General features: G+C 40.4%; 1 protein-coding gene across 4 annotated transcripts; it reads left to right on the plus strand.

Annotated features, from left to right (window-relative positions):
- Nucleotides 1-14,667: 14,667 nt before the first annotated feature.
- On the plus strand, nt 14,668-59,113 carry PARP11 (poly(ADP-ribose) polymerase family member 11). 4 transcript variants are annotated; one of them, XM_027594467.2, is made up of 9 exons: nt 14,668-14,866; nt 37,954-38,067; nt 39,627-39,755; nt 40,595-40,715; nt 43,370-43,445; nt 46,590-46,662; nt 46,741-46,871; nt 54,039-54,190; nt 55,695-59,113. In XM_027594467.2, exons 3-9 carry the CDS (start codon nt 39,630-39,632, stop codon nt 56,009-56,011), a joined length of 996 nt encoding a protein of 331 aa, XP_027450268.1. In that variant the 5' UTR covers nt 14,668-14,866; nt 37,954-38,067; nt 39,627-39,629; the 3' UTR covers nt 56,012-59,113. The 4 variants fall into 4 exon arrangements, with proteins under 4 accessions (XP_027450268.1, XP_027450269.1, XP_027450267.1 ...); XM_027594468.2 differs by having other exon boundaries at nt 37,957-38,067; XM_027594469.2 differs by lacking the exon at nt 14,668-14,866 and adding an exon at nt 15,362-15,466.
- The last annotated feature ends 1,835 nt before the right edge of the window (nt 59,114-60,948 follow it).

Consider the following 60,948-nt stretch of genomic DNA (forward strand, 5'->3'; position numbering starts at 1 on the left):
GAGCCTCAGAGACATTCATGGGCCCAAGACCAAGAGCTGGCAAATGGCAGAGCCAGAGTCCCATTCCCAGTTGGCTACACTGATCGTGTTTCTAAACCATTGGAATCTCCTGATGGTACTTAGTGAGCCTTTTTTGTACACGCCTGCCTAGCCTTCACAGCTGTGGTGATGAGGGGTTTCCCTGTAGGAGGAAGACATCTGGGAAATCCAATCTATCCCTCTTCCTCCTGCCCCAACGATGCCACACTTCCCAAAGCTTGGAAGACCTTGGCACCCCTCAGCCACACTGAGAACCTCTGTGGGGAGAAGGAAGCTGAGGCAGAAAGGGAGCCTCCTGCCGGTGGAGGGCAAGATGTACAGACAGCTCAAAGGCTCCCAGGGCAGGCCAGGTCACACTGCCGGCTGGCCGTGGTGGGGGGGTGCTTCTAGAAGTGTGACCTTAGACATGTGACGAGACTCCCTGGGCCTCGGTTTTCTCAGGTGAAAAAAGGAAGTGATCTCACCTTCCTCTCTAGGGAGGTAGAGTGGGGAGCAAAATAGGTTGGGAGGGCGTGCGGAAGGAGCCCTGCCCAAGTCATGGAGACCAGGCTGGCGGAGAGCAGATGATGTGGGGAAAGTAAGGTCCAGGCAATGGGCTGGCTTGGAATTTGCACCCGGGTGAAGGCTGGGGGGATGGGGTCAGGGGTTCAGGCATGTGAGAGATAAGGTTGGTTTCACAGGGATGGGATTTGCCAGGGAAAGTACTTTCCTTTATTTGAAGTGACAAGTGCTCTTGACAGTGCTCTTTAAGGGAAGGAGGAGATGTGGCTTAGGTGGTGTAGTTTCTGGATGACTGTTACTGGAGAGCAGGAGTTTATGTTCCCACGCCTGATGATGCATTCAGCAATGCATGTGGCTGGGTTGTTTCTTCACACACTTTTACTTTTGCTTTCCCGTAAAGAGTTCCAGTGTTATCATTCTGTTTAACAGTTATAAACACTCCCATTTATTAGGAGCTTACTAAGCACCGGCTTTACTTGTATTTGCCTGGGAAATTTGTGCTTATCACCCCCAAGCTGGGCAATGAGTGATCTGTACAAACACTGCTTTATAAGCCTTGGACTGACTTGTTAGTATGCAGCCCTCACTATACTAGGACATGGCTCAGCCTCTCAGTTCCCGATTCCCAACGCCCCTCCACCCCCCGCCACAGGGCAGAGGTCATGACTGCCAGTTAGTGAGCCTGCTTTCAGGTGTGTGGGGAGGTTGGGGAGTTTGTGAGTGCTGCATGGGGCATGCCCCGGTGGAACAAAGATGTTTGCTTCCTTTTACATTCTAGGCTGGCTCCCAGCCCCAGAGAACTCACAAATCACTGTCATAGCGCTTCTCATATCACACAGTCCTTATCTGTTCCTTTAGCGGTCTCTCCCCCAGGACTGTGAAATTCTCATGAGCAAGATCTAGATGTCTTTCCTATATCTCCTCGTCCCGAACACCGATGTCCCCAACAGGGTCTGGTACAGAGTAGATGGTCAGCGTGTGTTGAGCAAAGGAATGACTTCTTTTCTCAGCTCTGTTTCTGACATGCTTTGTGAGCAGCTCATTTTTGGAAGGACTTTCTTTTCTTTCTGTTTTTTTTTTTAAGATTTTATTTATTTATTTGTCAGAGAGAGCGAGTGCACAAGCAGGGTGAGCAGCAGACAGAGGGAGAAGCAGGCTCCCCAGTGAGCAGGGAGCCCGGTGCGGGGCTCGATCCCAGGACCCTGGGATCATGACCTGAGCCGAAGGCAGACGCTTAACCGACTGAGCCACCCAGGCATCCCAGAAAGACTTTATTTTCCCTCTGTCACAATCTCATCACAAGTCTTTCTCCACAACTATAGGACAGTTGGCCCTTGAACAATATGGGTTTGAACTGCACAGCTCCAGATACACGTTTTTTAGCATACATTCTTATATTCTCTTTCCTGTGGTTTTCTTAACATTTTCTTTTCTCTAGCTTCCCTTATTGTAAGAATACATGCGTGTAATACATTTAACATATAAAATATGTGTAAATCAACTGTAAGGCTCCCAGTCAACAGTAGGTGATGAGTAGCTGAGGTTTGGGGGAGCCAAAAGTTATACACAAATTTTTTTCTATGCAAGAGGTTGGCATCCCTAACTCCCGAATTGTTCAAAGGTCAACTATACTTTTGTGACTGTGGTGTGCGATTCTGAAGTGTTCTGTTAAGATTATTCATCACAGCTTACGATGTACCACAAAGAGTATTTCACAAATGTTGAGGGGAGAAGCCAATCCTCCCTTCCCATGTGCTAACTTAATTACACAATCCATGTTTGCTGGGATGCTCATCTGAAATTATGTAGGACACACAAAAGTAGTTTCTCCATTATTAAGAAAGATAGCTATGCCATTTATTAGATGAAATATACACCTGACCTCCAACCCAAAGCTTTAGGCTGTTGGCTAATAGAGGAAAGGTTGGAATAGAATAGGGTGGGCACCGAAGAGGTAGATTTGATCCCGAACCAGTTATTTGTCCATTAGACAACTTTCCTCAAATCCCTTATCTGTGGTAGCACAGGGTTTCTCTTCAGATCGCATTATCAATTGTATACTAAAATCCTTTTCTTGTCTTGAAATGTGTTCTAGTATTAAACTACCTGGGCTCACCTTTCTGTGACTCCTAAGATAAAAAAAGAAATTTCTGTGTATTAGATGATTATCTAAATGTTCTGATTAGGGAAAACTCGTAATGGCTTGGAATGCCTTCAATATCCCACCAAACTTTTTGGAGTATCCCCTGGATAGTGCTCAACAGGGAAGAGGGGAAGAGGGCAGGAGGGAGTGAGCCGGTACATGCAGATCAAGAACAATACAGTCCCACAACACACCCACCCCCAAATGTCACCAGGATGATTATGATTAAGTGTCAGACGATCTACACTGAACGCATCAGAGATTTCGAGAGAGGAAAGCACTGAGCCTGAGGGTGGTTAGGAAACACTTCCCAGGAGAACGGGTAACTATGCTGGGCTTTCAAGGGTGGGCGAAAGCTGCTGGAGAGGTGGCTAGGGATCACATTTTACCTTAGGGAATGGCCTGAGCAAAAGGATGGGGAGGCCCTGGCAGGGGGAAGAGTGACATGGTCCATCTGAATGGAGAGAAGGCTTGCACCTCGGAGAAGGAAAAGACACAGCTGGAATGAAATGTTGGGGCCAGACATGGTGGACTCTGAGCACCACACTAAAGAATTTGGATTCTAAACCAAAATATAGCTTTGAAATTAAAAAAAAAAAAAAAAGGCAGCAGGCGGGGTAGAACAGATTTTATTGAGAGGAAACTGAAAGCCAAGATGAAGGAGAAAAGTTAGTAAGAAAATGTCTGATTATTTGTGACATAGAACAGAGACCATCCGACCTTGAAGGGCCCTTCCACATCATCTGGTCCAAATGCCCTATTTCACAGATGGGGAAATTTCAGCTGAAATGAAATCAAAACCTGCCCACGCTCACTCAGCTAGTGAAGGGCAAAGCCAGAGCTCGAAACTAGCGTGGTGTTCTTTTCACCCCCCTTAATAAATTCAAATCTCCAGACTTAGACAAATCGCATCCCAGGTTGCTCAAAGGACTCCCAGAACCATTGTCGATAATCTTTGAAAAAGCATGGAGAATAGGAGAACTGTTAACAGACAAGAGAAGAACAAAGTTGTCCCAATTCTCAAAAAGGGGGAAGGGGGCATATTATAAAAACTATAAGCCAGTCAGCTTGACAATTATCCCTGGCAGAATTCTAGAACAGAATTTTAAAAAGCTATTTACTCCACAAACATTATTATAATAATAGAAACGAAGGGGGAAATAACCCACAATTTCACCACTTTAACCCATCAACTGAACAGATTATTAAGTAGACTCTTTGTAAGTCTTTAGAAAAGCAGAGATCACTCAGAGCCAACCCGAAATCTCAGAAAACAAAACATGTCTTCATTTATTCCTTTTTTGATAGGGATATTAGACTGGTAGAAAGAAGAGGCATCAAAACCATACTTGCTTTCAGCATGGCAGTTGACAAAATCTATCATAATCACCTTGTGGATAAGACATGACCTGGCTGATAGCCAATGGGTACAACCACGGCTGGTGTAAGAATTATACCTAAAGACTGCTGATTAGTGCATATGTCAGCCTGCCGGGAAACCATGGCGGCGAGCCTGGAGGTCTCTCTTTTACACGTCTCTGACAGGATTTTTGTCTGTGTCTTAGAGGGGATGCCTATCAGATTTTCATATGACATGAACAAGGAGAGAGAGCTAATATGAAGGAAGATAGGATAATATTAATTATAATAGCAAACACTGAACACGTGAACACATGAATTGTGTGAAATATACTTCTTCCACAAAACTGTCACATTTAATTTGCACTACTTTCTGAGGCAGGTGACAACGTTATATCTCCATTTCAGAGATGAAAAAACTGATGTTTTAAGAGATCAAGTCATTAGCCTCAGAGGACACAGTTCATGAGGAGGGGAACAAAATTTTGAACCCCGGTATGCCTAGCCCCTGAGTCTGAATTAAATGAGTCTGTGTAATTTTGACAGAGCACAGCCATGAGCTGAAATCTATGCTACATCACAGAGCTAAACATCTGAATTATAATTTTAAAAATGAATTTCATAGACAAGGTTTGGGCTGGTCTGACCCACCACGGACACGTGAGTGACCTGGGAGCTGGCCACAGGCTTCAAAAAGAAAACAGTGGAGAGAGTTCACCATATGTGGGTCCCCTTCCTAGAAACACAGCGTTTGAACCAAGGCAGCTGACAGTTCTGTTGGCTATGTGATCAGAACACGTGTTAAGATAAATCAGAAAAAGGCAACCAAAAATCGATCCAGAAACCATGTTATACAAAAAAGGGTTGAAGAAACGGATACTATTTTAGGCTGAGAAGGCTTAAACCATCACATATTTTAAAAGAAGTCATAGAGAAAAGGCCGTTTATTCTGCATTCCTTTAAAAGGAAGAATGGAGATCTATGGGTAGAAGTTATAAAGAGCCACACTTGGGCTCAACCTAAAGGACTCTGTTGGAATTTTCTGGAAATATAACAGGCCACTTCTCTGAGTGGTCAGTTTGCCGTTACTGTAAGAGTTTAAACAGATGGAGCGAGCCCTTGTTAATGTGGAAGAGATTAGTGTGGGAGCTGGGAGGAAGACAGAGGCCATATAAGCTCCTTTCTAAATCCAAAATTCTAAGACTCAGCTTAGATGTTACCTCATCAGAACTTGGTCAGTGGTTATAGTTCAAATGGTGAATAGTTTATCAAATGGTCCATCAACTAATCCTGAAACAGATCCAAATATGTTAAAACAATACGGCTTGCTGGGAAATGGAAGGGTTTCTACTTTAATCCCTAATTTAATTTGTAGCTACCTGAATTTATATCAGCGTTATTTAACAGGCAAAGCCCCATCCATATCAGAACAAGAATCTAAAACCTCTCACTTTTGATTATGGTACACAGTTAAGCCTCCTGACCGCCTATCTCTTTTTGACACTATGTAGTTAAGAGATCTATAGTTCTTTATAAATGCCTTTACTCCTAAGTACATATTATACTGCTTTCATTCAGTCTTGACCATTTGGTTGATTTAGGGTAAAGCAGTACAATTAGATTATTGCTACTCCAGACAGCTATTCTGAAATGTGCTTGACAAAAGCTGATCTTGCCCACCCAGAAACAAAGGAATTCTCTGGCTTATTAGAGAGTTTGTGCTCGCCCTTTTTTTTTTTTTTTTTTTGTTTTCAATTAGAGCCCTTCTTGCCTGTGTGCTAGCGCCATCTAGTGAGGAAATGATGAAGTGAGCACATTTTCCAGCCAGGGAGCAAAAACCCAGTTTCAGACAATCTATGAGGGACCACCATTCCTTTCTGCACCCCGGACTATTTGGATTGGAAGAAATCTCCAGGGGCCAAATATTTGATATCCCTGTATCATCCAGGCAGCTGTTCTCCAAGATCCTACCCAGAGATACTGATTTGTAGTCTAGTCCCTGAGTAAGCATTCATCCAGGAGGGCCCCGGCTGAAAGAAATCCTCCCAGGACAAGTGAAAATGAATGGATCGAATGGTAGAGATCACGGTGATTTTTCTTTTCTATTTCCTTTTAGTCCCTCCGCCCCCCGCCTTTTTTTTTTTTAAGAACTCATGGCAGGTGAAGACATATAAAGGCATGGGACTGGAGACCTGTGGAAATGATCAGTATAGCCTCAGGGAGAGGAAACAGACCTGAAATGAAAGCATGAGATAGGAAAACGCACCAGCACCCTGCAATAGAGGGGAAGAACTTAAGATTCTTCAGGGCAGTGATTTTTGAGAAGTGGTTGCCAGGCAAATCTTGTTCAACTCTATGGCAATAATGAGCCTCGTCTTAAAACTACTCCACATTTAGCCCCCCGGACTTTGAAGAAAAGGATATTATATGCATTCCTGTTCCAGTTTTAGGATCATTCAGGATTGTGGATAATGTTAGGAATATTCTATCAAGTAAAAGTATAAGCACAAGAGAAGCATCATCCCAAATGCTAAATGCTGATGGAGGGATTTGGATTACCTGTTTGCTAAGATTCCTTTTCTACTCTGAGAGTTTCTTATTCTGGGTTGTGAGGCCATCCACAAGATCTACAAGGAGTGCTTTTGCATCAGGGGTACTTGTCCCAAAAGGCCCACGGTTTGGCAGAGTAGGAGCCCTCTTGTTTCTTCAGTTGCACAGGTGAGTCAAAGCAAGGTGATCTGGACTAGAGAGCTGATGGTCATTCTCAGCTGCTTCCTGTTCCTTGCATTCTTTGGATGGTTTGTGTATTTACTCTATATCTTTATCAAGTCTTATATCTGGCTCTCTTTTTAGTTTCCTCCAGTAAATGAAAAGTTCCTCAAAGGCAGAGAGTTTATCTTTTGCTTCCTGTGTGTCTGGGCATCATGGTACTGACATCCCTTAGCCCAGTATCTGATTTGTCTCATTATGACACCAAATCATGGACTGTGAGATCTGGCAGCAACATTAGAGATCACCTGGTCCAATTATCTCATCTTTTAGATGTGAAATTGAGGCCCCAAAATGGGATGTGACTTGTTCAGTATCACCCAGCAAGTTAGAACCAGAGCTCGGATCAGCCGCTGAGTCTCCTGACTGTTCTAGACTTTAACATGGCATCTTAAGCTTCTCTCTGATAACGGCAGGGAGCACGTGCCTCCCCATCCTCAGCTGGAAACAGCCAGCCACAAGCAAGAAACTGCTTCAAACAGTGTGTGAATATTGCCTTCTCATGTATGCAAATTTTGCCTTCTACTCCATAATATGTATGTGTTTGTTTCAACATACCCATGTTAGAATTATTTTTTGTAATAAGAAAAATTGGTACTGAAGGTATAATGGGAAAGAGCCATTTATTCCTTGGCATAATGCTGTAAGCCTTGGAGTCAAAACAAAGGTGTAATTTTGGGTTGAGTGCTTGGGGTTTAAGAATGGTAGACATTTTTCTGACTGTGGTTCTGGGCCCCCTGAAACTATGTGAAGGAGGACAGAGGAGGGTTAACAAAGGATGTGAAAGCCAAGGTCCTGTATTTTTTAAAAATGAATTGTTTTAACAGGTTTTTTGAGACGTAATTCACATACCATATATAATTCCTCCATTTAAAGTGCATAATTCAGGGTGCCTGGGTGCCTCAGTCCATTAAGCATCTGCCTTTGGCTTGGGTCATGATTCTGGGGTCCTGGGATCGAGCCCCATGTTGGGGAGCCTGCTTTTCCCTCTCCCTCTGCTCTCTCTCTCTCTCTCATGCTCTCTCAAATAAATAAATAAAATCTTAAAAAAATAAAGTACATAATGCAATGGTTTTTAGTACAATAAAGTTGCTGTATCTTGAGAGAACTGAACATAGAAAGCTTGAGAATAGCCAGTAATCAGTACGTTACAAACGTACCTCCTCCACACGGTGCCTTTTAAAGTGGAAGAAAAGGCAATATCTAGTTTTTAAATGCAGTGTATGCTCTGTCCTGCCTCCTAGTGATCTGTAGGGCATTATTAATCTACAGAAGCACCCCAACTCCTCCTCCCACACTGAACGAAAGCTCGATCCATAGACTTGATTTGCTGGGCAAAAGCGATTGACTTCATGGTGAACTTGCAGAAAAGATCAGTCCTTGAGTTGATGGGGGAAGGGAGCAAGGGGTCAGGGAAAAGGATATAGGCGATCAAGGAATGAGCAACGCTGCTTTTTTATAAAGAAGAACGTAAATTTATCCTGGGAGAGTACTTGAATTCCAGTTGCAATTAGGTAATCGGGGTTGATATCAGATATATATGAGTTAAAACCACATTGAGAAACGGCATAGAGTAGTGATTAGGGGCGCAGGCTCTGAAGCCAGGCACCTACCGAGGTTTGAATGCTTGGTCTTGGGCCAAGGTAATTGATCTCTCTGAGCCTTGGTTCCCTTACATATAAAAGGGGTAAGAACACCTACTTTATAGATTTGTTGTGAGCATTATATTTGTTAATATATATAAAGAGCTTATAACAGTGTCAGACACATACTTGGCACCATGTAAGTATTTGCAAATTTTTATACCAGGCCCTGTTCAATCTGCACATCTTCTCTGCTCCCTGCTCACACACACACACTCACACACATACTCCTTAGGAACTTTGCACCCTGTTCCCTCTGTATAGATATCCATCACACTTGCTCCCTTACCTCTTCCAGACTTCCTCAAATGTTACCTTCTCAAGGAGGATCATCCTGATGACTCAATATCCCTTACCTTGATCTAGGTTCATTTTTTCTATAGTTCTCATCACCCTATAACATACCACACAATGTACTTATTTATTACATTACATTATCAGTTTCCCCCCAGCCCCAGGCTGAGCCCAGCCCGCCACCCCCCACCCTTGCATGTAAATTCCCCATGGGCAGGTATTTTTCTCTATTTCGTTCACTGACGTATCCTAAAGGGCTAGAGACAGTGCCTGGGACATGGAGGGTGGTTGGTAAATAGTTGTTGAATGAAGAATTCGAGAGTAATTCATATTAGATAATCTGTTGTAATTTCTTGACCTCCCTGTTCATTAGGAACAGGCATCAGCCCCACATGCCTGGAATGACCTCATGCAGGCAGGACACCCTCCGGCTGCTCTTTCCACCACCCAAGGCTTTTACTTGCCTCCCTCTCTCCTAATTTTTAAAATTATTTCTTATGGAAGTGTTTTTCTGCTTTCCTCTTTTAACCTCAAAGCTTCTCACACTCTTTTTCTAAGTCATTTCTGTTGCCCCTTTCCGGATCAGTCCTATTAAGTCCTTCTTTACAATGTGATGACCAAAACCCTAATGTGGCATTCCTGGAAGGAAAGCCCACAGCCAGGAATGTCACAGCTCCAGAGCCTTTTCAGACTCTCCATCCTCTAATTAGGATGGCCACACATCTCAGCTACTGCTTTTGACTGTTGCTGTGAGCTGCATGTTGATGCCCATCATTGTGCCTAGATAATTTCCCTGAGCAGCTAAAACTAATAATCAGTGGTATTTTCAATAGAGCCTTGCCATTTAGTGGGTGAGTTATTTAGCACTTCATTTTTTTTCAGTTGAATTTAATTTCTGGTCATGTTTCCTAATTAGGAAGATTTACAGAATTCATTTTGATTTTTTGAAAAATTCCTTCCCAGGAATGCTTATCTCGGCTTCAGCAAATGTTTCATCTGCTTATTTCACCTCTTAATTCCTGCTGGGGTTGTTAACGCGTCAGACTTCAACAGCAGGGCTGATTCTGGGGCTGCCTCATTGTTGGCTCTTTTTCAGACGGAGCCTGGGTCTTTATATTCAAGGCTGATGGGCACAAATGCAGCTTTTTCTCCCTTAGTCCCGGACCCTCTTGTGGCCCCTCAGCTCTCCTTTTGCACCTTCTTCCGGTCTCTGGCTCCTCCTTTCTGTCAAATCCAGCCTGTCTTCCATATGCATTTCTAGGGCTCCCCTATTTCCAGCCCTGAATGTGGCTTTTAAAAATAAAAATAGTTATAGAAAATTTCATTAAAATAATAAGTGATGCCATCTCTTGCATCTCACCACTTACTTGGTTCTCCTTTCTCCTCCTATTGTCTGTATGTGAGATTGATTTTGTTTGCACAAATTTGCCTTCTGCTCAGTTACTATTTTCGCGCTTTCCAGTGATAGGTCTCCACTGCTCCTTTTCTTCTCCTCGCTCCTTGCCCCTCAGGCATTTCCTCCTCCTCTCCTGGTACTCAAAGAGCTAATAAACTCAGCCAGGTGGAACGGGGGCTGCATTCACTCAGGATCCTTGGGCTGGGGTTAGCCAGGCTCTGGACACCTCCAGCCAGAACACACATAGAAAACACCAAAGATAAAGTAAATTGTCTTCTGTTTGTTTGATCTTCCTGAGAAAGCCAGTGACCGTTTCTACTGTCCAGTGTTCATAGTTTCTACTGCCGTGGCTCTTTGCCCAGAGCTGTGATGCAGAGGGGAGCATTCCCAGTGCTGGACTTGGTGTGACAGGGAAAATTTCAGGCATTACAGGCAGAGAGTAATCTATGGAAAGACTATGAGAGGTGGAGCCCCAGAGGTCTGGGAGAATACAGTGAAGTTGTTTTCTATGAGGATATTTTAGAAAGTCCCGGATCCATTGGGTTTCCTCAGCAAAATAAGAAGTCGATTATCAGTACAATTTCAAATACCCAGAGGGTCTCGGTAGGCAATTTAAGGATGAGAAATACTAGCCTGGTAACTCAAGTAACACTGAGAGACCACTCCTAATGGGAAAGGGTCAGCGAGACTTTGGCCAGTTGTTGGCATAGGTGAGAATACCGTGACTAAGGGAAGCTGAAAAGCCACAGGATTTCATGTGAAATTTCCCAGTTTTAAGATGGCAGCCACTTACCAAAAAAATTTCAATAGTCTGTGTGTGCCAAAGCTCATTAGCTATGAGTTTACGATCCCAGGACTAAATGATCATTAAGGTCCCTTCTCACTCTTACTCTTTCAGTGGGGGGGGGGGGGTCATAACTCAAGAATGATAAGCAAAAAAATTAATACTAAAATTTGCACAGCTATTTTCAGTTTATGAAATATGTTCCCTTCATATTACTTTGAGACATAGCAGTTTATATTTTAAAATCTGATGTATATTCGGGGCACCAGAGTGGCTCAGTTGGTTAAGCGACTGCCTTTGGCTCAGGTCATGATCCCAGGGTCCCGGGATCGAGCCCCTCATTGGGCTCCCTCCTCCTTGGGGAGTCTGCTTCTCCCTCTCCCTCTCCCTCTGCCTGCCACTCCCCCGCTTGTGCTTTCTCTCTCCGTGTCAAATAAATAAATACAATCTTTAAAAAAAATAAAATAAAATCTGATGTATATTCAAACCCGTTGTGTTCTCACCATTCCATTCTCTGACCACCAGGCCAGGCAACCCTAAGACGTCAAGAAAATGAAGTATAGGGGCCCCTGGGTGAATCAGTCATTAAGCGTCTGCCTTTGGCTCAGGTCATGATCCCAGGGTCCTGGGTTTGAGCCCCACGTCGGGCTCCCTGCTCAGCAGGAAGCCTGCTTCTCTCTCTCCCACTCCCCCTGCTTGTGTTCCTTCTCTTGCTGTCTCTCTCTCTGTCAAATAAATAAATAAAATCTTCAAAAAAAAAAATGAAGTATAGTCCCAACCCTACAAACGTTTGAGGAGTTGGTCCTAATCTTTCCAGTTAAACTTGCTTTGTAAAAATCCCCACCTTTGAAGAAGAGCTAAATAACTTAAACTGCTGCTATTCACTTAACAAAATTTGTTAAACACAGACACAAAAAACGCCAGTAACCATGGACCAATTTCATTAATTATAAATAAATTTTAATCCTAAATAAAAGATTAACAAATTGAATCTGGCAGTGTATTCAAAGAATAATGAATATATGGCAAAGCAGAGTTTATTTCAAGAATGTAAGGGTGGGTTGGACATTAGGAAATCTACTATAGTTCATTATATTAATAAGTCAGAGTAAAAAGTCAATCTGGTAATAGACCTTAAGAGACTGTTAATAAAATTTAACCTCCTTTCCTAATTAAAATCTTATAGTAAATTAGGAATAGGAGAAAACTTCTTCAAAGATGACAGTGTGTTTTTTTAAGATTTTATTTTTAAGTTATCTCTACACCCAATGTGGGGCTCGAACACACACCCGAGATCAAGAGTCACATGCTCTACCAACTGAGTCAGCCAGGCGCCCCAAGACAACAGTGTATTTAAAGGATATCAAGAATCAACTAGGGGCAAATATTTGTCTTACTACATTATAGACTGAACGCCCATTATCTTGTCCTGTATTCTCCAAAAGTTTTCTGAGGTTTTGGCCAATCCAACAGGAAGAGAGAAAATGCATTATATGTAAGTGACATGATTGTTGACATAAAAATTCAGAGAGATCAGCTGGCAAATTATTAGAACTAATAAGACATTTTCAGTGTGTTAGGATAAGAGATAAATAAATAAATAATAAAAACAAAGTTTCCTAATACACAGTAATGATAAATATCTTATTCGCGATAATACCAAAAAAAAAAATCTAGGCACAAACTTCCCAAAAATTGTGCAAATCTTTGTGAAAATTTTTTCAAGTCTTTGAAATTTAAAATACCTAAATACACGAAGAGATGTATTCCTGAATTTGAAAATTTTGACTCGCGAATTTGAAAATTTTTAAAAAAGAGAATGAGGAGAGGACTTATTTTATGAAACAGCAAATATATTACAAAGCTACAATGATTATAAGTGCGACATAGCACAGACCATGAGAGACTCTGGACTCGTGGGAACAAACTGAGGGCTTCAAGGGGGGGGGGCGGTGGGAGGATGGGGTGGCCGGGTGACGGGTATCAAGGAGAGCACGTGTTGTGATGAGCCCTGGGTGTTATGCGCAACTAATGAATCATTGAACACCACGTCAAAAACTAATGACATACTGTATGGTGACTAACATAACATAATAAAAAATTTTAAAAAATAAGTATGACATAGCACAGGAATAAGCAGAGAGCTGACAAAATAGACAAGGGTGTTTAGAAACAGAGACACACACACACACATTTAGTTCATGATTAATGGTGCCACTTCAAAGTAGTGGGGGAAAGAATAGGTTATTCGACAGGTGATACTGGGGCAACTGGTTAACCATTTGCAAAAAGTAAAGTGGAAAAAAATAAGGCGAAGAAACCTATCTCAATCCATTTACAAGAAGAAATTAGAGATTTCAAATTTACACATTATTCTTGAGTATAGTTTGGCAAAATGTTTTAAAATTTGAGATTTCTATAATCTCTTATTAAATGATCCCATTAATTTTTTAAAAAATTTTTATTTATTTATTTGAGAGAGAGCACATGCTTGAGCGGGGAAGGGGGACAGGAGCAGAGGGGGAGGGAGAGGGACAAGCCCCAAGTGGGGTTCGATCTCAGGACCTGAGACCATGACCTGCACTGAAACCAAGAGTCCCATGCTTAAACAACTAATTCCAACGAGATAAATGGACAAATGTACAGAAACGTCTGTACAAGAATGTTTATTGCTGCACTTTTTAGAATAGTAAAAAATTGAAAACCATTTACATGTCTGTCACAATGGATTATTTCAAAAATGTGTGTGAGAGAGATATACATACAAACCTTGGAATGCCATGAGTCTGCTTCAAAGTGACGGAATAGATTTATATATATTGGAATGAAGGCTATCCACATGATATTAAGTGAAAGAATCACGTTCCATATCTGTAGGTCGTCTTTGATTTTTTTTTTTTTTTTTTATGTGTGGAGCTATGGAACAGCCCAGAAGGATATATGACAAGCTGTTTCTTTTTCCTTTTCCCTGGGTAGATTCTATTTTTTTGCCTAGGAGATTCTCCCCATTTCTTAGAGCTCTTTATCCAGGTAACTTCAATAGTACATCCTTGAGGTCTTAGGTTAAACTCTGTTGGGGGAAGAAGGGAAAGCAGAAACCCTATCCCTAGGTAAGCAAGATCTCATCGAACCCTGTACTTGCCACACTACCTACAAACCATACTGCACTTTCTTATTTATCATATTACTTACTTTTTGGGTTTTTTCCCCCTAGACTCTAAGCTCCGTGAGGGCATGGACTGCATATGGGTCTAGCGTTCCAGAGCCTAGCACGGTGTCTGGGAAATAACTGTCGCTTTTTGAGCTCTTACAGCATGCCAAATACTGTGGTTGGCGTTTTAAATGATCTCACTACACCCTTAGGTAGATGCTATTATTCTCTCCATTCTGAAGACGGGGAAATTGAAAGAGGGTGAAGTTTGTCCCAAAAGCCGCTGGCCCCGCTGGGATTAATTCCCAGGCCTGACTCTTGGCCACTACACTCACTATATAGTGATCAATAAATACCGGCCGAACTACAGCCAGCCGCGGCTTGAGGGTCACTTGACGGGGACGTTGCGCTGGAGACAAATTACTGAAAAGGTGATCGGAGGAGAAGCCCTTTAAACTCGCTCACAAGTTAGACACTCGCAAGCCCCGCCCACTACGACCCGCCCACCAGCCCGGAAGGGAGTGGCAGGGGCGGGGCGAGCTTCCGGGGGCGGGGCGGGGCCAGCGCTGGTTGGCCGGCTTTGGGCGGAAGTCGGGAGGGTCGGTGGTCCGAAGACGCTGGCTTGTGACAGGGCGGGGTAGAAGGAAGGCCTACATAAAGGTTGCCTCTCCATCCCTTCGCTCCTGGGGACCCTCGGAAAAAACCCAACACCCCGGCCCCGCGGCTAGCCCCTTCCCCCAGGCTCTCTCCGCTCGATTTCGCCACCGTTATGTGGGAAGCGAATCCGGTGAGTAGCCGGGCGGGACGGGGCGGACCCAATGGGCGGGGTTGAGGGGAGAGGGGCGGGAGGGGGTTCCCGGGAACTGCTCCCCCTCACCCGCTTCAGGCTGGGTGTTGAGTTCCGGGGCCCCGAAGATCCTGGCCCTTGCAGCTTCTATAGTTTCTGGCTTTTGAGCGGTGGAGATGGCTCCGTGGGTCCTCCAACGCATTACTACTTTCTGTTACAGTTATTTATGTGACTTGCTGTGCTTTCTCCACCTCCACCTCCCCCTCCCCCCACCGTCTTTTTAAAACTTTGTGTTTTGCTTCCTAATCGGAGTTCCGGGGCTTCGGACCTGTTCCTCTGCCTTTGCCTCAGGTGTACCTGCCAGTCCCATCCGTCTAAAGCGAGGGGATTCGACCCCCGTGTGTTGAATGGGCCTAAGAGGAACCATCAGTGCTCCTTTTTCCCTTCTTGGTGGTCAGTCATTTCAAACTTGGGGGCACCGAGTGTATGTTCGAAGCCTCTAGATGGTGAAGTTCTTAGATTTTTTTTTTCCCAGTGGACAGAACTGATGACCTGGAACTTTTCAACTGCAAGTCTTGTCTCCCTCCTTGTTTCGCTCCGGTATTTGCATTGTGTTTGCATGTATTTTTGTCTGCTTTGCTTTTATACATTTCTTTAATGTGCAGCTCTCAAAGAGTGGAATCCGTCTGCCCAGAGTATTCCATTCATCTCTTGTTAGAGTTGAAATCGCCTAGTAACATGGCAAATGTACACCTTAGGAGTTGACTCGGGAAATGGCAGAATCCCGTTTTCAGCAAATTGTTGGGACTGAATGTGTGAAACTACCCCGTGTGCCGAGATAACTGCCCAAATTTACTTACAACCCCGTTTTCATACTTGGAATACTCTTTTGCTGTAATCAACACTTTTTTTTTTTCCATTTCTGGAATATATTTCCAGATGAGCTGGAGTGTTTATCAGTTAATTCTGTTATGTTTTTAAGATTTTATCCAGTAGGAACTAGTCTGTTGGTCTGCATTTGTTGGTTGCACGTTGTGGTTGCATCCCAGTCCTTCATGTTACTGGTCGTCATCTAAGATCTTTTTTTTTTTTTTTTTGGTTCATACATATAATCCTGCAGTATCAGGCCACATCACAGGAAAGTAATTGCTGGGATTTGATTTTAGCAAAAATAATTTAGAATTATGAGAATGTGCTCTCTGCTTTTGTATTCAGTTTCACTATCTGTCATCAACAGTCTTCATGTTCTACCATTATACATATGTGTGTGTATGTGTATATGAGCATCTGGCGTCTGTGTCTTCAGTTTTTATTAGCAGTCCTTTTCGTCTTGGTTTCTCCATAACCAATTTTTTAGTCACCTAGGTATATCTTACTTGAAGTCACATGTTTCAAATTCTTCACTATATTGTAAGCTCCCTGTGGGCAGGGATTTTTGTCTGTTTTGTTTATTTCGGTATCTTTAGGCTAGAGAACAGAGCCTGGCACTTAGTAGGCACTCAGTAAATATCTGTTGAATTAGCAAAGGTGACTGGATTAGTACTAGAGGGAGTCCTTTGCTCCTACTGTTCATTCTCCCTCCTCCATCACGTATACTTCAGCAATTTGTATGTTTGTAAGGATTATAAAGACATTAGTGAATGTCTTATAAATTTGTTTTTTATATAGCATTATCTCATTTCTTTGTAAGGAACGCTGTTTCTTCTGACATCACCCTAACGATTTTGCTTGAGTTCACCAGAGCAGACTGACCTTTGTTAATAGTGGCAAACCTTCCACATATAATCCCACATTCTTCTTTCAACCCTTATCGTGCTACCCTAGTATGTCTTAATGCTACTGTGTTTTCTTACTGTACTGGTTTCCTTCCTATGAACATATGAATTCTGCCAATAAGGACAGTTTAGTTTTTAAAAATACAGTCAACGTTCTATATGTGTGTTTCTCTAGTAATTTGTTAGTTTATAGTAATAGAAGCAGTATCTGGACAGTTTGTCCAGCTATGCTCATGGGATGAAAATTAATTTTTTTTAAAGATTTTTATTTATTTATTTAACAGAGATAGAGAGAGAGCACAAGTAGGCAGAGCGGCAGACAGAGGGAGAGGGAGAAGCAGGCTCTCCGCCGAGCAGGGAGCCTGATGCGGGGCTCAATCCCAGAACCCTGGGATCATGACCTGAGCCGAAGGCAGCCGCTTAACCGACTGAGCCACCCAGGCGCCCCTGAAAGTTAATTTTACTGTTACCCTAAGCCAAACACATTGGAAATTAAAAAAAAAACAAAAAAACAAAAAACTACAGTGTATCCTAAAGATAAATGCAGATGACTTTTGCATTACCCATCAGTTGAAATTACTATTTGCCATTTCTTACCATTGAATGAGATAATAAATTCTACTTTGTGAAGCAAGGCCACTGTGAACTGCTTTAATTGAGGTCTTCTGCCTAATTTCTCCCTGTATATTTTTGATAGCATCTATGGCCTTAATATACCACCCATGAGCTGCGGATATACCTCCTATTGCAAATATACCTTCTGTATATTGGCTTTGAGAAAATGTTACACTGATGCTGGCCATGGTAATACTCAGGAAGCAGCTGCCCCTTCCAAGTGAAAAGTCTCTATGACATGGTTTGAGTGTGGAAAATCAGCACTGAGCTTATAACATTTCCTTGGGGGAGAAACCTAAAACAGAATAACCAAGGAGTTATAAGCTTTTGTCTCAGTACAAAATTTTATTTTATCTTTCAAGACAGTCGTGAGGTCAGTGATATCTACTCAAGCCTTTCACTGACAGGCACCTTGAGGTAAGCATTATGTCCCTGCCAAGGCAGATCTGATTGACAGAAGTAGCAGGCGCACTCAGTTCTGGTATGAGCTCTTGGCAGTTCGCCATCCACCTGGGGGAGGTAGCCCTTGACTAATGTCCCCCAGTTTAGAAAAATGGCAAAGTCTGTAGAAAAGGAATTGAAGGGGTTGCCATCACTGCTTTGACTCTGTGTACCTTGACTTTATCCTGCCTTTCTCTGCCCTCTGTGTCATTGTCTTTCTTATTCCTCTTGGCGGCGAGTAAGTAATCACTGTTACATATGAGGGAGTTTCAGTTTCCTTTTCTCGCACTGATGAAGGAAACTGAAAAATGACAAACATCTGTAAGATTACACACCCATGTATTACAGTATTAAGACCTTGCTTTCAGTGATAAAGTCTTCCATAATTCCTTCCCACATATGAACTCATATTATTCAAAGAATCTGATGAGTTAGCTAAGGGAGGGGGAAGTGATTTTCTCAGGACCATGCAGGTGAGTATGCGGCAGAATTATATGAGTACCCGCGTCCTGTTGCTGGGCGACAGCAGTGATAACCTTGTGTATTGGTGCGGTGCTTTACCTGCTGAGCCATCTTTTTCTCTGTTATTTTATATTCACAGCTGCTTCCAGACTCACTTGGCACTATGATTCTTATCTCTCCTTTTTCTGTCACGCTTCTTGAAAGAATAGTCTTATACTTTTTGTCATTCTTATTCATACCTCTACTCCTCCAGCCTCACCTCTGCCCCTAACACCTCACTTGCTAGGAGGTCACCAAGGACTTTTGAATCAACACATCGGTAGTGACTTTTATGCCTCCAACCTCTTCTGTCTTTCTGCAACATTAAGGCACTAGAGGTGTTTTTTAGGACTCTTTTTTATTTTCCTGGGTCTCTACTGCTTTGGATTTCTTCTTTTTATGATTTATCTTTGAATCATAATCTTAACTGCACTTCCTTCTGTCCCTGAAATGTTCTACTGTTAACCTTTGTTTTTTCTCAGCACATCCTTTTTTTGGTGAGCTCCAAGGCTTCAGATACTACTGTAGTGAATATGCCTGCCAAATGTACCTTTTCAGTCCTGACCCTATTCCTGAGCCAGGTGATGGACACTTCTACTGGTTGTCTCTCTGACAGTTCCAAGTTGGTACGTCAAAACTGGACTACCAGAGAACCCAATCATTGATTCATTATTTCACCCACTCAACAAATATTTACTAAGTATCTACCACATATAAAACGTTCTAGGCACTAGGGAGGGGCATTACAAATATGGATCAAGTCAGAGTCTGCCCCTCAGGGGTCTGGCAACATAGTTTGGGGAGTGGAACCTTCCTAGTCCCCCAGAGGATACTGGGGGACTAGGAAGGTTCACTAACATAAGTTACATTTGAGCTAGGTGTCGAAGTTATAGAGGTGGTTCTTTGGGAAGGGCAAAGGAGCAAAATGACCACAGACCCCAAAGGTGAAAGATGGGCAAGTACAGTTTGGATTAAGGAGTGAAATGGAAAAAGTGCATGTCTGATGAGTCAAGTCTCAGGATGGGCATTTTCAGAGAATGAGGATGGAGGGGTTGTGGGTGGTGGTATCTAACATGAGTGTAATATCTCTTCTGAGTCAGGCAGCGTCCCTCAGGCTTGGGGGAGGATGGAGGTAGGATTCATTTCTGGAAATGAAAGTTCTACAGCGAACATAGTGTCTGTGAAGATGTGTTTGTAGATCCACGTACAGTCATGGGTTCATATGATACCTGTGTCTTGGCATTCTTTCTAATTGTGCCAGTAGTGGATTGAATTAAGCTTTGAGTAGTGTGATGTGCCAGGGTTTGGTGGCTGAGGCGGCACTCAACAAAGCATGCCCCCGCTGAGCTTATCTGATACCTGTGTGAGGTAGGAATTAATAAATGATTAGCCTCCCCTTTTCAAGGATGATACTAGGTCTCAAAGTTTGGTGACCTTTCGGAATAAGGATAGAGCCGGGTTGTAAATCTAGGACTTTCTGGCTCCAGAACACATACTCTTTCCAGTCTGCCTTAACATACAAGACTTAAAAGTGAGTAGAGAAGGACCTGTGAGGAAAGACACGGAGTCAGAGAATAAGAATGAGCTGCAGAAAATCACGCCCTTTGTGTGACACCAACTCCCATGATGTTAGAACTTTTTTCTAGGGGTGCAGCACATGAACAGCAGTAGGGAAACGCTGCGGCCTCCCCAGGATGGCTACAGCAGATGCAGCACAAGGCCGAGGGAGTGAGTCTAATGGTTTCTGGAGTATCAGAGTTTGTGATACAGGCTGGAGGCAGACTTTTGTTAACAGGTTTGAAGGATGGAGTGAGGTGAAATGCTGAGTATGACCCACCTGGTCTGAAATACGCAAAACGTTGAGGTCTGTGGCTTATACAACTCACCCTCTAAGAGTCGGATCTGCTTTTGAAATAGTATCTGATGGCACTCATCTATATATTGAGCACCTATGGTAAGCCAATCCGTTCTAAGCCTCAGCGTTTACAATGGTGAATGAAACAGACCAGGTCCCAGCCCTTAGGAGCTTGCAGTCTAGTGCAGGGAGGCAGACATTAAGCCAATAATTATACAAATAACATTTAACTGCAATTGCAGCAAAAGCTCTAAAAGAAAATAAGAACAATGACAATGTATAATAGGGGGAGTTAATATTAGACTGGGACATAGGTTAAGTCCACTCTCTGAAAGCCACTTTTACAGCGATCTGAAGGATTGAGCAAGAGTTAGCCAGGTAAAGGTTGGATGGGGGGCAAGGAGGGCTATTTAGACAGCAGAAACAGTGTGGGCGGAGACCCTGAGGCAGAAAGGAGCTTGGTGTTTGAGGCAGAGAGAAGCTGTGTGTGGCTGGAACCCAGTGAACCAGCACATGAGGCCAGGAGGTAGGCAGGAACTAGCCAAGCACGGCTCTGTGGCACATGTTTAGGATTTTGAACATCATCCTTAGAGGAGTGGGAGGCCATCAGAGGATTTTATATAGGAAGGGGAAGGAACATATCTGTGTTTTTAAAAAGATCATTCTGGCTGCTGTATGGAAAATGAGTTATGTATTAGGAGGTGCAGAATAATGGCCTCCCAAAGATACCCACATCCTAATTCTCGGACACTGTGAATATGTTAGGTTACATAGCAAAGGGGAATTAAGATCCTAATCAGCTGACGTTGTGATTGGGAGATTGATTACTTTGGATTATCCAGGTTGGCCCAGTGTAACCACAAGCATCCTTAAAAGCGGAAGAAGGAGACAAAAGAAGTGAGTCAGAGAAAGGTGTTATTATGGAAGAATAGTTGACATTGCTGGCTTTGGAGATTAAGTAAGGGGGCTACAAGGCAAGAAATGTGGGTAGCTTTTAAAAGCTGGAAAGGCCAACAAAACAGATTCCCCGTTACAGCCTCCAGAAGGGAATCAAGCCCATGGTGATTTTAGCCTAGTGAGTTTCATGTCAGACTTCAACAGAGGTGTAAGATAATAAATTTGTGTTGCTTTAAGCCACTAAGCTTGTGGTAATTTGTTCCAGCAGCAATCGAAAACTAATACCGAGGGCCATCGGAAAGGCCATTGTAAGACCACTTAGGGAGCTATAGTGTAGTCCATGGGGTGGATGAAGGTGATCTGGACTGAATTGGTGATAGCAGGGAGAGAGACACATAGGTGGATCCATTCAGACTGCACTTTGGATGGAGAGTGCTAGGTTTCTGGCACAGGCAGCTGGAGGAATGAAATATTTTCACTAAGATGGGGAGATGGGGAGAGGGGAAGATATGGCCGAGACCAAGAGTTTGGCTTTGGGCCTCTTATAGGTTTAATGCGCCTATGAAGCATTCAAGCAATAAAGCCAAAGAGGCAATTGGTAGGTGGGTCTGGAGAGTAGGTGAGAAGTGGCAATTTTGGTCTTAGTCTGTGTGGATGGCTTTTAAAATCATGACGGTAAGTGAGACCCCTAGGACAGTGTTTCTCAAACTTTTAGTACCGTTGCAGATCACCAATCTTAAAGAAGATAGTAGTATTTAAAAAAATTAATGTTTTCATTATAGAAAAAAGATAGTTTTGCAGCCTCTTACAAAGTGTGTATCTAACTTATTTTCTTTTACTTTATTTTATTATGTTAGGTCACCATACAGTACATCATTAGTTTTTAATTTAACTTGTTGAAAGATAGCTCGAGATGTAGGTTAGATCCAGACACTGATTTTTTTTTTTTTTAAAGATTATATATTTATTTATTTGACAGAAAGCGAGAGAGCACAACCAGGGGGAGCGGCAGGCAGAGGGAGAGGGAGAAGCAGGCTCCCCGCTAAGCAAGGAGCCTGATGTGGGGCTTGATCCCAGAACCCCGGGATCATGACCTGAGCTGAAGGCAGACGCTTAACTGACTGAGCCACCCAGGCGTCCCTGACTTTTTTTTTTTTTTTTATCCTGTATTTGTACTAAATTAGGAAATTCCATGTTACAATTATAGATTGTCAAGATTTGCAACTGGTGTTTGCTGGCTCTGTCAGATGTTTTAGAATGCCAAGATCAAACACATATTGGGAAAGTATGAGAAGATTTCTCCCAGAAGACTATTCCTAGTGTCCAATCAGTTGCCAAATTGACACACTTAAAAGATTAAGTAACTGTAGGAGCAAATGTTTCAACCAGCCTGAACATTTGGAAGATAGAAGCAAATGTATTCTTAGTCTTTCTTTGATTACTTCAGTCTCTGGAAAGTATCTGTTGGAGTTATGTTGTGACATTTGGATGTGTTCTTTATATATCCACAATAATAAAATCAGTCTCACTCTCTGATGAGTGAAGAAAGCCATCAGAATCTGGGAAGGAATCACACCCTAGCAATTGAACCATTTGTAGCATAGTTTCGTGACTGAAAAATCTGGTATCTTGTTCTCCTCATTAAAAATTGGGAATTTTGGCCTTGAAATAGTAGGCTTAGGTTATTTCAGATGCTGAGTGTATTTTAGCTGTATACTTAAAGTAGGCCTCTCGGAATCAAATATGGCTATTAGTGTTAACAGCATCATAAAGAAATATTTTTATCTCATCTGTCCTTTTGGAAACTCTTGTCAGCACTTTTTTTCCTTGATACCCTTTAAACTCAAGTAGAAGGGTGATTTTGTAAACACTGCCATTTCCACACATTCGAGAGCACATACTGAGTTGTCAAGATTTGCTGATAGTTAATTTTCATTGTTTTCTTCAACACTCAGTTACAATCAGGAGGCATATTGTTTACGTCTTTCTAATTGTTCCATGTGTTTAAAACGCCTTTTAGTGATGCAGCAATACCTTTTCTTGCTGTTTGTATAGCTCATGGTCTGTCAGTTTTGGTGGGTTGCACCTTTTCCAGCCCATGTCACAGCTCACAGAAGCATCATCGTCTAAATGAAAACGGTCTTTGTGCTGTGAGTTTTCACTGATAAGCAGAACAAAAAGTTGTTGAGTACTTCTACCTCATTACAGAGTATATATGCTATAAGAACTGATTTATGTTTTCTCTACAAGTAGTTTGTTCAATTTTAAAACAAAGTATATGCTGAAACACTCATGTGATAATAATTGCTCTCTCATTAACATGTGCCATTGATACTCTGTGACTTCCAATAGAGTCATTTAATAAAGAAATTTTGTCAATAGCTTGTTTCTTTTCACAATTTGGTTGGGCATTAAATTTGGACTGTTTCTCAACGATATCAAGACCTTTACCTGTTTTAGCTGAGGAATGCCTCTCTAGTCTTAGTCTCTTCTCTACCCTATCAACAAAGTAAATTGATTTGAGGCTTTGTTTTAAAATGATGTGAAAGTTTACTTGGTTTTACACCACCATATTTGCTGAATGCTAGCTGATATGAACTGATCAGCATAGACTAAACATAATGACATAGTTGGTAACTTTAAAGAAATTAAAGTTTTCATGAAAATCATTATTACTCTTATATTTCAACTTTACAAATATATATGAACAAATTTCTTTAATTTCTCCTCTGAAAACGCCTGTGAACTACTTCATAATTCTTGACCGTGTTTCGAAGATGCTGAGAAAGACAAGAAAAGGGGCTAGGACTGAGCCCACAGAGCCTAAAAGTTACAGGCTGCATAGAAATTAAGGTACAAAGGAGACCAAGAACTTGTGGCCAAAAATTCAAGACAATCTAGAGAGTATGATTTCATGGAAATCAAGAAAAGAGTTATATAGGACAGAGGGTAAACTGTGGAATGTTACTGAGCAGTCAAGTAAGATGAGAACTGATAAAAGAGCATAGGATTTAGCAACATTGAAGCTCATTGGAAGTCCTAGCAAGTGCTGTTTCTTGTTTGTTTGCTTGTTTGTGATGGTGGTGGAAGATATTGGGCCAGAAGCTAGAAAAGCTAAATTAGAGTGGGTTTTAGAGTGAATGGAAAGTGAGGCAATGAAAATGGTGTCTGTAGACAAAGAATTATAGTTAATCCACCAAAGGAGATAAAATGGAATCCTAAAATTACTCAATCTAAAAGAAGATTGAAAAAGATGAAAAGGGGAACCGAAGAACAGATGGAACAAAAGCAAATAACAAGATGATAAACTTAAACCTAACTATATCAATAATCATACCAAAGTAAATGCTGCAAACATGTCAATTGGAACGCAGATTGTCAGATTAGAGTAAAAAGTTAAGACCTGACTCTTAAGTTGTCTACAAGAAACACACTTTGAATATAAAGACACAAACAGGATAAAACTAAATGGAAAGAGAGCTATGGTGCTGACACCAGTCAAGAGAAAGCTTGAGTGGTATATTAGATTTCAGATTAATGATATTATCAGGGATAAAGAACGTCATTTCCTATGATAAAGAGTTCAGTTAATCAGTGACAATCCTAAACATTTATATACCTGATAATAGAGCTTCAAAATACATGAAGCAAAATTAATGGAACTGTAAGGGGAAATAGACAAATCAATCCCATTCTAGTTGGAGATTTTAATACTCCTCTCAATAATTGCTAGAATAAGTAGGTACACATGAGCAAGGATACAGAGGACTCAAACAGCACTATCAACCAACTTGACCTAATTGACATTTATAGACCATTACACTTAACAGTTGAGTACAATTTTTTTTTCAACTACAAGGGGAACATTTCATGTGATAGACCATATTCTGGGCTGTAAAACAAGTCTTAGTACATTTAAAAGAATTCAAGTCATGTACAGTATGCTATCTGATCAAAATGGAATTAAATTAGAATTCAGTAAAAGAAAGATCTGTAAAACCTGTAAGCATTTGGTAAATAAATATCACTTTAACCCATTAGTCAAAGAGAGAAAATGTGAAGACAACATATCAAATTTGTGGTATGTTGCTATAACAGTACTTAGAGGGAAAGTTATGGCTACTTTGATGCCTATATTGGAAATGAAATGTCACAAATAGTGGCTACAGCTTCCTCCTTAAGAAACTAGAAAAAGAAGAGCAAGTTAAACTCAAGCAGGGGCAAGGAAATAAAATTTAGAATGGAAATCACTGAAACGAAGACCAAAAAATTAATGAAAGCAGAAGCTGTTTTTTTGTTTGTTTGTTTTGAGGAACATCAGTAGAATTGATAAACCTCCAGCCAGACAGATCAGGAGAAAAAGAATACAAATTATTACTGACAATGAGAGAGGTAACATCCCTACAGACATTAAAGGGTAATAAGGGAATGTTATGAACAATTTAATGTCAATCAGTATGACCACTTAGATGAAACGGGCATATCCTAAGACACAGACTACCAAAGTTCCCTCAAGAAGAAATAACACGAATAATCCCAAATCTCTTAAGGAGTTTAAATTTATGGAAAAGGCCTACCCACAAAGAAAACTCCAGTCACAGATGGTTTCCCTGTAAATTCTAACAATATTTAAGGAAGAAACAATACTAATTCTGCACAAGCTTTCAGAAAATTGAAGAGAAGGTTATACTTCACAACTCATTCTATGAAGCCATCATTACCCTGATACCAAAACCAAAGACATTACAAGAAACTATAGACGAATATCCCTAATGAACATAGATAAACATTTTAAGCGAAATTTTAGCGAATTGAGTCTAACATATAAGAAGGTTAATTCGTAATTACCAAATGGTGTTTATCCTAAAAATGCAAGGTTGGTTTAATATTTGAACAGCAACAAAGTAATTTACCATATAAACAAACTAAAATGAAAAACCATACGATCATTTCAGTGTATGCAGGAAAGCATTTGACAAAATCTAGTATCCCTGATAAAAACTCTCAGCAACCTAGGAATAGAAGGGAACTTGCTCAGCCTGATAAGGGGTATGCAGAAAAGGGCTAACTCAGCAGGCCTAGAGTGCTCAAACCATGTACATTTTCAAGAAAGGCCTGTTTCCATGACTGTCCTTTCCCTAGCTCCAGAGAACTGAGCTCTTAGAATGGTTTGTCTAATGAGTGTATTTGCATACCTGAGATCTTGAGCTATGCTATACCAGTTTATCCAGATAGTTTACACTGGCAGTGTGATTTATGGTGAACACCTGCTTTCTCTCTGGAGGTCTAGAATGTCAGCAGCTGAGGTCAGTCACGTAGGGTGCTATATACTTGTATGACTAACTCCTAGTAAAAAACCCTGGACACCTAGGCTCAGGTGAGCATCCCTGGTTGGCAACATTTTGCACTGGTCACATATGGTTGCTGGGAGAATTAAGTGTGTCCTCTGTGACTCCACTGGGAGGGAACACTTGGAAGCTTATGCGTCGTTTCCTCTGGATGTCACTCCATGCGCTTTTCCCTTTTGCTTATTTCACTGTGTATGTTTTTACTATAATAAACTGTAACCGTGAGTAGAACAACTTCCGAGTCCTGTGAGTCCTCCTATGAGCCCAAGGGTGATTTTGGAGACCCCTAACATAAGGGGCATCTACAAAATACTTATATCTAATATCAGACTTAAGAGTGAAAGACTGAATACTTTCTGACTAAGACCAGGAAAAATAAATTATGTCCATTCTTTACTTGACATTGTACTTGAGATGATAATCAGTGCAATAAGGCAAGAAAAAGAAGGCATGAAAAAGAAATAACAGGCATCTATATGCTAAAAGAAAGTGAGGCTATCTATATCTATCTATAAAATGCCTATTTTATAGATAGATATATGCCTAGAAAATCTGATGGAATGTCCAAAAATCTAGAACAAATAAGAGGGTTTAGTAAGGTTGCTGAATACTGGATCCATGTACAAAAAATAATGTATCTCTAAATACAAGCAACAGTCAATCAGAAATTGAAATTTACGTGTAATTCCATTTACAATAATAGAAATATGGAATACTTAGGCATGAATCTTGCATAAATGATGTACAAGATCTATACACTGAAAACCAGAAAACATTACTGAAAAAAGTTAAGACCTAAATAAGTCAAGAGATATGCCTCATTTGTGGGTTGGAATACTCAGTATTGTTGAGATAGCAGTGATCTCCAAATAGATCACTATGCCATCCCAATCAAAATTGAAAGGACCTAGTATAGCCAAGCAATTCTGAAAAAGAACAGATTTGGAGCACTAACACTACCTGATTTAAAGATTCAGTGTGAATCTACAGTCATCAAAACAGTGTAGTATTGGCAGCAAGATAGAGAAAATGATTATTAGAACAGAACAGATTCCAGAAATAGACCCACAAACATATGGATAACTGATTTATTTTTATTTTTTTAAATAAAAGTAAAGTTTAGTGGAGAAAGGACAGTTATTCACTGTTTGGTCAGAGGCTGTGTTTAAGCCCCTTGTGCCAGTGAGACTTCCACCCTGTGTTGATCCATCCATGTGCAGCTTAGGAAATGTTTTCAAGTTTGTCCCATGACCTGCTCTGATCATTCCTGGGTGAATACAACCTAGTGCTTGTACACAGCCTTCCTGACTCTCATGTTTAATTGTAATTTCAGGAGGGCTTTTCTTGGTTATCCCTGGTTCTCTGTATTAAATTTCTGTATTCTCCACCATTTGGCTTGTATTCGGGCTTTGGGCTTCTTGGTTGTTTTTCCTCAAGATATCCATTTTTTTTTCAATAATGTTCTTAGGTATGAGGTTCTCTATTTTCTGTTCCAGATAAAGTCAATCCCTTCAGAGAGAGATGTGGAGCTCTTTGACCTTATGGTGTGTCTTTTCCCTTCAGTAGAACCCCTGTGCCACTACACCTGGGGCTGGAGGTGGGAGTTGACTTTTCCCTCAGGGATACCTGCATTTTGGTTGGAGGGGTATTGGCAGCCCTGGTCTTCAACTAGGTTGGTAGCAATCAGGACTCAGTATTCTTAACCTACTGGGCCTGGAGTAGAGTTTCCACCAAATGAACTGGGACTGGGTGGAGGAGCAAGGAGGTCAGTCTCCTCTGTTGCCTGTTCAGAATAGACCTATACCTCTAGGCTGAAGAAGATGAGAAACACTAGCAGTCTGCCCCTTCCAGGATGAAACTAGCCCAGGACTAGGAGCTGGAGGGAAAGGAAGCTCCTGTCTTCTTTTCTGCACATGACTGAGGTAGATCTTCTGTAACATAGCATTGGTGGAATGGGGGTAATGGACTGTATCTTAGTCAAATGCCAGACTCTTGCCTGTTCTGAGATTTAGTAGATTTTCTTGATTAAATGTTTCTCCATTTGCTGTATGCCCTTAGGACAATTTCTAAAGACTTTATATGTTTTTTGTTTGTTTTTGTTTTTTTAAAATAATGTTCACCAATTAGAATGTGGTTTTGCTGGGGAGAAGGTCCACTGAGCTCCTTACTCTGTCATTCCAAAAGTTCCACCCTGCTTTCAAGCTTTTAATAGCAAGCTTTGGATCTTCTTTCTATAGAGACAAGGAAGTTTTCATTACCAAATATGATTTTCTCAAGATGTTAGATTATACTAACATAATATATTTTGTTAACTACAATAAACTTATTAGAAAGCTTTTAACCAGTCTGGAAGTTGGTTTATTTTTCTCCTATAGACTGGGATTTTGACTTTAAACTCATTTTCCACATAGTCTTTCTACTTGATGATCCAGATTAATTGTTCCCAGGCCCCATAAATACTGTCTTTGGAATAGATGGCATTATAGACAGATACCACCAACATACCTACTGCACTTGAAATTTTACAAAATGCTTTTTCACTTTATACTACCTTTTTTCTTCATAACCTGGTGTGCAGGAAGTATCACTCCTGCCAATTAAAAACTGAAAATTGGCATGATGTCTAAACTAATTCATTCAGCTAGCATTTATTAATTGTCTACTCCATAATAGACAACTTGCACACATTCCTTTCATTGCCTATAAAAATGTTCTAATCTAGATCCATTGCATTTTAAAGTTACTAATTTAAACTTGACTTACTCTTTGAGCTTAATTACACAGAATAGCCCTTCCTTTGGAGGGGAAACTTACTGTAGAAAACCTAAGACTTAGTCTTATGAACTAAATCTTTGCAAAAAGCCGTAGTATCTGGGAAGCAAAGCAACCAAATTAAGCTTTGGCAACAGGAGAGAAGGAGCAACTGTCCATATGTGAAAATGAGGCCATGGGGGTTGGCAGTTTAATGAAGAAGTGATGCTCAAGAGGCCTTGGGTGTTTCTTTAATCTTTGTACTGCTAACTCTATGATTCTATTTTTTGTTTTGTTTCAAGTTTTTATTTAAATTCTAGTTAGTTAACGTATAGTGTAATATTAGTTTCAGGAGTAAAATTTAGTGATTCATCATTTACATGTAATACCCAGGGCTCATCACAACAAGTGCCTGTTAATACCCATTACCCATTTGTCACATCCCCCCACCCACCTCCCCTCCAGCAACCCTCAGTTTGGTCTCTATAGTTAAGAGTCTATTTTATGGTTTGCCTCTTTTTTCTGCCTATGTTCATCTGTTTAGTTTCTTAAATTACACATCTGAGTGAAATGACATGGTATTTGTCTTTCTCTGACCGAATTATTTTGCTTATTATAGTACACTCTACCTCCATCCATGTCATTGCAAATGACAAGATTTCATTCTTTTTATGGCTGAATAATATTCCATTGTGCATATATATATATATATATATATAGTGGACATATGCATGATGATATATATATATATCATCAGTTGATGGACATTTGGGATCCTTCTATAATTTGGCTATTGTTGATAATGCTGCTGTAAATATTGGGGTACAGGTGTCTGTCCCTTCAAATCAGTATTTTTGTGTCCTTTGGGTAAATACCTAGTAGTGCGATTGCTGAGTCGTAGGGTGGTTCTATTTTTAACTTTTTGAGGAACCTCCATACTGTTCTCCAGAGTGGCTGCACCCATTTGCATTCCCACTAACAGTGTGAGAGGTTTCCCCTTTCTTCGAATCCTCACCAACATCTATGTTTCCTGTGTTGTTAATTTTAGCCATTCTAACGGGTGTGAGGTAGTGTTTTATCGTGGTTTTGATTTGTATTTCCCTGCTGATGAGTTATGTTGGGCATCTTTTCATGTGCTGTTAGCCATCTGTATGTCTTTGGAAAAATGTCTATTCATGTTTTCTGCCATTTCTTTTTTTTTTAAGGTTTTATTTATTTATTTGACAGAGAGAGACACAGCGAGAGAGGGAACACAAGCAGGGGGAGTGGGAGAGGAAGAAGCAGGCTTCCCGCGGAGTAGGGAGCCCGATGCGGGGCTTGATCCCAGGACCCTGGGATCTTGACCCGAGCCGAAGGCAGACACTTAACGACTGAGCCACCCAGGCGCCCCTCTTCTGCCATTTCCTAACTGATTATTTGTTTTTTTGGGTGTTGAGTTTGATAAATTCTTTATAGATTTTTGATACTAACCCTTTATCAAATATGTCATTTGCAAATATCTTCTCCCATTCCATAGGTTGCCTTTTAGTTTTGTTGATTATTTCCTTTGCTGTGCAGAAGATGTTTATCTTGATGAAGTCCCAATAGTTCATTTTTGCTTTTGTTTCCCTTGCCTCTGAGGACATGTCTAGTTGAATTTATTTTTGTGTATGGTTTAAGAAAGTGGTCCACTTTCATTCTTCTGAATGTGGCTGTCCAGTTTTCCCAACACTCATTTGTTGAAGAGACTGTCTTTTTTCATTGGATATTCTTTCTTGCTTTGTCAAAGATTAGTTGACCATAGAATTGAGGGTCCATTTCTGGGTTTTCTGTTGGAAAACAAATGGAACATTTCTGTTCCATTGATCTATGTGTCTGTTTTTGTGCCAGTACCATACTGTCTTGATGACTAGTTTTGTAATATAACTTGAAGTCCAGAATTGTGATGCCTCCAGTTTTGCTTTTCTTTTTCAAGATAGCTATGGCTATTCAGGGTCTTTGTGGTTCCATACAAATTTTAGAATTAATTGTTCTAGCCCTATGAAAACAGCTGGTGATTTTTTTTTATGATAATATTACACATTTGATTTTATTTGGTATTTCTTTTTTTTTAATTTTATTTTATTATGTTATGTTAGTCACCATACAATACATCATTAGTTTTTGATGTGGTGATCCACAATTCATTGTTTTCGTATAACACCCAGTGCTCCATGCAGTACGTGCCCTCCTTAATACCCAGCACTGGGCTAACCCATCCCCCCACCCCCCTCTCCTCTAAAACCCTCAGTTTATTTCTCAGAGTCCACAGTCTCTCATGGTTCATCTCTCCCCCCGATTGCCCCCCTTCATTTTTCCCTTCCTTCTCCTAATGACCTCCATGGTATTCCTTATGTTCCACGAATAAGTGAAACCATATGGTAATTGACTTTCTCTGCTTGACTTATTTTACTTAGCATAATCTCCTCCAGTCCCATCCATGTTGATGCAAAAGTTGGGTATTCATCTTTTCTGATGGCTGAGTAATATTCCATTGTATATATGGACCACATCTTCTTTATCCATTCATCTGTTGAAGGGCATCTCGGCTCTTTCCCGCAGTTTGACTATTGCGGACATTGCTGCTGTGAACATTGGGATGCATATGGCCCTTCTTTTCACTACATCTGTGTCTTTGGGGTAAATACCCAGCAGTGCAGTTGCTGGATCATAGGGTAGCTCTATTTTCAATTTTTTGAGGAACCTCTACACTGTTTTCCAAAGTGGCTGTACCAACTTGCATTCCCATCAACAGTGTAAGAGGGTTCCCCTTTCTCTACAACCTCTCCAACATTTGTTGTTTCTTGCCCTGTCAATTTTTGCCAGGTGTAAGGTGATATCTCAATGTGGTTTTAATTTGAATTTCCCTGATGGCTAATGATGATGAACATTTTTTCCTGTGTCTGTTAGCCATTTGTATGTCTTCTTCGGAGAAGTGTCTGTTCATGTCTTCTGCCCATTTTTTGACTTGATTCTTTGTTTTTTGGGTGTTGAGTTTGAGAAGTTCTTTATACATCTTGGATACCAGCCCTTTATCTGTAGTGTCATTTGCAAATGTCTTCTCCCATTCTGTGGGTTGCCTCCTTGTTTTGTTGACTGTTGGATCGGAAGAATAAACATTGTTAAAATGTCTATGTTACCCAGAGCAATCTATACCTTCAGTGCCATCCTGATCAAAATTCCAATGACATTTTTTCAAAGTGCTGGAACAAACAATCCTAAAATTTGTATGGAATCAGAAAAGACCCCGAATCGCCCAGGAAATGTTGAAAAAGAAAAACAAAGCTGGGGGCATCACAATGCCTGATTTCAAGCTATATTACAAAGCAGTGATCACCAAGACAGCATGGTACTGGCACAAAAACAGACATATAGGCCAATGGAACAGAATAGAGAGACCAGATATGGACCCTCAAATCTATGGTCAAATAAACTTCGACAAAGCAGGAAAAAATATGCTGTGGAAAAAAAAACACACTTCTCTTCAATAAATGGTGCTGGGAAAATTGGACAGCCACATGCAGAAGAATGAAACTCGACCATTCTCTAACACCACACACAAAGATAAACTCAAAATGGATGAAAGACCTCAATGTGAGACAGGAGTCCATCAAAATCCTAGAGGACAACATAGGCCATAACCTCTTTGACATCAGCCACAGCAACTTCTTTCAAGATACATCTCTAAAAGCTACTGAAACAAAAGCAAAAATGAACTTTGGGACTTCATCAAGATAAAAAGCTTCTGCACAGCTGGTGGTATTTTGATAGGGATTGCATTAAATGTGTAGATTGCTTTGAGTAGCATAGACATTTTAACACTCCATTTGTTCTTCCCATCCATGAGTATGGAATGTTTTTCTGTTTCTTTGTGTCATCCTCAATGCCTTTTGTAAGTGTTCTATAGTTTTCAGAGTACAGATCTTTCACTCCTTTGGTTAGATTTATTCCTAGGTATCTTATAGTATTTGGTGCAGTTGTAAATGGGATTAATTCCTTGATTTCTTTTTCAACTGCTTCATTATTAATGTATAAAAATTTAACAGATTTCTGTATATTGATTTTATGTCCTGCGACTTTACTGAATTCGTGTATCTGTTCTAGCAGTTTTTGGTGGGGTCTTTTGGGTTTTCTACATAGAGTATGTTGTCTGTGAATAGTGAAAATTTGACTTCTTCCTTGCTGATTTGGATACCTTTTATTTCTTTTTGTTGTCTGCTGAAGCTAGGACTTATAGTATTATGTTAAATTAACAGTGTTGAGAGTGGACATCCTTGTCTTGTTCCTGATCATAGAGAAAAAGTTCTCAGTTTTTCCCCATTGAGGATGATATAGCTGTGGGTCTTTCATATATGGCCTTTAGGATTTTGAGGTATGTTCCCTCTATTCCTACTTTGTTGAGGGTTTTTATCAAGAATGGATGCTGTACTGTGTCAAATGCTTTTTCTGCATCTATTGAAAGGATCATAATGTTCCTATCCTTTATTTTATTAATGTGGTGTATCACATTGATTGATTTGTGAATATTGAACCACACTTGCAGCCCAGGAATAAATCCTACTTGATTGTGGTGAATGATTCTTTTAATATACTGTTGGATTTGATTTGCTAGTATTGTATTGAGAATTTTTGCGTCCATGTTCATCAAGGATATTGGCTTGTAATTCTCTTTTTTAGTGTGGTCTTCATCTGGTTTTGGAATCAAGGTAATGCTGGTCTCATAAGAATGAGTTTGGAAGTTTTCCTTCCATTTCCAGTTTTTGGAACAGTTTGAGAAGAATAGGTATTAACTCTTCTTTAAGTGTTTGGTAGAATTCCTCTGGGAGCCATCTGGCCGTGGACTTTTGTTTGTTGGGAGATTTTTGATTAATGATTCAATTTCTTTGCTGGCTATTGGTCGGTTCAAATTTTCTATTTCTTCCTGTTTTGGTTTTGGTAGTTTGTAAGTTTCTAGGAACTTATTTTATTTATTTATTTTTAAAGATTTTATTTATTTGAGATAGAGTGAGAGTGAAAGAGAGAGAGGGAGAGAAAGAGAGAGCACAGGCAGAGGGAGAAGCAGGCTCTCCACTGAGCAGGGAGCCTGATGTGGGGCTCGATCCCAGTCTGGGATTATGACCTGAGCCGAAGGCAGACGCTTAACCATATGAGCCACTCAGGTGCCCCTCTAGGAATTTATCCATTTCTTCCAGATTGCCCAGTTTGTTGGCATATAGTTTTTCATAATATTCTCTTATTATCATTTGTATTTCTGTGGTGTTGGTTGGTATCTCTCTTCTCATTCATGATTTTATTTATTTGGGTCCTTTCTCTTTTCCTTTTGATAAGTCCGGCTAGGGGTATATCAATTTTATTGATTCTTTCAAAGAATAGGCTCCTGGTTTCATTGATCTGTTCTACTGGTTTTTGTTTGTTTGTTTGTTTCTATATCATTTATTTTTGCTCAAATCTTTATTATATCCCTTCTCCTAGCTTTAAGCTTTATTTGCTGTTCCTTTTCTAGCTCCTTTGGGTATAAGGTTACGTTGTGTATTTGAGACTTTTCCTGCTTCTTGAGAAAGTCTGTATTGCTACATACTTCCCTCTTATGACCACTTTTGCCACATTCCAAAGGTTTTGGACTGTTGTGTTCTCATTTTCATTTGTTTCCAGGTATTTTTTAAATTTCTTCTTTAATTTCCTGGTTGACCCATTCATTCTTTAGTAGCATGTTATTTAACCTCCATGTATTTGGGGTCTTTCCAAATTTTTTCTTCTGGTTGACTTCAAGTTTCATAGCATTGTGGTCAGAAAATACACATGGTAAGATCTCAATCTTATAGTACTTGTTGAGGCCTGATTTGTGACCCAGTATGTGATCTATTCTGGAGACTATCCCATGTGCACTGGAAAAGAATGTGTATTCTGCTGCTTTAGGATGAAATGTTCTGAATATGTCTATTAAGTCCATCTGGTCAGTTGTTTCCTTATAGATTTTCTGCTTAGATCATCTGTCCATTGCTGTAAGTGGGGTGTTAAAGTCTCCTATTATTATTTTATTATAACTAATGAGTTCCTTTATGTTTGTTATTGTTTTATGTATTAGGGGGCTCCCAAGTTGGGGGCATAAATATTTATAATTGTTAGATTTTCTTGCTGGATAGACCCCTTTGTTATGATATAGTGCCCTTCTTCATCTCTTATTACAGTCTTTGGTTTAAAATCTAGTTTGTCTTATGTAAGTATGGCTACTCCAGCCTTCTTTTGATGACCATTAGCATGATAAATGGTTCTCCATCCCCTCACTTTCAATGTACAGGTGTCTTTAAATCTAAAATGAGTCTCTTGTAGGCAGCATATAGATGGTCTTGTTTTTTTATCCATTTCAAACCCTATGTCTTTTTATTGGAGCAGTCCATTTACAATTAGAGTGATTATTGAAAGATATGAATTTAGTACCATTGTGTTACCTGTAAAGTTGTTGTTTCTGGTGATGTTCTCTGTTCCTTTCTAGTCTTTGTTGCTTTTGGTCTTTTTATTCCCCACTTGAAGAGTCCCCTTTAATATTTCTTGCAGGGCTGGTTTAGTGGTCGCAGACTCCTTTAGTTTTTGTTTGTCTGAGAAACTCTTTATCTCTCCTTCTATTCTGAATGATAGCCTTGCCGGATAGAATATTCTTAGCTGCATATTTTTCCTCAGCACATTGAATAAATCATGCCACTCTCTTCTGTCCTGCTAAGTTTCTGTGGAGAAGTCTGCTGCTAACCTTATTTGTTTTCCCTTGTAAGTTAGGGATTTCTTTTCTCTTGCTGCAGGATTTTTTTCCTTATCTCTGTATTTTGCAAGTTTTACGATATGTCTTGGTGTTGGCCTGCTTTTGTTGATTTTGATGGGAGTTCTCTGTGCCTCCTGGATTTGGATGTCCATTTCCTTCCCCAGATTAGGGAAGTTTTCAGCTATAACTTGCTCAAGTAAAACTTCTGCCCCTTTTTCTCTCTCTTCTTCTGGGATTCCTATGATACAAATGTTACTATGCTTTATGGAGTCATTGAGTTCCCTAAGTCTACATTTGTGATCCGATACTTACCTTTTCCTCTTCTTTTTGGCTTCATTATTTTCCATAATTTTATGTTCTATATCATTTACTCATTCCTTTGCTTCTTCCATCCTTGTAGTCATTACATCCAGTCAGTTTCACATCTCAGTTGTAGCATTTTTTTTTTTTTTTCAGCCTAACTAGTGTTTAGGTCTTTTATCTCTGCAGTAAGGACTCCCTGGTGTCTTCTGTGCTTTTCTCAAGCCCATCTAGTATCCATCCTTACGATTGTTGTTTTCAATTCTGGATCAGGCATATTACTTATATCTGCTTCAATTAGATCACTGGCCATGACCTTTTCTTGTTCTTTCTTTTGGTATGAATTCCTCCATCTTGGCATTTTGTCTAGGTCTGTCTTCTTCTGTATGTTACAAAAGCCTGTTATGTTTCCTGTTCCTGAGAGTAATGGCTTTATGAAGAAGAGGTCATATAGTGTCCAGGGCCTGGTGCTTCAGGGAGTGTCTCTGGTGTGTGCTGCATGCACTCTGCTGCTATGTTTTGGCTGTTCTGTCCTTCAGGCCAGTCGTCTGCAGAGGCTCTCCTTGCCTGCAGTGGGCAGTGTTTGGACCTTGGCCAGAGTGTGGCAAGTTTTAACTAGGTATGCTGTGGTTGGCTTGTTAAAAGAAACCAGATCCTATTTCCACCAGAGCTGGAGCTTTGCAGCACTCTATGGTCAGGAGACTTGGTGGCTGTGAGGTTTGTGCTGGTCTTTCTAGGGGAGGAGCCTGCTGCTCTGGCTCTCAAGCACACTCGCCCTAGTGAAGCAGCACCTGCAGAGTGCAGGGGAGCAGGGCTTGCTGTAAGCAGTTTAAGCTGCCACTGTTGGCACTGTGCTGCTTACTGAGGTTACTTTATGCTGAGGGGTGGGGGAGGGAAATTGTGTCAGCCCTCTCCCTTGCCCCAGGAGAGAGGAATTTGTGCCCACAGCTGTCTGGGCAGCCCTCCCAGAAGAGCCTACAATCTCCCCTCCTGTGTCCCATGCGTCCTTCAGATCCCTGCCTTCGCCCTGTCTGTGTCCGGTCCATCTGCCCGCCCGGCAGCACAGTGCACCTGTCTTCTATCTCAGGCAGGCCAGCTGAGTTTTAAAACTCTTAGCTCTCTGGCTAACTCTATGATTGTAGAAAAAATAATTGCATTTTCTCTGCTTCATTTCCCCCCTAACTTTAATTGGAGGATAGTGACTTATCCTGCACATGGGGCTATGGAAGACAAAAAATTCTGTAGAATTTGAAGTGCTTTAGGAATGTTCTATATGGTGGCACCTTCCTATAGTGCTACCTTCTCCAAAATAGGGAAAAAGATGAGTCTGTCCTAGGTCCGACCCAAAGCTATTTATGACAGGAAGTTCTGGAAGGACTTTGGTAAAACACACTTGTAACCTGGCTTAAAGTGTGATCTTAGGGACAGTGTGACATAGCAAAGCACACATGATACGTGTATACTGTATAAAGGGTATTTTCTACTTCCTATTTCTTGTTTTCATTTCCCTTTTCTAGTAGAGAAAAGATAGAACGCATAAGCCAAATGTTTATCTTAACTATTACCTTTAAACTCATCCTTCCACATTTGAGGAGTTATTTTCAGAAGAAAAAATAAATTTAGGTTTTTCTTGCTTTCTTTCTCACAGTAAAATGGCCAAACAATGTGAACAGTAATAGAAGGAAGAGCAGGAGTTGTGAATAGTTAACCTGGACAATTGATCTTAAATTTCAAATCATTGCCTTTATTTTCTGATTAAAAGGTATAAGGCAAATAGTGGGTCCTATACCTGAAGCTCTTGACCCTAGAGTGTTCTATTTTTCATTTCTTAGCAGCCAGTCAACTTTAAAACATGAAGGAAAAATCCAGAAAATAATCATAAAGCATACCTTGGAGAAGTTTCCAAACATGAATAAAAAATAACAAGCCCCCTTCATTGAGCTCAGGTACTGTACTTGGCACTTTACTGCATTATCTCACTCATTACTAATAATGGCCCAATGAGGAAGGAACCTTTAATCTCTATTTTGTGAAGAGGAAACTGCCCTAGACAAGGTAATTAGAAGCTTACGCCAGGTTACATAGCTTCTGGAAACAGGATGGACCATTTTAAGTAATGAAATTTAAAGCAAATATTTTCTAAATTACCCAAGTAGTGTGTATTCTTTTGGTAAAAAAAAAAAAAATCAAAGATGTAGGAAATAAAAATTTTAACAAATCACCAATAACCATATATGTGTGTATGTGTGTATATGATTACACACACACACAAAGATTGGAAAGATACAGAATAAGTGATAGTGTTGGTTAATCCTGGAGAAGGAAGGTGAGAAGATACCAGAAATGGAAGGGACGGTCAAAAACATGTTTAGCTTTATCTAGAATGTTCTGACTTTTTGCACAGGGACTCTTTTCATATATCAGTTATGCAAATTTAATTTATTTAAAAACCCTCAAGGAATGAGGATACATTCCAGATAAAGTTAATCATCTTTAACTAACCTCATCACCCCTTTTCTGGTGACCCTCTCTTCATCACAATCTCTACTCAAGAATGTTTAAACCTTTTCAAAGATAGTGTGGACATAAGTTACTTGATAAGGGAAGATTGTAGAATCGTTGATAATGAAGTATAAGGCAGTATACTATGGTGGTTATGTGCACAGACCCTGGATCCAGACTGCCTGGGTTTGGATCCTGGCTGCCCTATTGTATGATCTCTCTGTGCTCCAGTTTCCTCCTTTATAAATTTGGGATAATAATACCTATCTTACCAGGTTGTCATGAATCCTAAATGAGTTATTATCTGTACAGTACTTAGCACCTGGCACATTGTAAGAGCCAGGTAAGGGTTACTATAGTCATTATTGTTATCCTGACACTTAGAAAAAGCTATGATAAATTGTTGTATAGGCTTTTTCAGGCTTTTTATCTGTATGTGTGTACATACACACATACAGACAGGTACATACGCATATATTCATATGGGTAAATATGGGTGAATTTTTTATGAAAATTGGATCATACTATTTCTATTTATTATAACCTTTTTTTGTACTCAACACTATAGATTATAAACATCTTTCCATGCCATGGAATAATGAATGTTTAAAACAAATCTCAGGTGTATTTGGTCTTAGTTGTGATAGCATGGATTCTTTTTGACCAAATGTGTGAACATATGATAAGACAGAAATTGCTTGGCACTGTATTGAAAATCTGGAGTGCTTATAGATATTGACACAGCTTACTTAAATGGTTGAATGGGCATTGATATATCTTACCTGAGTGTATTATTATTTGTCATATTTGTTAAGCAGTGATATTCAGCCTTTGTAAATGTCTATCTTCAGAGTCAATATGCCAGAGAGAATGGTATTTTTAAAGGGTCACTGTGGGAAGGACACTTGGAATATAGTTCTTTGTAGTAAGAAAAATGATGTAGAAAAAGTACATTGGTTATTAAGAAAAGTATTTCTTCTTCTTCCTCTTTCTGGCTTCTCAGGAGATGTTTCACAAAGCGGAAGAATTCTTACCCAAGAGGACAGATAGTGAAATGGATGAGATGGACACATCGGACACCCAATGGGGCTGGTTTTACCTGGCGGAGTGCGGGAAGTGGCACATGTTTCAGGTACTTCCTTTCCAGAACCTACCAGAAGGGCCTCAGGTCCACTTAGCGCCACCTGGCTGCCGCACAGTGTGCCAGTGCAGACCCTGAAGGACATTCAACCTTAAGGACATCAGATAGCTTGACTAAAAGAAAAAAGAGGAATCCTTCTAGTCCTTTTCCTTTTCGTTTCCCCAGGTTTTCTCAATCATGTATTTAGAAGAAGCAGTGCGCATTCACTGCGTGTACAGAGAGCGAGTGTGACTGAGTTGTGTAGTGTCAGTACGGCCGAGCAACTCCAAGTTCCGTTTGGTGGACAAGGAGAAGGGGAAGAGAGCAAGCCCATATTAAGCACCTTGTGTCCGCCAGGTATTATGTTAGATGCCACAGGTATCTTTTCTCCTTTAGCCTCCCAGCAGCTCTGAAGCAGATGCTTATACTCTGTCTCACAGGCCAAGAGAGTGAAACTCAGAAAAGGTCACAGAATCCGTCCAGAGTCACATACAGCTAGGGAATTTGAACCCATACTCAAAAGCTTGTGCTTTTCTTTTACTTCCAAGCCTACTTAAAGGAGATTTGAGCCAGTGAGGAAGTTGTAATTATTGTAATAATTTGTAAAAATCGTAACAATTTGGAAAGAGGGGTTCTAAGCAGTTGCTGGAATTTCTTTGCTGGAAATCCTGACACTGTTTTGCACACGCTGGCTTAGCTGTGATTCACCCTGTGTGTGGGAACTAGAACAGGAGATCAGTGAGTTCCCTGTGTCGCTCCATTCTCTGTCTCTTGTGACCACAGAACCGCCTCTGTGGCCAAGCCATTGATGTGAACAGCTGGTAAATGAAACTTTCTGGTTTGTCTTAAAGCCGGATACCAACATTCAGTGTTCAGTTAGCAGTGAAGATATCGAAAAAAGCTTCAAAACAAACCCTTGTGGCTCCATTTCTTTTACTACTTCCAAATTCAGCTACAAGATAGACTTTGCAGGTATGTTTTTTTTTTCCCTAATAGTTGTGTGTTTTTAGTATATCGATATGGTAAAATCTACAGTACTGTAGATGAGAATTAGTTGATGTATTTGTAAACAGTGAAGTAAATCCTTTTTGTCACACACAGAAATCTCTCTATAAAAATTCAAGATTTAAAATCTTGAGCAACATTACCTTTTATAAAGGAGTATTTGTATGCTTATCGATACTAATGTATATGGAGATTGTCGTATATTTTGAGCTTATGTAACACTTCTCTTCTAAGGAACACAAAACACTTTTTAGCTGTTTTCTTCATCATCTCTTCAGCCTTTTGAAATAGCTGGGAATCTTTATTTTAAGGATCAATCTGAGAGGTTAGTAACACTAGCTCATGATAATTTGAAGACCAAAGTTCAGCTGAACGACCCATCTCCTAGTGTCTTTGCCAGAAAACTATTTCTTTCGTGGACATTGCCTTCTACCATTTTCTGATTTCATTGGCTCTTTCACAGAATAGCCTGCTAATCTGGAAGTCGGCCCCACTTTGGATTTCGTCTGTGATATATGGGCATGGTTTTAGGTATCCCATGAAAAACCTGTTGGATTCAACTCTTTCAGTTTCAAGCTGTTAGTTTCAGCTGTTTGTTGCACAGAGACATACAAGACCTGGATGGGGAGGATTTTTTTTTTTTAAGATTTTATTTTTAAAGTAATCTCTACAACCACCATGGGGCTCGAACTTATAACCCCAAGGTCAAGAGTCATGTGCTCTACTGACTGAACCAGCCAGACCCCCAGGGAGGCTTTCTTAATAAAGCGTATTTTGGCTGCTGCATGGCTTAGTCCTCTAGCTGGTGCATACCAGCTTCTATGAGTAGTATCTTTATGACAGAGGTAGGAGTGTGTTGTGGTGCAGTATGGTGGTGAAACCTTAGGAAATCCCCCTGAATGAGCTGAGGCCCAGAAATGGTGAAAGGGGTTTGTCCAGTAAGAGGTTGATGTAACCAAATCTCTAATGATTATTGTTTCCCCCAAAGCTTGTTTTATTAGCAAGAGTTATATTATATTATAATATATTCTTACTACTCCTGACTAGCCATCACTTTTTTAATGAAATTAGGCAAATAGACTGCCTTTAAGGGACCCCGATTATTTGTCTTTTGGCCTCAATTTAGACAGAAGGTGTCCACTAGATCTTTTAGACATCTTGTGTACAAGTGCCTATTTGAAGCAATACTGAGACTTCATGATATGCACACACACCAGGCTTCATGACAAGGATGAAGTTTATCAAAGCAGTTGGTAGATAATTCAGCAAGCCACCTGTTTCTGAAAGAATATTTTCTATTAAACTGTATTTTGGGGAGAGCTTTCTCTCAAACAATGCAGTTTATTTAAAAAATGTCTTTATCAAAGAATAAGAGTCACATATAATGATTCCATTTCACCAACCCTCTATATAATGATATCAGCATTTTGCATGTACTATTTGCAACATTAGCCCCAACCATTCGGCCACAAGCCAACTCAGGTGCTCTTGATAAAAATGGTGAAACAGAAACTCAGAATGAGCTGCTCTAAGTAGACACCACAGGCTTTGCTCCCTTTGCTGAGATGATCTTGCTTTTTCCTGCACAGTGGTGATGCCATCGTGGGCAGAACCTAAGAGAATCCAGAAAGGGCAGAACATACTTTATACCTTATAGCATTTGCCTAGATGGGCGAACCTCTTTATTTTGGAATGGGATGATGCCATTTAGATAAGACAGAGGGACTAGCATCTCACATTAAGCCTCAGTACTTAGCTTTGTGGGCCTGAAGTAATGGACCTGGTGATATCGCCACAGTTAAGGCACAGAAGAGAGAATTAACTGGTCTTTTATCACTAGAATCTCTTTAAAAAGGATGTATTGTGTCTAGTGGGTTTTCTGTTTTGGTTTGGGTATACAATTTACAGAGAAGGCGAGAAATGTACCAATTTTTGAAATTCTGTGAATTGTGTTAAGTTTTATAGCAGTAACATATCTTTTTACCATTCTCAACATTTTTGGAGAAATCAAAGTAAGTATACTTTCCACTTAATAAACCAACTGGAAGATTTGGTTCTATAATTTCATCCTCTTCCAAGTACTCTTCATTTTCCTAAGTTTGGAACTCTTGCACTGTAGCATCTGTTTACTGTCAGTGGGATACAGAAAGGAGCGGGCCCTGCCTATAGAGCAGCATGAGCTGAGCATCCTGTGCGTGAGCGTAGGTCACGCGATGAAGCCCTGCTCCCTGAATAGCATTTTTTTTTTAAAAGATTTTATTTATTCATTTGACAGAGGGAGAGAGAGCACAAGCAGGGGGGAGAGGCAGAGGGAGAGGGAGAAGCAGACTCCCCGCTGAGCAGGGAGCCCAATGTGGGGCTCCATCCCAGGAGCCTGGGATCATGACCTGAGCCGAAGGCAGACGCTTAACCGACTGAGCCCCCCAGGTGCCTCCTGAATAACACTTTTGTGTTGTGATAAGTAGATGTATGGTGAGGTGTCCTTGATAGACTGTGCTTGTCAGCTCCTCCCTAAGCCCCAAGGTTCCCCATCACCGGATACTTTGGCTACACATCTTCGTGACTATTTACAGCACAGTGTGTTCCTACCACTTATCTAATATCTTTGTCTTTGTATACAGAAATGAAGCAAATGAATCTCATCACTGGAAAACAGCGCTTAATAAAAAGAGCCCCCTTTTCTATCAGTGCTTTCAGGTATTGTAAAGAGACTAGGGGTAGAAAGAGTGGGCTTTTCTCCTCTTTCTTAGTATTTGACAGAGGAACAAGTAGACTGAAAATGTTTGGGTAGGTTATTTCATGATCTTGGTATTGCTCTTTTTGTTACTGAATTTCACAATAGTTGATGAACTAACAATATGATTATTTTCTGCCCTTGTTTCCTTTCCTATTGTCCTCTTCATTTCCTCTTATATGTTTACATGTTTTCGTTTCTTTAGGACAGTTACAGAATGCCACATGGTCTCTGCTGTAAGTCCTTGAAATAGCTTACTGAATGAAGTAGGTTTGAATTAACTTGCAAATACTCTGACAGAACCACCCAGTTATGTGGACCATAAATCCTAGGCAATTCCCCATTTTGTCTCTGCCTCCACTTATCCCCATTGGGTGACTCCTGGGAGTGATTTCAAATCTGTCGTGACCAAAGGAGGCCTGCAGGAGGTGGGAGAGCGGTGGGCCAACAGCATGGCTCTCTGCTCCTGGGGCTGGTTGCACATCTTCCTTTTTGCTCTCTCTGGCTATTCACAGTCTGAAAAGAGAGGCATAGATGCCAAAAGAGAATACATATTTATTATTAATGTGAATGAAAGTGAAGGGGAAAATCTTAGAGCATACCCCCACTTTCTGCCCAAGTGAATGAATATTGAAATTCCTGCTGTTGAAAGAATGTAGAATTAATCAGGAAAAAAAAAATGCCGGCATGTGAATTAGTATCTTTGCTCTTCCCAAAGAGATACTTTGAAAGAATTAGAGTAAGGAAAGAAATGCTTTAAGTTTCTTTCTTTTTTTTCTTTCTTGATCTTTATTGACCTAATGTCACCTTTGTTACTAGGTATTTTTTTTTTTATGCTTTAAGTTTCTATCAGTTTGTTTCTTAAGACCTTTGGCTTATATTTTAGCATCATGATTTAGAAGTTATTCAAGTCCTTATATAATGAATGCCCTAGTACTTCTATGGAATGTGGAGAATATATTATTTTCTTATCAGCCACATCATATCTTTATTCTTGAGTACAAGGAATATAATAAAGAAATTACTTAGCTTGCAAGAGTGTGTAGTCTGGGAGAAAAATGAGATACCATCATGGAAAATGTGAATGTAATTGTATGTTATTATTGCTGGTGTACTTTGGTGGGGAGAAGCAGCACATTGTGGGGTCGAGCACTTTGTTCTGTCACAGACTATCGAGACCATAGAACAAAGACAGGAGAGGTAGAGAATAATCAGAATGGAAGACAAGAAGCAAGATAATGACAGAGGAGGAACAGTTATGTAGGCTACAGTAGAGTGAGGCCAGTAAGTGAGCACTGACAGGGATATATTTATTTATGGCAGGGATATATCGAGCATGTATTACATGCAAGGTGAATGGTTAACATTTCCTACTGGCAAGGAAGTTACAATTAATTAAGGCTACGGGCTCGTTAAAAATTAGGAAAAAAAAAATTTTCCGAGGGTAAAAGTAAAAATTTGCCTGAAGTATCTTTTGTTTTAACAAAACAAAACAAAACCCCCCAAAACAAACAAGAAAAACAACAAGAAGAACAAAACAAAAACAAAAACAAACACTGGGAAAAGTACTGGTGCTCTTATCATCAAAGGCTTATCTCTGTAATATCTGAATCTCTAAGTAGAAGACCCACAACCCATTAGAAACATATGATAATATGAGAACTACATAATAAGAGAACTACAAATTATACCAGACCATTTTTTACTATCAAACTGTCAGAAATTCAAAAGTTTGAATTTTAATAAGAGAACTACAAATTATACCAGACTATTTTTTACTATCAAACTGTCAGAAATTCAAAAGTTTGATAACACGCCATTTTGGAGAGATTGTTGGGAAATGGGAATTCTCTCCATTTCTGGTGGTAATATTAACGAGTACAACCTTCAAAGAGGGCATTTGGGCAGTATCTGTCAGAATCCGAAATAAATATGTTCTTTGACCCAGGAATCCCATTTCAAGGATGTTATCCTACAGATACACTAGTAGGTGTGTAAAATGGAAAAAGGATAACCTTGTTGTTGTGCAGCATTCTTAACAGTAGCAAAAAGCCAAAAACAAGCTAAATATCATCAACAAGGGACCTGTTATATAAATGATGGTATATCTGCACCATAGAATTCTATGCACCTGCAAAATAGATTGCACTCATTCATTTAACCACTATGTATGGAGTGTTTACCATGGGCCAGATTCTGTGGTAGGTACTTCTGTATCAGTACTTTCTGTAGTACTGGAAAATGTCTGGAAAACTACCCCAAAGTCTAAAAAGCCTGATCACTTGGAGTTGGGGCAAGAGGTGACAAATGAAGAGGGAAGGAAACTGTTCACTGTCTGCTTCTTTATATGTATTCATTTTTAAAACATATGATTGTAGGATCTTTTCAGAAATTATAATGAGCTTTAAAAAGGAAGCTAAAGACAAGCTGGAAATTTATGGCTTTCTTCCAGTAACCTCCAGTCTCCAGAGGATTAGTATGTCCTTCTCAGCCTTTTGCCATGAAGCCCTCCAACTTAGTATCTTTTTCTGTGTTCATATCCAGTGGCTTCAACGCAGTGGGCAGGTTTTCAAAGTTTCATTGGCCACACTAGGTGAATTACCACAGGCTGTGTATGGGGAATAGAGGGCAGTAAACAGAGAAGAGTTTAGGTTTGAGTTAGAGCTTGAAGGACATTGAACATATGGCTGAGGGTTTGGATTTTATTTGATAGGCAGTATCTGTTAAAGAAGAATGTTTTTTTTTTATCAAGAATTGGGTTTTCTTCTTGGAAATTCCTTTCCTTTATCTAAAATCCTCCTTACATTTTAAAAAATTTCTGGCAATTTTAAGAAAGATATGATGGAATTAAACAACCGTTTTTTAAATGTTGATGTTATTCGAGATTGTCTGTTTTCCATCAAAGTTGTCAGTTCAGCACCCAAAAGGCAGCACACAGGAGACACTGAGTAAATATTTGAAAATAAAGAACTGAGGGCTTCAATTAATTGCGTTTGTCACAATATCCCAAACATGAAAATTCAGCTTTGGAGAAAAGGCGAAATTAAATCATCGACCATAATTATCATCAGTTTCTAATACTGTGTTGTGTCTTTTGCCATTTAAAGTTACATCTGTGAAAATGAGGCCATCCCCATGCCCCCACACTGGGAGAATGTGAACACCGACGTGCCCTATCAGGTAAGAGCGGGGCTGGCCAGCCGCCCTGTGCATGAGCGGAAGGGGCCCCAGTAAAACTATGCAAACTTCTTTTTCCAGCTGGTTCCTTTGCACAGTCAAACACACGAGTATAACGAAGTTGCCAGTCTCTTTGGGAAAACAATGGACCGCGGCAGAATTAAAAGAATTCAGAGAATTCAAAACCTGGACTTGTGGGAGTTCTTTTGCAGGTGAGGCGGCGTCTGACCCGAGCCCTCTCTGTAGCCTCTAAGGCTTCTGGAGTCTTGGAGAAGGCGAAGCATGGATGTTGACCCATGTTGTCTTTTGGCTTTGTCGTGCCAATTGTGTGTCCCAGCGCTTCACCTCAGCGTGCTCTCCAGGGGCCGGGGTGAGGGCTGGTGACAGCCACCCTGGAGGTTAAGGCCATCCTGGCTTACGGGCACTGTGGCTTTTGAGGTGCAGAGCTATGCGTCGTGGCTACAGATGGCAATAGGAGGGAGTCGAGGAAACTGTTTAGCTTTGTTGGCATGGCTTTGGTGGCACAGCCCTATATGTGGAATTAGAAGTCTCTGGAAACAATTGTTGAATTTTCTGAAAAAGTGATTCCACCATCTTGCCGGTAGTCATTTGCTTGTTTTGTTTTGGAGGACATTGTGAAACACACCTTCAAATGTCCTGCTAGGCCCAGTGTATGTAGCAGATTTAAAATCTCAGTTGACTACTTAATTTAGGTTGGAAACCACCTGTTGGATTGCTCAGTATGCATTTACTCTAAAAATAAATCTCGTTACAAAAAACATAAAGGTATTGTCCAAATTAACCTTTTGTGGCTGTATTTTTTAATAACAAATATTACTTAAAATAATGGCTTCCTGAAGCATTTTTATTAAATTTATGATGATATGTAATTTCTAATTTTTTAAAATATAGCAGACCTTTTAAAAAATGTATTTATCTTAGAGACAGAGAGAGCACGTGCCCACACATACCCACAAGTCGCGGGGGAGAGGCAGAGGGAGGAAATCTTCAAGCAGATTCCCGGCTGAACACGGAGCCCCATGTGGGGCTCTGTCTCAGGACCCATGAGATCAAGACCTGAGCCTAAATCATCAGTAGGTTGCTTACCTGTCTGAGCTACCCAGGCGCCCCTAAATATGAGCAGACTTTTAATATTTACTCAGGAGAATGGGCGCCTGGGTGGCTCAGCCAGTTAAGCGACTGCCTTCAGCTCAGGTCATGATCCCAGGGTCCTGGGATCGAGCCCTGCATCGGGATCGAGCCCCGTCTCGGGCTCCGGCCCCGCATCAGGCTCCCTGCTCGGCAGGAAGCCTGCTTCTCCCTCCCCCACTTGTGTTCCCTCTCTCGCTGTGTCTCTCTCTGTCAATTAAATAAAGAAAATCTTGAAGAAAAAAAAGAAAAGAAAATTTCAAATAATAGAGTCTAATATAGTGAATATAATGCAGAATACAATGTATCCATCATCCTGACTTAACATGTTAGGATTTACCTCACATAATATATCCTCTTTATTTCTATTACTGTTGGTTGCTGAAGTATTTCAAAGCCGTAACTCATTTCATTCCCATATCCTTGAAAATTGGGCCGACTTTTGTTTGGTAATGATACGTGGAATTCTTTCATGCTTCTGATAAGTAGTGATACGGCCTGAGTATATTCCTGGTTTTATTGTCATAATAGTTTATGGTAAGATAAGGGGTTTTCAGTGTGTATTCTTTTCAGTCTTGAGCCTTTGAACCAAGCCAACTTTTATTTCTGACAATATGAGTTTAACTGAATTTAGAAGGTTTATTGGGTTCTTGTTAGATGATTCTTTTGTTGAGGAGGATTGAGGCTTCTCTTCCCTTTAACTTTATTCTCTCAGTGAATAAAGTGAGATTTTCTAAAATGGTCTGAGGAAAACTTAATTCATTATTCTTAATCAGGCCTCTGAAGTGGAGTTCAATTATATTTGAACTCATAATTTGAGTTGTCTCTGTTCAATTCTAGTGGTAAAATGTACCATTGAATCCCCATGTGTAAAATTGTATACAAAGGATTTTACTGGAAATGGTTTCACTCTGTCAGTGCCCTTCATGATTTTATGTACTGTTGGTCTATAGAAATCTGTGATGGCAAATGAACCTGTCACCTGCACTGACAGTAGAAAATATGGGGTCTCATTGTAAGGACAGCCTGTTATTTTGACATCTCCACGAAGAACTACAATCCTAGTCATTCTTATCATCATGTAACCTTTGACTCACTGTACAGGCGGTGAGGCCCACGGGAGTCCCTCAGGCATCCGTTTCCATTTTGCCCAGGCCTTTTTTACTTCTCTCCCTTCTTCCAAGAAATATGTTGTAGCACCTGCTTCGTGACAGGCACTATTCTAGGCACACTTGGGACCTAACAGTTTATAGGACCATAACTTGAGCAAGGAGCCAGGCAATTGCACCACAAAATGAAAATAAAAATTAAGATGAATGACTAGAGAAGAAGGTAGAAAGGTAGTGAAGCGGTTGAGCATGCAGGAGTTTGTAGTAGAACCATTGGAATGGTTGTGTGATTTTCTTCAGTAGCCTTACTTGAGTTGGATTGATTTGGAGTTGAGGTCAGAGAGTTAGCAGGAGCAGGCCATGCAGGGCCTTATAAATCAAACTGAAGGGTTTGGATTTTTTTCCTGGACAGTGGCAATCCATTATAGAACTTGAAGCAAGAGAATGCTCAATCCAATTTACATTTTAGAAAAATAATGTTATCAGGCTATACTGTGGAGAAGGTGTTTAAATCAGTGGTTCTCGATTAGGAGTGATTTTACCCACCAGGGGATATTTGGCAATGACTGGAGATGATTTTTAATTGTCATGTGGTTGGATGGGGGAATTAAGACTGGTATCAACTGGGTAGAAGTCGCGTGCAAAACGTCCTACAGTGTATAAGACAACCTCTCACAACAGTTAGTTAGCCCAAAATGGCAATAGTGTGAAGGTTGAGAAACATTGGTTTAAAGGAGTCACATTTAGAAGCAGGGAGACCAGTTTAGGAGATTGTTTCAGTAATTAAACTGAGACATATTGGGTGGCCTGAACCAAAGTGGCATCTGCTGTGTCGGAATGAAGAGGATGGGTTTGAGATATTAAGGATGTAGAATGATGATTTAATGCGTTCAGTGGTGTGAGTAAGGAGACGGGAAAGATACCTCCAGAGTTTCTGACTCATTTCGGTTGACTAAGGGAATATGGGCAGGAACAGATTTTGGTCTTTGTCTTTAGGGAGGATGGGGAGGAAGTAATAGTTGATACATGTGTCATGACTCAGGAGAGTGGTGTAGATTAGAAATAAAGGTTTTGGAATTATCAGAAAATGTGAAGTAGTAGAAGCCATAGAATTGAAAAGATGACCAGGGAGTGTAGGTAGATTAAAAAGAGGACCAAGGACTGAACTCTGCAAGGGATGGATAGAGAAAAACTCAAGGCAGAAACTGAGAAGTAACAACCACAGAAAGTGGAAGAAAACCAAAAGAAGATAGAGTCACAGAAACCAAAGGAAGAAAGTGGTTTAAGCATGTAGGTGTTGTATGTGACCCTGATCCTCAGGGTCATATACAAAAGAGATGCCAAGTAAGATGATATTGAATATGTCCTTCGGGTTTTGTGACAAGAAGGTCATTGGTACCCTTGATGAGAGCCATGTTGGTGGATGCTGTATTGTATATACAGCAAATGTTGGCAGCTCTTCCGAGAAGCTTGGCAGTAAAGAGAAAGAAGGAATGTGAGAAGATGGGTACTGTGGAGTTGGGAAGGGTGTCTTTGTTTTGTTTTGTTACAATTTTTGAATTTGAAGATGGGAGGGACCTGAGCATGTGTAAATTGCAGTAGGAAAGAACCCAGGGAGGGAGAGTTTAAAGTGCAAGAGAAAGGGAAAGGGTAATTGATGCATTAAGACTTCTAAAGAGGTGTGATAGGGTGGAATTCAGAGAATATATTACAGTATACAGAAGGAGCTAGACAAGGGTGGTCCAGTCATGTTTATAGGTAAGTAGAGGTAGGGGATGAAGAGGGGTTACGTTATGGAGTTCCTTCCTGAAACTTTACGTGTCTTTGGTGAAATAAGAAGTGAAGCAGCCTACAGAGAGTGAAGGGTTAGGGAGGTGTAGATAAGAGGGAGAGAGGGGGAAAGTGGAGATTTGGAATGTCCAATGTGGAAAATGGGAGAGAAAGAACTAACTTGGGAACCATAGGATTTCCATCAGTGTTGAGGGCTTAGCTGATGTTGGAATATGTGAATTCGGAGTGGAAACCTGGGGATGTTCTATGACTTATTTCAGCAGTCCATATTTAATAGCAGAGAGTGGGGGTGGTTGGATTGACCCAGGGTTGGGAAGGATGAGGCAGTAAGGAATTAAGAGCAGGGAAAGCTGCTATCTCATAAAGAATGTGGATTTAGATGACAGGTTCTCAGCCCTGGCCAGCCACCTATCAGAATCACCTGCAGAGCTCTTTAACTCATGGCAATGTCTATCACCCATCCCAGGTCTACTGAATCAGAACTTCTGCATTCTGATACCTTTATCTTTAACAAGTTCTGCAAGTGATTCTGATGCTCAGCCAGGATGAACAACCACTGGTCTGAACCTAGGCGAATTTACTGGAGCACAAAGTTACTCCTGTTGCAATTTAGGGCAAGTGGCAACTTAGTCCTTTTGGCACCCTAGTCCCTGAGAGTGTGGGTAATTTTAAGATATCTTTGAGAAGAGGGTGCTGGAGTATTTTCCAGAAGTTCAGAAATGACTGTGGGGTTGGACCAAGGTGGGCAGGGTCATGAAGAATTTAGTGTAGTTTGAATCCTGTGATGTTCCCCAAAGGTTTAGCTGCAGCCCAAGAGGTCTTGGAGCTCAATGTTAGCCTTTCTGGAACCCCAAGCTCACAGTATGTCATGAATCTCCACATTTCATGGGTGCTTTAGTACTTGGCACTAGAATAAACTATAATGTGGAGATGCAAAGCTTTGCCTACCCCATCCCACTCTGCCTTCAACTGGGATATATGGCACGTCCAATCCAGTGACTGAGCAGATTTTCAGTGCCCACACTACGAGAGACTCAGGTGAATTTTCAAACCAGAAATTATCCTAATCTGTGCCTAAGAAGTATAATGAGTGAATATGCTGATTTTAGAGTGGATTCTAGTCATTACAGACAGTGAAGCTTGACCTTAGGAAGATGTATACTAAAATATTTACTTGGAAAAAACAGTATGGATTCACTAATGCCCAGCTAAATAAGAGGATTACCATAGTGGTAGATGACCAAGGCCCTGGACAGTATAACTTGGTTTCTACAAAGTGGTTGATAGACGTTCTCGTACTGGAGGCAAGATAGAGAAATGTATGCCGGGTGATAGTTCAAAGAGAAAAATTAATACCCAGTTAAAAGTCTTGGGCTGAGAGCAACTTGAGTGGCATGCTTGCTTTCTTCTTGAGCCCTTCAACATTTTTATCAGTAATTTGGATGAAAATGTTGAGGGCTTGCTTATCACACTTGTGAAAGATTTAACATGCGACGGGGTAGCTTAGTTGTCATGTGAATGAATCACGAGTTAGAAAGACCTTGGAAGATTGAAACAGTCAAAACAAATTTGATTATCTTTTTTTTTTTTTAAAGATTTATTTCCCTTCCTTGGAACAGCAACATATGTGCATTGTAAATAAATAAATAAATGAATAGATAAATAATCAGACTGTACCTAAAGGTCTAAAAAAGAAAGTCAGCAAATTTGTTCTTAGTGAAAACATGCTGGATTTTTCTGAAGAACGTATTCGTTTAATGCACACCCTTCTAACCTCATGCTTAATGGTCCGAAAGACTGTCACCAGTAGACCAAAGCATATATGTTTAAGTTTATTTGTTTTTTTTAAGATTTTATTTAATTATTTGACAGAGAGAGAGACAGCGAGAGAGAGAACACAAGCAGGGGGAGTGGGAGAGGGAGAAGCAGGCTTCCCACGGAGCAGGGAGCCTGATGCAAGGCTCGATCCCAGGACCCTGGGATCACAACCTGAGCTGAAGGCAGACGCTTAACCACTGAGCCACCCAGGCACCCCATGTTTAAGTTTTGGTACATATTGCCAAATGACTCTTGGGAAAGACCATTTCCATTTCTCTCATTTAAATGCAGCTGTCATTCCCCCACAAAGTCACTAAGCTGCATGTTGTTTATAAATGATGCATTTTTTAAAAATTGCTTTTCAAGATAAAGTGTAATTGAAATCAATCTACTACATTAGGTCTATACATCAGTTGTACAAATACAGCCAGCCAAAAAGAGGTCTGGTTTGAGAAAGTCTTGGGGGTTTGGAGTGACTACGAAGTGATGCTGCTGGTGAGCCAGGAGAGCCAGTGCTGGCTGATGATATCTGGACTCTGCTTCTGTTTCTTACTGACATTTATAAATTAGAAGATACCCAGCAGATTCTTGGCAACTAAAGGCTGTCCGGGAAAGAAAAAGGCCTGGAATCTATGCTATATGAAGCTGTTTTCAGTTTGTTTTTTACGGTTACGATCAGTCCTGCATTGAATATCTTTTTATGGGTAAGAAGAGATTTGTCCATTGGGAAGTGGGTTGAAGTGGATGGCTTAATGTTCCTCTCAGCTCTAAGATACAAAATTCAGTTCAATCCAACCAACATTTTCTAGTCTCTGGAGATAAAAAGATTAGGGCATGGTCCCTGCTGAAGGAGTTCACTATTTAAAATGGAATGGGAAGAAATCAGAGAGGGAGACAAACCATGAGACTCTCGACTCCGGGAGACAAACTGAGGGTTGTGGAAAGGGAGGTGGGTGGGGGATGGGGTAACTGGGTGATGGGCATTAAGGAGGGCACGTGATATGATGAGCACCGGGTGCTATACTCAACTAATGAATCATTGAACGTTATATCAAAAACTAATGATGTACTATACCTTGTTGAATTGAATTTAAAATTGAATTTAAATTGAATTGAATTTAAAAAAAAGGAAAGAGAAAAAAATAAAGACTGTGAACTTTATATTATTTGTTTTTAGTGTCATTTTTAGGCATCTGTAAAGCTTGGCTGGTTTAGGCAATCAGTTACCTTTACTATGATGGGGCGTCATCTGAGATGGCTATAGTTTTTGGTATAATTTTCAACCTTAAGTCTCAGTTGTAACTAATAATTTTTGGTAAGATGATTATGTGTCCAAGAGCCTTTGAGATTATTTCTTTTCCAGAACTGCTTTGTCCACTTAAAGTGGATTAAGTTAAAGAAGTATTTTCTCTTTCACCCTTTCTATTGAACTTAGGTCTTCTGAAAACTAATAAATGCCACTAATGGTCTGTTTCTCTTTGTGTGCTGTGCCTATGTATATTGTGTTTTTAGGAAAAAGGCTCAGCTCAAGAAAAAAAGAGGCGTGCCTCAGATTAATGAACAAATGCTCTTTCATGGTACCAGCAGTGAATTTGTGGAAGCAATTTGCATTCATAACTTTGACTGGAGAATAAATGGTATACATGGTGCTCTCTTTGGGAAAGGTAATTATCAGAATTCCAGGTCTTGTTTGAGTCCTAGGAGAGAATCTCCTCTCTAGAGATAATTGTTTTATAATTCAGGAGTTTGATAGTCATTAAGTTAAAAGTTACTGTACTAGGTTCCTCACACACCCTCAGAATTTCTGAGCCACAGAAAAGCCACTTCCTGCAGGTACAAGGTAGAAGTAAGACTTTGACACCTCTACCAGGTTAAATAGCTCCCCAAGTCCCAGTCATTCAAAAGGGACATCATGTCCAGATTAGCTGATTTTTGCATTATATTTAATTTCCATGTATAAATCCCTTCCTTGGATAAGCCTCTATAATAAACTGCTTTATGTCAAATATACAGAGAACTATAAAATGAATTGGTTACATTGTGGACAGGTCTAGGTATTAGTATTTTTTGTTCTGATTTTTAGAAAATGGTAGGCAAGAATATTAATGAGCAATAAGGAATATGGGGGAATTCCTCATCTTTTTTCTAATGTTGTGAAAGTCCAAGCTCTCCATTTTATGCCCATTATTCAAGGAAATTATGGTGAGAGATGAGGAGAAAAGATAGGAATAGGTGTTTATTTTTCTGGTCTTTATTTCTTACCTTATCTCCAGCAAGAGAGCTGGCTACTACTTAGGATCAAGACATGCTACATCTTCATAAAGTAGATTAATTTTTAAAATAATTACTGAAAAGGCCATCCCATTGATTTAACTGTATGGGGATGGGAAAATTGTTACCATCAATTCTGTCAGTATGGCATAATCTGAGACTTTGCGATTCATTTCCCAAATTTTTCAGAGTAAATATTGCCTTCACGATGTCAGTCTCCTAGGCCTACCCTTTTGGAAGAGTTGATGCTTTATTGAGTTTTCAGATTTTGGTGATGAACCTGTGTGAAGTTGTTCTTCCGGAGTGCTCAGATATGAACAGCATGCACTCTTCGGAAGACTTTTCGTGGTTATGGGGTTCTATTATCTCCCAAAATATTCTTAAGTTGTTACCCTGTAGCAGAGAAATGTGGTTTCTTGGGTTTTGAAGTAATCTCTGCAGACCAGTCATTCTCACTGGGCTCAGCAGAGAGCCGGTGGATGCTGGATGAGGGCCGCGGGCTGGGGAAGGCAGTGGAGGCAAATAGAAATGAGAAGGAGGCCCATGCAGCTAGAACTCAGCTCTCACCACATGTTTGGTCACAGAAACAGTTTTTCTCTGCCGTACATACTGGATTTCTTTGTAAGCTTCCTTTAGGAAACGGAAGTCTGGTCACTTCATTTTGGCGGGAATAGGGGAGGGTGTTGGTGGTGAGGAATGGGTTGTATAAACAATTTATCCATGGCTTTCTGTTCTCTCTCAGAGATCTATAGACGAGGAAATACCACATCTGTTTTCCTCAGACGATTCCATGTGCCCATTCCCCTAACAATTAGAGTGTTTTGCTTGTGTTTCATATGTTCTTCAGAGTAATCCTGGCTTTTTTTTTTTTTTTTTTTTTGGTCCTTTTTGTTTAAGGAACCTATTTTGCTAGAGATGCTATTTACTCCAGTCGCTTCTGCAAAGACGACATAAAACATGGAAACACATTCCAAATTCATGGCGTCAGCTTGCAACAGCGGCATCTGTTTAGAACGTATAAATCTATGTTTCTCGCTCGAGTGCTAATTGGAGATTACATAAACGGAGACTCCAAATACATGCGACCTCCTTCCAAAGACGGGAGCTATGTGAATTTATATGACAGCTGTGTGGATGATACCTGGGACCCAAAGATCTTTGTGGTGTTTGATGCCAACCAGATCTATCCTGAGTACTTAATAGACTTTTATTGATTTCATTTCCAAATCTCAGTGGTCAAGGAAGTTCTGTGCTTTTTTTGCAGGAAGATTTGCTCTTCTGTCATCTAGCCACTAAATGTTCACTATCTGATACTTTTGAAACAGATATGAAAAAAAAGTGGCCTCCATATAAAAAGACATACTGACTTTAAGGTTGGTTTTTTGTTGTTTTGTTTTTGTCCGTTGCTCGTAGTCTTGTTTGTTAAAGATTGATACGATACCATTGCCATTTTAACACAGAGGCAAAAGGTAGCACTCAAAACTGAATCAGCTAAGTCTCAATTAACATGATCATTCAGTCTGTAAAGTTTACGTGTGTGTTATATTTATTCATATATATATGTCCAAAAAATAAAAAAACAGACATAACTGTGTCCCTTCAGAGGAATTGATCCTTTGTAAATTGAATCCTGACATTATTATCCACCAATCAATACGTTGCCTTGTTGGTCTTCCAAAGTGGGGATTTAAAACCTCGAAGCAGGCTGAGTACCGTGGGAGAAATCAGAAATAAAAATGTTACTTACAGAGCTGCCAGACCAGCCAAAGGAGAGAGTCAAGGTAGAGTGTCCTGCTTCTGATTGCTCAGGGGAGCAGGCTGCCGTCTCAGACCGCTCATGTCATTCTCTTATCTCCTACGTCAGAATTGACACGGGCTGCAGGCTGTAGTTAGCCTGCAGTTCACCCACCAGGGCTCTTGAATTCTTGTACCATGACTTGCACACACTGTTTCTTGCCTCTTTAGAGTGAAACATTTATTTCTTTTCCAAAACATGTATTTTTCCCTTTGCTTTGGGGTCCCTACAATAATTACTTGTAAGATTTCTTATCTGCTCCCTATCACACACAGCTATTCAACAGCAGTTCATAATATTCACATTTTTAAGTTGGATCTCCCCATTTTGAATCACTGCAGAAGGCATGGGGTGCTTGGAACAAATCTGGTTTAGTCTTCTGAGTAGTAAATCAACAATCTGATAACACTTGAAAAGTTAGATCTAGTTCATAATCACGTGTAATGGAAGTTTGTTTACCCGTTCCATCTCTTTTGCTATTATTCTATTCTAAGGAAGAGTAAGTAATGTTGGAACAGCTTCCTGCCCCTAGAGGTATTCTGGCAGAGGCTAGACAACAACTTGGCAGAAATGTCATACAAGAGTTCAGGTGTCAGATGGAGGAATTAGCCATATGATGGTTGAGTGTTTCTCCACCTTGATTTTCCATGATTCTACCTGAAAAAAAAACAAAAAAACACCTGTGTCAAGCCTTGCCAGAAAACCTTTTCCTAACTCAATCTAATACTGAATTGTCTCTCCATTATCCTCATTCAGTTTTGACTGAGAAGTTGTGAACATAATTTAACTTTTCAGGGAAAAGCCAGTAAATGTCCATGCCCGTGTTGTTCATTTCAATCATTTGCACTGGGAAAGCATCTAGAAATCATAAAAATGAAGAGTATGGACCAAGATTAGGCATGGTAATTCTTCAACTGCCATCTATCTCCAGATTTTTATTGTAGTCCAGAATACATGTAACTGTACAGTTGCAAGTAAGTAGTACACAGGAAACTGTTATGTACAATACTTTGAAACCAAGCAGCAACAAAGGTTTCCTGACTCAGATGTGCACACTAACATCCGTTTACATGAAATGCTGTGAATATTTAGGAAGAGCCCATTTTAGAAACCTACAGAGATTATCATGGAAATAATTGGAAGAAAAGTCACCAGGCTACCTTGTGAGAGGTAGCAAACTATTGCTCTAGTTTCATTCACAAAAGAACAATATTAGAGACATTTGGAATTCAGATTTTGAAAATCTTTTTATTCTATTTGTTATTTACACACCAAAAAAATGTTACAGTAATCCCCACTTCAACATGGCTGTCCTTTTTTTTCAATTTAACACAATTGCCCTTCCCATCACTGGAATAGAGTAACTGTTGTAGCATTTGGGAGTTATTCTTGTAGATGTGCAGATCTTATCTAGACCAAGAGCCCAGAGTTGAGGTTTGCAAGGCAGTCGGTATGAACTCTGAACTTAACTAGTTGGCTCAGATGTAGTAAATAGAGTGCATTGCAATAGACATTGTAAGAAAGAATTCTGTTCTTGTCTGACAATGTACTGCCAATTCTCCTTTTATAAGGAAGAACTAATTTTGATAAATTTTTCAATGTGATAGTGTAGCATTAATTGATATTAAAATTCTGTTCGTTTTGGTCAATAGAGTGGGTTGAGAAATCCTAATTAATATATAATAGACTAGACGCAACCATCTGCCCCCTTTTCCTCTTGTCCACACATAGTACGCGTGAGGAGAGTTAAGAGAACGTATTCCAGATTAATGAGTGAATGATTTTTAAAATTCTACATTGAACAAATTCTAGCTGGTAGTGACTTTTGTTTTCACTTTGATGTCAGCCTCAGGGTAAAAAAAATGTGTTTATAAGAAACAGTTTCATAAATCTTGTGGTTATGAACAGGAAGGTTTTTATATTAGTGCAACTTTCATTTCTAGACTGTTTATGGTGATGATAAAGCATTTGGAGCCATTTTTGATATGTGAATATATTGTTTTTTACATGTGGTGATTAAAGCTTTCCATAGCGGGGCTTGGTTGTCTGTGTATGCCATATATTTGTTTCTGTGATTTCTGCGTCTCATCTCCACGTTGCATTACTTAAGCCTACATTTGCAGCTCAAACTTAATGGGCCCTCGAGAAGTCTGTTGCCTCTAACTCTTATATAACCTACTTACAGATGGGGGGAAGTCACTCGTTCTTGGTTTAAGTCTTCGTGAGCAACAGCTAATCAAATGATCTGTGGGAAAATCATTTACTCTGCTTTTGAAACTTCCAAAACAGTTCAAGGCCAAGCGCCTACAGACAGTGTCCTTTATTCTTGGTGCTCCCCCAGCTCAGAGGAGCAATTCTGGGGGGTATATCTACATGCACCTGAGGAGCATGCTTCCCACAGTTCATCCAGCCTCCAGCCACTCCTAGTACGTCCACAGTAAGTTTTTGAAGCAAATCAGACATTTCGTTTGATCTTTAAGCTTTTGTTGCCAAAAACGGGAGCTATCCGAAGATGTCTTAATTTTACAGGTGAGAGACACGAGAGACGGAATGATCAAGGCTTATCTGTGGAGGAGGGAGACAAGATGGCAGAAGAGTAGGGGACTTGTTTCATCTGGTCCCTTGAATTTTAGCTAGATATCTATCAAATCATTCTGAACACCTATGAATTCAACCTGAGATGTAAGGAAAAGAACTGCTGGAATTCTACAAATAGAAAAGCGACCACTTTTTGCAAGGTAGGAAGTGCAGAGAAGTGAATCTGAGGGGATATATTGGAAGATAAATGGAGGGGGGTGGGGAAGCCTCTGTAAGCCAGCTACCAGAAAGTGATATAGCCCCGGAGCGTGAAATTGGAACCTTTAGAAATCTGCTCCAGTGAAAGACATCGCTGCCTGAAAGGTGCTCAGGTGGCAAAGTGGGGCAGAATCCTAGGTGAGACAGTATGGTCTCAGGATCCCTGGGGTCACAGAAAGAACAGGGGGTGCCTGAGCCAGCAGAGTTCCCAATGATTGGGAGCGGGGAAACCAGCTATGGTCAATGAGCCCCAGGAGGGGGCTCTCAGTTGGTTTGCCATAAACCCTAAACCATGGCATGATCCGGCGGCCACTGTCCCTGAGGGGACCCTGCAAAGGGCAGAACCGTGGCAACCCTCCTCCTTCCCCCAGGAGGATTGGCGCGGGTGTGAACTGCAGGAGTCTGCAGAGTTTGGTGCACACAAGTGAAGACTGCTTTTACCTGAGAGTTTACTGAAGAGAGGGGGGCTGCGATCTTTCAGCTCCGGGGCTGGAGAGCAGGGCACCACCATTTTTATTTTCATCCTCTAAAGGGGCACGGAAAGCCTTTAGGGAACAAAAGCCACATAGAGCAACCCAAAACAGCCTACACGGAGCCCAGCCCCATGTAGGGGCAGTGCAACTCCACCCAGGTGAAGATACCTGAGAATCAGCACAGAAGGCCCCTCCCCCAGAAGACCAGCTGGAACATCAGGTGAATACCAAGTTTACGGAGCACACAGAACTGCAAAACTCCAGCACTAGGGGGAAAATAGTATATAGAATTTGAGATTCTTTTTCCTCATGATTCTTTTATTTTTCAGTTTAAATTTTTCCTTTTTTTTCCTTTTCAAACTGGTTTCTTATTTTATCAACTCTTTGTTTTTAAGTCCTTTTTTAAACTTTCATTTTTACATTTACATTTTATAGATATATTCTTCATTTTGGCTTCCTTTCACTGTATTCCATTTTATTTTTGTATATGTATAAGTTTTGCTTTCTTTAAAATTTGGGATTTAGGGCACCTGGGTGGCTCAGTTTGGTTAAGCAACAGCCTTCGGCTCAGGTCGTGATCCTGGAGTCCCGCGATCAAGTCCCGCATCGGGCTCCCTGCTCGGCGGGGAGTCTGCTTCTCCCTCTGACCCTCCCCCTTTCATGTGCTCTCTCTCTCTCTCTCTCTCAAATAAAAAAAAAAAGATTGGGATTTAGTGTCTTCTAACAAACAGACCGAAATACACCCGAGACCAAGTGGATCACCCTATTTTGTCCACCTGGGAGATTATATTCTCTCCTTTCCCCCTTTTTTTTCTTTTTCTTTTCTCTTTTGGTTTCTGACCTCTTCGGATTTTTCTAGTGTATATTTCACTTGGGTCGTGGTTGATATTTTTTTGTGTGTTCTCTCATTCATTGTTCTCTGGGAAAAAATGACTAGAAGGAGGAATTCACAACAAAAGAAAGAACCAGAAGTAATACTCTCTGACACAGATCTAATCGATATGGATATAAGTAAAATGTCAGAGCTGGAATTCAGAATAACAATTATAAAGTTACTAGCTGGGCTTTAAAAAAGCATAAAAGACAT

This window comes from Zalophus californianus, chromosome 9, assembly GCF_009762305.2.
Source record: "Zalophus californianus isolate mZalCal1 chromosome 9, mZalCal1.pri.v2, whole genome shotgun sequence".
In the NCBI taxonomy this organism is placed as follows: Eukaryota; Metazoa; Chordata; class Mammalia; order Carnivora; family Otariidae; genus Zalophus; species Zalophus californianus.

Bases quoted from the DNA above. Each gene is read 5' to 3' on its own strand.
- PARP11 (XM_027594466.2), top strand. The intron at 39,756-40,594 runs GTACTTCCTTTC...TTTGTCTTAAAG, and splicing joins GGAAGTGGCACATGTTTCAG to CCGGATACCAACATTCAGTG. The intron at 40,716-43,369 runs GTATGTTTTTTT...CTTTGTATACAG, and splicing joins CTACAAGATAGACTTTGCAG to AAATGAAGCAAATGAATCTC.